This window comes from Polyodon spathula, chromosome 8, assembly GCF_017654505.1.
Source record: "Polyodon spathula isolate WHYD16114869_AA chromosome 8, ASM1765450v1, whole genome shotgun sequence".
Taxonomy (NCBI): domain Eukaryota; kingdom Metazoa; phylum Chordata; class Actinopteri; order Acipenseriformes; family Polyodontidae; genus Polyodon; species Polyodon spathula.
The window spans coordinates 29,260,965-29,333,053 of NC_054541.1; the positions used below are offsets into that span (position 1 = coordinate 29,260,965).

The 72,089-nt window shown below is 37.2% G+C and overlaps 1 protein-coding gene across 2 annotated transcripts; it reads left to right on the top strand.

Annotated features, from left to right (window-relative positions):
* The first annotated feature begins 27,531 nt into the window (after positions 1-27,531).
* Positions 27,532-54,248, top strand: LOC121319742 (guanine nucleotide-binding protein G(i) subunit alpha-1). 2 transcript variants are annotated; one of them, XM_041257510.1, is made up of 10 exons: positions 27,532-27,636; positions 27,854-28,016; positions 47,281-47,323; positions 47,431-47,572; positions 49,314-49,471; positions 49,878-50,006; positions 50,775-50,904; positions 51,381-51,534; positions 51,980-52,186; positions 52,540-54,248. In XM_041257510.1, the coding sequence occupies exons 2-9, from the start codon at positions 27,899-27,901 to the stop codon at positions 52,168-52,170; spliced, it is 1,065 nt and encodes a 354-aa protein (XP_041113444.1). In that variant the 5' UTR covers positions 27,532-27,636; positions 27,854-27,898; the 3' UTR covers positions 52,171-52,186; positions 52,540-54,248. The 2 variants fall into 2 exon arrangements, with proteins under 2 accessions (XP_041113444.1, XP_041113443.1); XM_041257509.1 differs by having other exon boundaries at positions 27,597-27,748.
* Positions 54,249-72,089: the final 17,841 nt, after the last annotated feature.

Here is a 72,089-nt window from a genome sequence, read left to right on the forward strand (position 1 = left end):
ATTGCCATCAAATTGCAAATCCTATATTTTAGGATTGTTTTTTATTTTTATTAATGTTACATGATGGACAACTCTCACCTTAACATAAGAAAGTTTACAAACGAGAGGAGGCCACTCAGCCCATCTTCCTTGTTTGGTTGTTAGTAGCTTATTGATCCCAGAATCTCATCAAGTAGCTTCTTGAAGGATCCCAGGGTGTCAGCTTCAACAAGAACCCTGGTCCTTGTTTCTTTTTTCAGGTGGAAAAAGTCCCTTGGGCCGACATTGTCAATACCTTTTAGAATTTTGAATGCTTGAATCAGGTCTTCTTGGAGGGCCATCCTACACTAGGTTTAACAGGTATACTTAAGTCATTTACTGCTTTAGTATCTGGAAGGAGCTTAAATTGGTTCAGTTAAAAATATGGTGAGAACAAAGACCTGATCTGAAAGGACCAGAGTTGCTTTTCTCACTGGCTAAAACAGTCCTACACCTGGGAGCTGCCGAGTGGCGCATTCAGTAAAAGCACTTGCGTAGAGTGCAGGATGTGCCCTATAGTCTGGACGTCGTCAGTTTAAGTCCAAGATATTCCTCTGCCAAATCGAGGGCGGGAGCTCCCAGGAGGCGGTGCACAATTGGCTGAGCGCCGCACGGGGGGGAGGGATGGTTAGGTCAGCCAGGGTGTCCTCAGCTCACCGCACACCAGCAACCCCTGTGGTCTGGCCGGGTGCCTGCAGGCTTGACTATAAGGTGCCAAGTGCTACCTTGTCCTCTGACGCTGTAGCTCTGGTTGGCTGCATTGTGAGTCTGCAGTGTGTAAAAAAGCAGTCAGCAGTTGCACACGCTTCAGAGCTCAACACAATTATTGGACACTTCTAAATTGGGAAGAAAATAACAAAAAACTAATTGGCAACTACGAAATTAAAAAACAAACAAACAAACAAACAGTTCTACACGACCTGGACCAAAAATTCATGAAAAAGTAAAACTAGAAAATCTCACACCTTGCAATGTGTAGATGTTACGTGATCCACTAGAAATAAACAAATAGTGTGAGAATTGTATGCATTGACCTATGTGCCCATCAATAGAGACTCGAGTGTTCCTGGAATAGTTTGCAGAAAACCACCACTGTTTGTGTCGTTGTGGGATATTGCCATGGCTGGGGCGTTTTTTGAAGCATGAGCTGAGGTAAGTGCTTTCAACTGCCCAAGAAGTAGCGATATCCCAAAAACGACACACACACTGGAATGCCATATTGGGATGGCTATGAGGTAATTTGCAATTAAAAAACGACATTCTACATGACCCAAATCAGAAAAACCTTCAGCACTGAACAAGACACACCTGTTTACACTCAAATAATGCACAAGGACGTCTAGACGGGGGACGTGATATATGCCCATATATATATATATATATATATATATATATATATATATTTGGTAAACGAGTACAACAGACATTATCTCAGGAAGCTAAATGGAAAAAAAATCCTGTGACTAGATGCACTGCTTTCAGAACCAAGACATATACTTGTCATTTTCACTACAGGAATTCATTTCCTGAATTTAAGGTAAATCCCACTGAAGGAAGGATAAATAACATAACTGATGGAATACATATGTAGAGCGTAATAGTAAAAACACACAGAGAGAGGTGAAGGATAGGTTGTACTGTAAGCCAAAGCAACACATACATCACAGTAGGAAACTATTATTTACACTATATGATGGAACAAAACAACCAACTGCAAAAGCATAGTTGTATGCCTTGTCAGACCATGTCTAATAATAATACTTTAGTCTAGATTTTAAATCCTATCAGATAGAAATGCAATTCAGAATGAACAGTGTGGTCTATACAAGGTGAAGGAGATCATTAACTCAGAATGCTCTGAGAATAGTGTCTAATCCCTTCTTAGACTTGTCCCAATGAGAAGCCTTTGCTATAATATGCAGTGACTCTTCCCAGGGTGCATACTGAATACAGACAGATGCTGACTGAAGTCTTCAATCAGGGCTATCACCATGACGGTTATAATGTGCCATGCCCTTTTTCAGCATTTGACTTGAATGTGCTTGGTCCATTTGACAGTTCTTCTCTGATGAGAACCATATTGATACAAACTGTCCACTGCAATCAATAGATTGGGGGTAGAGAAATATTTATTAAGTACAAGTGGGTTGTTTAGGTCATCCTCCTGAGTGAGAACACAGAACTCCATGCAAGTTCATGGAGTATTTTGTTTATGTAGTAAATATAAACAAAAATAGCTTTTCTCAATTAAGATCTGCATCTGCTTAGCAACAAAGTACTATTTTGAACAGTGGGAAAGGCCTATACACCCAATCATTCTGTCTTTGGGAAAAAAGGCATACGAGAATATTACAATTCTAATTCTAAATTATAATTCTTTAAAATTCTAGCAATATTCAAATGTTTTGCTTTTTATTCACATTATGTACTTATTAAAATATATTTTCTAAAATCTCCCAAAAACAAAAACAAAATGTGAGTATTTCAGGGCTGTACTCTTTACAAACTGAAATGAACAAATTTGTTATTTTTTTCTCTGCACAAGACCCCTGTACATCAAAATGTTTACAGGATTGGGCATCATTTTCTCATAGTTTTTGGAGTATAAAAATGTTATTGTAAATTGATCAGATATGATTATACTGACCTCCGGTGGTTAAAACTGGTTGTGCACTTAATTCGTTTTTAAATCCTGTATTTTGGTATATATATATATACATACACATATATATATATATATATATATATATATATATATATATATATATATATATATATATATATATATATATATATACATACACACACACACACATATATATATATAGTATTTGCAAACTATAGTTCTAAAACTAGTTAGTTCTTCTGTCTAACTGCACAGTTTATTGTATATTAAAAGTAATAATCTGTAAACTTAAGTAAACAATAGTTGATAAATTAAATTACGAATATCAACTGCACAACAAAGTAAACAGGTGTCTACTCCGTTGAATTTTTCAATTCAGAGAAATTTGGAGTAACTACACTATTTAAGTACTGACTCAGTACAAGAATAGCCCTCTAAAATAACATCAAGCCACATATTTCCAATGCCTACTACACGAGTAGGAGAGTGTGAAGGCCATAGTTAAGTAAAAGGGTAGTTAGACTTGGATGTGCAATTCCATTCAGCTGAATGACATGAGCGCTCTTCAGTATTTCGTTTGCGCACAGCTGTGTGCATTCCCGAAGACGCGGGAGAGCAATAAATAAAGCCTTGCTCCAGAACTTTCCTACCCCTCTCTCCCACATTTTTAAAGGGCCAGTGCATGTTCTTTGGATTTCCATACGATCGATACAGTATGCGTTAATAGGATGTCACCGATAAAATGATCTGTGAAAACTTTTTCTTGTTTACCACAGTAGTGTTATTGCAGCTCACACCACAAGAGGGCACTATGGTCGACAAATACATAGGTCCAAAGTTTCATCAACTAGAAATATGGTCCTGACTACTTGCTGCAGATGAGCGTGGGCAAATAGTCGGGCCAATTCAAATCAATAAAAGAAAAAGAAAACACTGGTTAATATAAATTAAGATACAATTACAAACTTATGTTTTTTACACCACCCAAACAGTCATCTTACATATACGCTTTATTTTGTCAGTTCTAATATCAATTTGGGGGTCACGGGTAGTCCGCAAATGCTGTGCTTAGTGATTGTGATTTAGTTGCTCTAGAGCAGGGGTTCCCAAAGTTCTGGTGATGGAGGGCCAATTTCCAGAGGTTGCATGGGATGGGGGGCCGCACAAGAAAATGTACCACTCATGAAACAAGAAATGTCCCATATCATACCTTTTTTTATTTCCTATACATTTAAAATTTAAATTGGAAATGTATATTGCTACCACTGCAACAGCAGCAGCTTTGAAATGTATTTTATCATGTGTCTTGGTGCCACAACAGGCTTAGGTTTGAGCAACAATATCATGCTGTGACACCTAGCATTGTCCTGGTCACAACAATTAAAGAAGATAATACTGAAATAGACACTCTTCAAGTTATAACAATTAAACTATTTTGTGGGTTATTCTTCAGTAGTGAGGCAGAATACAAATAGTTTGAGATGTGCAAAGTTCGAATTAAACAAATTATGTAAATTGCCCCATGGTGTGGACATTTAGAGCTATTTCCATAGTAAATGTGCAGAAATAAAACAGACGCTACTGTATTTTACCTTGATGTTTTTATTTATTTTTTCTTCTGAAATCAATGAAATAATCACACATTTCTACTTAAAGTGCAGCATTAATTATTCCTAAATTATCTGCCATTACATTGGCGCTTTTTATGCAATTACATACGATTGCTACGTAACATCCTGCTAGCTACTGTACTGTAGCCTAACTGCAGTCTTATTCTTTAAAAAGGTGGGGACGCGCTGAATTTAACGACGAAAAGACGGAATAGACCTGAACACGGTTTCGTCCTCCATTTTGAATATCCAATAAGGGTAAACAAACTTCAGCTACTATTTGAACACGCTAAGTTTCAATGTAGTAGTTGATATTTTAACATACTTTTCAGTTTTGTAATGGTTTCTTTTGTTAAACACACAATTCTCAATATGCCTAAATGACTTAAATGCCCGTGAAACACGCACAATTAATAATAAATTCATAGTATCGATCTACAGATTAGCTAACGAGAGAGAAGCTATAGCAAGCTAACGTTGAAAAAATAAAACCAATCAAATGGTAAAAAAAAAAACATGTATCCATTCATCTTATAATTATTACAGATTCAGAGATTTGGCAACATCGAAAACATGTTATGTTATTGGCTGTGGCAGCAGCGATTACAGACTAAAGAGACGATTGAAAAGGATCTGTGACTCATGGAGTTAATTTCGACCATGATTCCTGTTACTGCCACGAAAATTCTGCAACATGAAAATAATTTAAAATAGCAAGAAACAGTAAAAGAAAAAAAAAAAAACTGTATAAAAGAAAGGAAAGCAGTATTCACCATGTGCAGCACTTAAAATGATAGCTGTTTAGTTTTACACAGGAATTTCAAGCATCAAACTATTTAAGTTTACACTCATCTCACCATTTGTACATAAAAGATGGAAGGGATGTTCTTATGTTGTGAGCCCCAAAAGTTTGGCCCGATTAAAAAGTTGAACAGCAAACTGGAATTTTTGTTGATGCTAATGAAACTACAGCTTGGTCTACTCAAGATTTGGCGCAGCGATTTTCCATATCAGAGTTTGACATCTCAAATCTTTCATTCTTGGTTAGTAGCAATGAACAAAATTCTGAGCACTTCGATATGGTTCCCTCCTAAAGATTATATTCAGGCATTAAAACCATTACACTTGTTTGCCTGATCTGAGGTCTATTGATGCATGTGAAACACATACATAAACACCTAAAGATCCCCAAATGCAGTAATACATAGTCAAATTATAAGCACTGAAAAGATCCTCATTGCATGCTCACCAAATCCTTGAATAGCTTATGTGCCTCCTATTTATGGTGGTAGGGTTTCTGACAAAGAAATGACTTACATTCAGTTTTTTTAGGTCTGCACGATCCTTATGACATGATACAGGCAGACAAGGGTTTCGATGTAAGTGAGGAGTGTGCAGCAAGATTAATTACTTTCCAGGCTCCTCCAGGGAAATGCTGGCAAGACCAGATGTCTGTAGCAGCTGTTATAAAAACAAATCGAGTGGCAAATTTAAGAATTTTAATTGAACAGGTTATTAGAGGGCTAAAAACATTCAGAATTTTATCAAATGAAGGTCCAATTACAATGATTCCCCATCTTGACAAGGTTATCAGAGTATGTGCTCACACTGCATAAGTTAAAACAAAAAAAAAAAAAAAAAAAAAAATTGTGTGAAAAAATATCCTACATGTCCCAGAAATAATATACCAAACAATAGTGAAATGAATAGAAGGTGTGATATTTTCATTGGATCTTTACTTCACCCAATTGTACACCTTGTAACGATCCAAAACGATGTTTCTATAACAAATATTGATGCAAAAATATTCAGCAGCAATTTTATTGATATATTTTGGACAATTTACATTTTTCTATCAAATTGATAAAATGGATGTGGGTGGGGGTGACGACACATGCCAAGGTTGTGCTATTGTAATTAATTACTTTAAAAAAAAAAAAAAAAAAAAAAAAAAAAAAGTAAAATGACATCTCAGCATACAGTACCATGTAATGTAGCATGCATTGTAAATCAGGGCCCCCCAAAGTTAATTCCTCCATGGCTGACATGCTTCTGATTTTTGTTCCACCCGAGTTCTAATGTACTAAATTCAACTTATTATTTACCTAATTGGATGCAATAACCACATTTCTTGGGTCTTTAGCGGGTGATAGTTAAAAAACCTATACATTAATCAGCCCTTTAGGACTGGGCTTTGGGTTTACACTGGATTTTATATTCTCACACAGTGTGCATAGCCACTGACCAGTAAAACAGGATGATTCGTCTTTGATTTTCAGACATGCAGCATGGTATTGCGAGTGGCAGTATTAACATGAAACTCTCCTCCACAGGCTTAGTATGGTTCTCTGCAAGTATTTCACCACACGAAGCACACAGATATATTGTGGGCAACTTAGGGTTTCTTTGAACTGATTTAGCCCCACCTTCAATTTGTAATTTTGATTTACTGGGGCTAAGTTGAAGTGTGAAGGATTGTGACTCATTGCGTTTGGAATCATTTTGCTCTGACAAAATGTGTTCCTGGCAGACGCTAGCTTGGACAAGTGATCCTGACATTTCTGGTGTTAGTGAAGTCAGTCAAACCCGATTAAATTTGCTAACCATGTCAGTCCATAGATCCTAATTAAATTATGTTCAAGGTGGTGGGCTGCTCTGGTGTAAAATGATATATATATATGCACATATTTATTCCCAGTAACACCCATTTCATGCTGTACCTGATACCTGTTTTTTGACAATTACTGAATTATCTTGGTCATAGGTTAAACTTGGGCAGTTTTCAGGGGTTAGTTTTTCATCTAAGATGAAAGGGCACCTGATTTCACAAAGGCCCTCCCCATGACAATCACACTGGATTAACAGGTCTGGATGATGCAATACATGAGTTACTTTGCAAGACATGGAGCCCTGTGTCTTTTTTTATAATTTGTATACTTTTATTGCTTCATTAGTGCCATGAATTTTAGTTTTGCCTCAGGTTCCAAAGAGATACCATGCTTCATAGCTCTGGTAGGTTTGACGTCTTTGTAGCCCATCACTTCTTTTACAAGTACTATAACACCAACATCAGGGTGTTTAACTAAAGTCTTACACCTTGTGTATGTGTTTACTTCTGCTACCAGCTGCTGCTTCCATTCACGAGAACTACCCTGACCAACTGTGTCTTATCAGTGCAGAGCACTGGTCATCACTTAGGGACATATGACTGTAACATTGCAGGGGAAACATATGTGGCTTCCTCTTGGACCAAATGCTTCGCAATGTTAATAGGAGCTATAGGTAGATTACCTGGGTTTGGGTGCTTTTGTTCATCTCTGCTAGGCTTGTTTTGTGAGTCAAAAAGCTGTAAAAACATGAATCAGGAAAGTGGCTGCCTCAGGATGTTAGCCAAATCAGTGCGTCTTGTTGGTGTCTTTACTGTCTTCCTGCTTTGTGGTCTTTGGGCTGAATTCAGTAGCTAACCTTTCCACTGATTTTGCACGACTTTCCAAACCTGCAAGGACATTTAAAAATTTCAGGTAGACTTTTTTTTTTTTATATCAGTGTTCAGTGTTAATGTCATTCATTTTTGTGTATACTTTGCTTAACACCAATTAATTTTCATTATATGTGTAGCAGAATAAATGTATGTGGAAAGTAGGAGTAAACTGTAATGGACATAAATACCACTGTTTCTGTCTCTAAATAAAAATCAAGTTTGTTTTTTAAAAAAAAAAATAATACTCCTATGCTATCATTTTCTAGATTTGTTCCTTAAACAGTTTGTAAATATAGTACCATCAAAAAACGTGGAGCTAATTCAGTTCTGGAGTGAACAGCTGTAAAAACACCCCAATAGATATTTACTTGTTGAGGTTCCTATGTACACATCCTTCTTGAACTCAACTTGAGCCAGCTCAACAGGTTTGGATGAGTTGAAGTTTGAAGGATCATTCCACAGATAAGGTTGTGATATGCTTGATGGGACATTCAGTCCACTTTTGACTGCTGCCTCAATCCGGAACAGAAATCCACAAACACAATCGCAAGTACCATGCAATCTGGGGAAAAAAAATGATATATATATATATATATACACACATACACATAGTACATATTTTTACTTACTAATAATGTACTAAAGTCATTGTACTTAATTGAAATCATTCATGTTTATAATGTATACTTACACTGCAGTACATGTGCAATAAGCACTCAGTATTGACCCCCCCCTCAGTGTTTCAGTTTTGGAATAATACCTGTATGCTTTCCCTTGCTTGTATTCATTAAGAAGCTTGTAGACCAGTTCAGCTGGTGTGCTTATTTTAAGGTATTCCACCATATCTGTCAGGTAAATGCTCAGCCACAGCTTCATCTCTGTCTCCCTAACCCAACCAGAGAAACGATCTGGCAGTGCTACACCTCCAATCACAGGTTTCTTTTGATAATCCTGCAATGCCTGTCGTAACTCATGCTCCTCTGCTGTGGTTACAGGAATATTTTCTTCATAAGCAATGAAGGCCCTACAAATGTACTCAGTATTAGTATTTTGTCTAAATTACATTATCCAAATTTTAAAACATAATGAACTTTAACATATATTTCCATTCTATTTAATCGTATTTAGATATACCTTGCTGCAAGTTCATTCAATTTCCCCTCTGGAGATTCCTCTCTCAAAGACAGAAATACCTTCAATGCAACAGCTGACCACATGCTGAACAATTCAAGTGTCATTTCAGACAGATTGACAGGCATGACAGCTTCAGGGTCCAGAGGGACATTTGAACCAAGTCCTGCTATAGAATCTTCCCTGACTGTCTTTCTCTTTGCCTTAGGCATTCTGTACTGTCTATAGAGAGCAAGAAAAATGAACTTGCACACTTGCTAACATGTTCAATCAATTCATTTATTGAACCTACACCTGGAAGTATATAACAATACTATTATTTTTTCACCCCTGTAATTTAATAAAAAAATTAAATAAAGGTATATACTACATTTCAACATATATTGGGATTGACATATACTTTACTAACACGTTTGCCTGTTCTGCCTCTTCAATACCCATCTACATAATAAAACTAAAGAAACAAACAGTAACAAAAACCCTGCCTAACCTAGAGGGTCTATTTTAAATTCAAGAGATAAGACATATAAGCACAACGTTTATTTACATAAGGACAAACCTGTGGACCAATTCAAGTTATTCAATTTATGTAGAATTAACGGTTAAGAAAATGCACATGGGTTTGAATGAGGTAAATAAAAAATAAAATTGGATGTGACTATCCCTGACAATAATAATAATACGATATTCATATTCTGCTAATATGCAGAGTCGTTAATAACCGTGTGTGGCCAAGTGCCCAACCCTGTGTGTATTTATATGTTCTGTGTTGCGTGTTGAGTGCTAATATTGGTATATAGATATTGCTGCATGGGATATAAATGGGTCTGTGTAGCACGAGTGGTTTAAAATATATAGTTGTATTTAGGCATGTTGGATTGCACAAACACTTCATGTGCATTTTAAGTATGTGAGCACTGGGATTGGACAAATTAGTTCACGTGCAGTATATATTAAATGCATGTTTCACTCACTCGTGGTAGGGTGAGAAGGAGAAGGAGGCGAATTAAATAAAAATTGCTACGTCGTGATGGAGGACCACCATTTTTGTTTTGTCTGTCATTAGACCAGTTCAGAACTGCATTCAGAACTGGGCAAACATAGGGCAAATGACATTTAATAAAGAAAAGTGTAAGGTACTGCAGGCAATAAAAATGCCCATTATAAATACCAATGGGAGATACTGAAATTGAAGAAGGAATCTATAAAAAAGATCTAAGAGTTTGTTGACTCAAATGTCTTCATCTAGGCAATGTGGGGAAGCTATAAAAAAGCCCAACAATAGGCTTGGATACAGAGTGAAAAGTGTAGAATTTAAATCAAGGGCTAAAACTTTAATCAATGCATTAATAAGGCCTCATCTAGAATACTGTGTTCAGTTCTGGTCACCCTGCTACAGGATCCAGAATTATTCTGGGATTAAAAGGCATGTCATATGCAGACAGGCTAAAATAATTGAATCTATTCAGTCTTGAACATAGAAGACTTATTCAAGCATTCAAAATTCTAAAATGGTATTGACACTGTCAACCCAGGTGACTTTTTTGACCTGATAAAAGAAAAAAGGACCACAAATGGAGATTAGGTAAAGGGGCATTCTGAACAGAAAATACAAGGCACTCCCCCCCACCCCAGTAATGCTGTTGAAGCTGACCTCCTTGGATCCTTCAAGACATTGCTTGATGAGATTCTGGGACCAATAAGCTACTAACAACCAAACGAGCAAGATGGGCCGAATGGCCTCCTTTCACTTATTTTGTAACCTTATGCAGCTTCATTTTAAACACCCAGTATATTCCATCAGACTAGCAAAAATATTCAATGTCTGTCTAAATCTTTGGAGTTGTCACAAGGCGTCATGAAATACATTACACGTTACCATGCAGCTCTTGTTTTTTGTATGACAGCACGTCCATCTATCACTTGTAACAGTTAAGTGTGCCAAATTATTGATCGGTAGAGTGGCTTAAAAAGTTGATGTCCTACCATACTATTAAACAGACAAGCAAACCTTAGTTGTGTTGTAGAGTATGTTTAATGGATGTAAATGGAAAGGATTCAGGTATCTTGTATGTAAATCATAACATTTGAAATGTACCAAAACACTCCAAGATTAATAAAAATAAAACAACCCGTCAATTAAAAGCCATAAATTGACGTTTAAACTATATTTTGTGTCAACTCTGTTACGGACACATAAGTAAGTCTGACAAAGTATTTAAGCTATGTACATTTTAAATCAAATGTTTTTAGACAAATACCATGTCCCTAAATAAAATTCTTGAATTGTAAAATAATAATTAAAGAATTCCTTTCAGTTTAAATAATATTAAGGAATCTACGAACAGCACTTTGAAGCAGACATTTTTACATAAGTGTTAGATACCAACATCATTTTCACAAAATACTCAAGATGGATCATTTTCTTCCCTTTTGCCAATCAGGGAAGTTAGTTTATTACAAAAACACAAAATTAAATATTTTTGGAGAAATATTTGCAAGTAACACAGTTGACAGAGTAACAGTGTTGACAAAAGTAACATAATTGACAATAATTAACAATGTTTATTTATTAACTATGCAACTGCAATGTTTTTAAACATGTCCAACTTAACTGAGGGGCTGTATGCATTATAATGTTAAGAGTACACATGCTGTAACAGCACTGTTAAACACACAAATTGAACATGCAACATTCTGAATGTAAACAGGTTCAAAAACAATATTAGATGGATAGAAAATAAAAACATGTTCAATGCGTAAAATGGAGATATCTGTATTACAAGATATTATTATTAGCCTATTAATTTTTTTTTCTTCCCAAAACTTTAAACTGCTGCTGCTTCGAAGCTGTGTGACTGATCAAGTTCTGACTTGGAAGTTACCAAGCTGGATATATTGGCTGTCAGATGCTGAAAAAATGTTGCAGCTGTGTCCTTGCAGTTGGCACCGTGCCGCATTTTTCAAAAAAAAAAAAAAAAAAAAAAAAAAAAAAACTTTCAAAATCTTCTTCTTGAACCAGTGAAGCGATTGATCTGACACTTGGCATATATCATCAGCATCCAAACCCGGAAAGTTTGCGAAGCAGAAGTTGCTGCGATAAATTTTCATGTCAAAGTGGCTGCCACAAATCTTATCAAAACGTGCCCCTAAAAACAAACTGCTTCTTTTTGAAAACTGCTTGTCCAACAAACTCCAAACCTGGTAGTTATCGTCCCAGTAACAATGGGATACAAATCTGAAAATGGCGATGTTTTATTAAATAAGACGGCCACCAAGTGTACGTTTACGTCCGAAATTTAAAACTGCCTCAGTTGACAAATGATTTACTTGACTAACTAGAAACTTTGCAAGCATCATCCTTGACACTGTAGCAATACAACTGACTTTTAAGAAACTGGTGTTAAACCGAAATGGCCGTGTTACACATTTCTTCTTGAAACCTCACGAAATGTTCTTCTTTGGCACCATTGAAGTGATTGATCTGACACTTGGCAGATATAATCAGCATCCACACCTGCTTGCAAAGCAGAAGCTGTTGTGATACAATTCAATAGCAAAATGGCTGCCGCAAATTTCACCGAAACGCACCTTTAACAGCAGACTGCTTTTATTTGAAAACCGTCTAACCAACAGAGTCCAAACTTGGTAGGCATCGTTCCAGTGACAGTGGAATACAAATGTTAAACTGGTTATGTTTTGTGAAACAATATGGCTGCCACTCCTACATTTTTCTTCTTATATTTAAAACCGCTTCAGTTTAAAAATGGTTCACTTGATTAACTCCAAACTTAAACCACCGTGCCTGTGTCTGTAAAACTTTCCAAAAATGGCATTAAATGAGATGGCCGCCTGATGTATTTTTGAAAAAAAACTTTCAAAATCTTCTGTAGAACTGTTGAAGTTGCTGGTTTTAAACTTAGCATATTGAGAACTAAACACGCTTAGACAGGTACTGATACTGGGGCTTGAGAGCCGTAAAACTGTCTGGCAGTTCTAGTTATTATTATTGCCAATATCCAACCCTTCAGCAAATTCAGATATAACAAATATATTTTAACAGTGCCTTCAAAATGCAAATTCTGCCAGTAAATGACAATGAATAAGAGAAACCAGACCCTAGCAAAAGTAAACAAGGTGTAACATCACACTGTACACATCAGCAATATGTTACTGTTATCAAAGTGGAAGAGCTCAATGTCTTCAACAATGTGGACATAAAACAATGTTTCCCAAACCTAGTCCTGGAGATCCCATGTGTCTGCTGGTTTTTGTTCCAACTGAGCTCTCAATTACTTAATTGAACCCTTAATAGAACTAATAATTTGCTTAATTAGACTTTAACTGTTTAGCTTATAAAAAGTTGGAGATTAAGTTCCTTATACAATTTTATATGTAACTTGAAATCTCAATTGAAGAAATAAATTAAATGTGCTGATTAGGCAAATTATTAGTTCAATTAAGGGTTTGATTAAGTAACTGAGAGATCAGTTGGAACAAAAAGCAGACACATGGGGTCCCCAGGACCAGGGTTGGGAAACACTGCCATAATGTCTTTCTTTTATGGAATGTTGAATTTTGGTCTTCCATAATACAGCTATTTTGGACCATATACCTTTGTAGATCTCCACATGGCAGGAAATATGATAGATTGGGAGAAGTAAGTAATGCGTCATGTTATTTTTGCAAAAATGATTGGTTGTAATGACTGTGGAGTGACCACTTGTGGAGGTGGCACTGTTTCAAATAGAGATGTGGGAAAGGATACAGATTAAAACTCTATCATTGACCTGTGACCCGAATCTGAAAGGTGGCCATCTTTGAAAGGGGCAGAGTGAGTTTGCACAGCGTAGAGCAAGTGAAGAGGTTTTGCAGTCAAGAGCTGGAACACAAACAATTGGTGTTTGGTCAAAAATAGTCTTTTTGACCATAAAGAAAGTATGGATTTGTGGGAGTGGAGTCTAGCCTCCAAGTCCAGTTAAAATAGTTTGTTGTAAAAGCTGACCAGCCATGTGCAGCACAGGAATAACTGGAACAAGTGAACCAGAATGGAATGAAAGTTTCCTTCAAAAGACAGCAAGTTAAGCAAACAATTAGTTACTTGAGTCTACTGTTTTAACAAAGCAACTGAGTTGTTGTGAAGTAACTGCAAACCCCCACTCAAGTGCAAACTAACCTTGCTTATGGGAAGTATGCCCTGCAACATGTACATAGTGTATATAGTGGTCTATGTGGAATTAATTAGTAAAGGGTATGGTACACCAGAGTTTTACATAACTACCATTGTAGGTAAGGATACTCTGGTGGAGGTAATGGTGTGAGACTGGCAGTGAGACAGTTTAAAGTCTGCCACTAGGTGGTAGTGAAGATTTTGTGTTGCTTTCATTTCTGTTGCCTTAAACTTAAAAAAATATTGCCAGCATCTGATGTACAGCAAATAATTGTGGACATTGTAATAATTTACACCACATAAACCATCCTATATATATATATATATATATATATATAAATAAAACTAATGAGCAACAACTAGGTCATTTGTATTTTTCATCATTGTATTAAAATCAACACTTACCTTAAGTGAACTATGTTACTGTAAACATGTAACAGAGTTGACCGATAACAGGGTTGACTTACATAACAAAGTATGGCCTTTATTTCCCATGTGATAGAACGCATGGGAGCACATGGTGTGATTCTGGTAAAGGCTTTTATGGAGTTTATGAAACTATATTTTTCTACTTCGTGCAACATAGCTGACATTTATAAAAGTACCCTACGTACCCCAAGACAAGATAGCTTAAAAAGATGAAAAACTGCTTAGACACATACCTGAGGTTGTTTCCTGTATCTTCCTCTTGGATGACAGTCATGGATGGCTTGAGTGGTGCATGTGGGTGGTGACATCATACCAGGAAATGAAACAGTAACAGTGAATGTACGGCTAAAATGGAACGTAATAGCGCTCAGCTTTTTATTAAACAAAAATAAACACTTTAAACAAAACACAAAATAAAGGGCTCGCTGGCCAAAATAAAAATAAACATTAACAAATAATCATTTTTATAATAACAAGTACAAGTTCACTCTTACTATCCTTCACTTTCCCCACAACGCTCTACTCTGAGCCTGGAGTTGGTCTTTTATGCTGTGTCTGGAGCCTTAATTACCCATTAGACAATTACCTTATTAAGGCTCGCTGAAAAAAATCATGAGATGGGAAAGGGACATGTATCAAGATCGACGACGCAGCACACTAAGAGTGCAAAGTAGTCCTCTGTCGCGGCACAAATGTTACCCCATCCCATATGTATTAAATGGCCCAAAGTTAATGAGGCACGGCATAAGCTGGCACATTTAAATGTATAAATGCACTGCACCTGTGTTCTGAACCCCTCAAAATGGGCTACCGGTGTAGTGTTAGAAAGTGATACACCGTCAGAAAGTGGTATGCATACCAAAATATGACCTGTGTAATGTCAGCAATTAGTACTTGTCATATTCTGGTACATGTGCAATCAACTGCAAACTGATGGGTGTTTCGCTAATGTGAAAAGGAGGTACATTGTTCTCTTTCTAATGAGTGTTTTGCAGTTGTGAATAAGTGGTACATGCTTATTTAACCCTTTCAGGACCAAGCATTTTTTTGGCTGTATTTCACTCTCTTCCTATCAAATTTCACAAAAAAAATATTTTTTACAGTAGCGTTAATGTTCTGGGTTCTTAGTTAGTTTTTGTAATAAACTAACTAAGTACTTCAGAAACCATACAAACTTTTTGCTTTTTTTTTTAAACTCAATATTTTTATGTTTTTATGTAACGTATTTATTATGTATTCTGCTGAGAGATACATGGATAAAAACATATTATTTTATGACCTGATGGACATTACTATACTTCCTGAAAGGTTTGTTGAAAAATATTGATGTTTGGGCAAATTACAAGACATTGTTTCACCTGAGTGATTGCAATGACATAATACACGTTTATTCTCAGGGTCTGTATAAGCAATAATGGACACTACTCTTGGTTTATTTTCTCAAAATAAATATTTATAAATAAAATAATAGTTATTCATTCCATTATTATCAGTAATAAGAAAAATGTGCCTGATAACTTTAGTTAATGAAATGTTTTCCTCCATGATTCACAAAAACGGTTGGAAAAGGTTGATAAATGTAATTCTCTGAGGGAGTTTAAATATTGTTACATTTTCTTTGCACACAGTACAGTAGCTTTGTTTTATTAATATCCTGAGATTAGTTTAAATGTCTGATTTAGCGTCCTCCTCCATACAAAGCTATGGAGCCATAAGGTTTGTAGTAAAAACACAAAACAAATGTTAAGTTAATTATACGTATTTTTTGCAAATTTAAACTGTAAACAATCAAAAAGAAAAAAAAAAATTCCCAACGACCAGACAAAATGAGAAGTCCACCGCAAAGCTGCAGAAGAAAAAAAAAACGTACAAGAACCGATGCATTGAATATGATACATATTTGCATACTATTTTCTTAATGGTGGAAAAATATGATTAATTAAATCTAAAAAGAGCGTAAACAGCATAATATACCATAACTTGGTTTTTGGGTGATGTTCTTGATGAACTAGCAATGATAGCACATTTTAGGCAACTTACAGTAGAATATAATGTAAATAGAATATGTTTTTTAATAAAATGGCGATACATTGAATTTTCCGGGCCGCTATGACTGCTGCCATAATGCTCTTTCCTATCAGCTGCTTTCTGATTTTTTCTTTACACCCAAATAAGACCAATTTGAAATCGGTCTTATTTGTGGACCCTTTTAGGGCCGGTGCTGCTGTTCTGCCTCTTCATAAAACTAATTTTAATATCACAGACCTAACACTACAATTTGCCCATGCATATAATTCAGACTTGACATGCCGTAAAATGCATGGCATCTTGCCGGTACTAACACGGCCTTAACTTGCCAAGTATCATGATACATACGGGGCAATTTTAAGGCCAGCGTAAACTCTTAATGCCATCGCAAGTGCTTGATACATGTCCCCCTAAATGTTTAAAAGCAGAAATAGCCTTAAACATGTTCTCTGTCTAGATAAAAATAACACACATAAGAAAACCAAACACATAAACTGAAAATTTATTTTGAAAGAACACATTTTATCAAGAAATACTTGCCATGAAGAGACTTTTTTGTATTAAAAAGGATTTTTTTGACAAAAGGTTTTAGTAAACAAGTAGGCCAAAGTAACAGGATGTCAAAGCTAAAAATAAGGCGCTCAACAGGTAAATCAAGCATATAACGTACCAGATAACTGGAAATAACAAGGGAGCACTGTGTACAAAAACGTTTACATTTTCTTTGCTTTGTTGAGCTAACACAGAGCTTGCACAGCATACATGCACAAATGAAACGTGATTCTGAGACACTGCAGCTTTAACACTGGGGAGCTGGGGTTAAAGGTGGACGTGGAAACTAACATTGCAGAAGGATGCGAGTAAGCAAATAGGGATTACTTTTCATAAATAAGCATGCGAGAAGCATCTGCCACAGAAACAGCTTTCTGTTTATGTGTGTTCAACCATTTTCTATGGCTTCCTGGTCAGACCTTGTTTGATTGCACAACCATTGGCAGTGAAAGCCCTTGTGCAATGCTGCTGCTTTCCATATTCATCACAATGACAGGGGAGGATGTTACACTGCTTTTGCATCTCTCGTACTTTTTTGTATTTACAGACCATGGCAGTCGCACTGGAACAATTTCTAAAGTGAGGGTGCTAAAAGCCATTAAACAAAACTGTAACCCCTGCATATGATGGAAGCCATACAAAGACAGGGGGTGCTACCACACCCCCAGCACCCCTAGTTCCAGCGCCCCTAGACCATCGCAGATATTTACAAGTTTGTTGAAATAAAATAAGATTAATAATTTCAGTATTCATCTGATATTCCCCAGGGCTTAGAGAAAGAGATAATTGATAATAATAACGTAATATTGCAGACCCCCAGAAAAAAAATAAGATAGGGTAGGTGACGTGGAGCATGCTATTTTCTCAGCTGCTGTGATCACTTGGTTCAGTTTTTTTTTAGGAGATCTGATTCATTTGAGGAGCCATAGAAGCGATTTTGCCTTATTGTTGTAATGTACTGCAAGTAATGAATTATTGACTTTCATTGTATGTGTGTCTAGTTTAATATTTAAAAAATTCAGAGAGTGAGGTCAATCGATTAACTTTTGTAAGTATTTAAATCTATATGCATTGTGAGTTTTCATTATAGAAAAAAAGGTGCAAATATGTTCTCCTTACAAAACCATATAAATCAATGTACATGGCTAGAATATAAATGTATGGGGTATAGCAACACGTGCTTGACTTACTTAGTGTTACATTTTGGTACCTGTTTTTCCATGAGGAACACAAAAAATAAATACCCATGGGTGAAGCCCATAATTTGAGTGTTAAGATCATTAAGTGAGATGATATGGTATGATGCTGAATGCACGAGCTGAGGCCTCAAACACACAGCTTTCCACATGCTTATATTTAACTGCTGATGTACACTGTGGTAGGGCTGATGACTGCCCCTGTAAATAGTATGGTTTTGTTAGTAAAGAAAATGGATTTGCTTTAAAAATGGTTTAATTTGTATAATTTAAAGGATTTCTAAAAGAAGAAATCAGTGTGACTAAATATGCTGCCTAATTGAAACTGAATGTAAAGCAAGTGGCCAGGTGTCAATTAATGATCAATTAACTGGTCACCTGACTTTAACAAGGGCCTGGAAAGCCAGCCTTTTTTTCTTGGTTTCTTCTTATGTGCTGTACCGTGCCGTGCCGTGCCATGCCTACAAAATAAAAGCCTCATGTCTGTGTGTTGGAACCAGGGTGAGTGAACCAAAGATACGACCTTTGTGTGTTTAACTGGAGTCGTGACCAAAACTGAGGACCACTGAAGAACGACTGCGTGTATACCAGGGTTCCTTTTTTTCAGATTATTGCTGTGTGTTTGACAGGGTTAACCGAAACATTTAGGTCAGGATTCATTTAGGAGATTTCTACCAGTTTTGGTTTGTTTGGAAGAAGGTTTCTGGTGCGGGACCTCCCTGTGTAGCGGGAGTAGTGCACGGCCCAAGCTTGGCCTCCTTTTGTTTCTTATTTGTTTGTACAGTGTTTTGTTTTACCATTTTCTAAATATGTACAGTTGTGTATATATACTTCCACACTATGATTACTATGGTTAGTACCCTAGTGGTGGCCACCAACCATGCAAATGCCTTCTTGTTTTGTATTAGTAAAACCTGGACACCTGAGTGGTGTTTCAACTACAAACCCCCCTCCCGTTCAGCGGAACAGAACACCCCTGTTACACACACACACATTGGCTTTGCCCCTTATGACTGGTTTGTTCCCCCTATTATGGTGGGTCTTTGAAGATGAGAAAAATATCTATCCATAATCTTGTGATGTCATCATTATGGTTTGAAATGTTGAGATCCTGAGACATAGTTTTATGTTTTCTCTCATGTTCTTAATGATATGAAAATTTATAAATTCTTTAGATATGTGGAAGTACCCCAAATCAAGCACATGTGCCAGCCCTATACACACACATTCTTAAGTTTTTATAACATTTGCAATACTGTGTATTTTCATCTCCACCACATGTTTTTTTTTTTAATAGTAGTGGTTCAGAGTGACTTTTAATTACACTGACTAATGAGAAATGTACATAGTGTGCCTGAGGATCAAGCCAGAAGCATCAGATATTAAATATGTAATACTCTATAAAAGGCATTTCCCAGTGACGTGTGGAAAAAATGGCCATTACAGATGTTTTTTTTGGCCGGATCCCAAGCAGCCAGCTAATGATTTGCTTATGTAGTTAAAGGTCTTATTTACATATGTTTTCTGTGCACACACTGTACTTCCCTCCTTAGAAATAGTTTTAACACAACACTGAACATATACCTTAATAAAGTCCTCTCTCTAAGAAAATCATGTTGTAAAATAAAGGGTATGATAAAATAAACACTGGCTTAAGGTGTTTTTTTTTTTTTTTTTAATGTAATAGCTGTGAACTATAGATGGGTTACAAAGAAAAAAAAACTTGCCTTTTTTACTGTCACACAGACATGTCAGAAAAACAGGGCAAATTCTGAAATATCAGATTATTACCCACCCAGTTATTATGTCTGTGCTTGAATAAAGTTTGGATCAGGAGCTTGGGAAAATGGATTTGTTTATGACACTGATGCATGACAGATCAACTCCAGAATTTTTCTTTTTTTGGAAATGACAACACACCTGTGCAGCAGGCCAAGCAGAACTGAAAAATGTGACATGAAAACAGATTCCCTTGCGTTTTGTATTTTACAGCCAGCAGAACAAGTAAATATCATGTGGCAGATGTATGGATCCAGCTGTACATTTTGCTTTGTGTTTAATATTTTAAAATTCTATAAGGGCAGTCCCAGAAGATGAAGGTAAAGTTGTTATCATGCTAATGATCTGTGGAGGATAGAGATGGGTGAATGTAGGACATTGGCCTTTCAGTGGATGAGCAGAAACGGTGACATGAATAAAACAAATCTCCTGGTTTGACCTACTGAAAATGGAAAGATGGTCTTCCTGCTTAACAATATGTACAAAGCACTTCCACACCTCTGTGGTGTGAGGTAAACCCACAGTAAAATCCACGAGTAATTAATGCAAAAATGGTATATTTAAATCTAATGCATCATAGCCAGGCGTAGCATGCCCTTGGGAGAGGTACTGGAGAGTAGGTTGACTGTGGATTAAAACCTATTGCTGCTCACCAACTCACCTGCTCACATAAGAGGATTGTGTGTCAGAAAAGAAAAAGAGCGTTGGGATGATTTTACATTCACATTGGCAGTGGAGGGTGGATCTGTAATCCCGAGTCATTTGCCCTGCTGTTGCATGAATCATAAGAATAGCACCTAAAATGTACTGTTGCTGTGGGAGACTCGTAACCACATGTTCTCTGGAATAGGTTCACTGCATTTAGTTTAATGCACACTGCCACTGTTCTTTCATTCCATGGTGCTGTATCTACAAACAGTACTGATTTTTTTAAGACCCATTGTGTCTCATGCAGCTGCTATAAATGACTCTGCTTTGTTTGTGTACAGTAGTTAGTATTATCCAGACCAGCATAAAATTCCTGCTGGAATTATTCAGTCTAGAGCCTCCTTGTACTTTGTCACCTTTCAGTACCAGTATACAGTACTGTTAGTGTCTTACTACAATGCTTTGATTAAATAACTAGGTTTTCGGGGCTTCCTTAAAAACACATTATGGACACATTGTACATTTTAAGGCCGCACATAACAGCAGTTATAATATTACTGAACTACTTATTTTCTCAAAAAAGAGATATTTACAATTACAGGTCAAATGCTGCACTGTAAAGGCTTTAATTTAAATGCACTGCAAGAAAAAAGCCCAGTAGTTGGAATCATACCTTTTCACTTCTCTTTTTAAATTGTGGATAATATTTGTTTGAAAAGGAAATATTTAAACACATGGATTTTACAACACAGTATTGTACTATATCTGTGTTCTTAAACAAATAAATAAATAAACAAATAACTATAAAAGGGTGAAGAATAGCAAAAGAAATCCATCTTGGGAATGTTTTTCTGTTTAAACAATGCAGTTTAAGTAAACAATGTGTTGATTTTATGTAACAGGAAACACAATGCTTTTGCATACTGTAGGCACAAATCAGTTTAGTTATGCCTTTACCCAGTGATTATTTTTACATTTTACACTTGGAACCATCGCCTATCCATTGCTGTATATGTATTGTATTCTCTCTCACACACACGCACATACTGGGCTTTATCATTTAGCAAAAATACCTAATATTGATGTTTTACAGTAGTGAAACGTCACTGAGTTTATAGATGGCTAATAATGGCCATTAGTTCTGTCTAAATGTGTTCTTAATATTTAGTCCATTAGATTCCTTCCTCAAATGTGAGATTTTATAACAAATGAATTATGAATATAGGATATTACTGCTTATAAAATGGTTATTTTAAATACTCTATCCTGATTGGTCAAAACAGGTCAAATGGGGTTGCTGATGTTACATTTTATCATCCAGGGCTGGCAGTGGAAACAAGCACTGTGATTGGTTGAGCAAGGCTCCAGCTGTCCGTATACTGGATGGATATGGACAGTTGGAGCCTTGTCAAATATTCTAAACCACTGCTCTGCCTCACAGAATTTAAAGTATTGATAGCCATCTTGCTTATAGTTACAGATGTACACAGTTGTGGTACTGTCCCATTATTTATTGTTTTGTTTCACATTTTCCCCTATATTTGATTAATAAAGAATGAAATAACTTTAAATGGGTCTGAAAATGCTAATCTGTACCATTGAATGATACAGCACAGCCTTTCTGATGCATACAATGGTAACTTTGTAACATGACATCACGTGACATAGGTGCAAATAATAAACAAATTGTATGCAAGGTATGAATCATGAATTATAAATGCTTCCAATACACTGTTAATGGTGTTACATGGTACACTGAAAGTTATCAAGGGAAGTAATGTTAAAACTGTACAGTGCACTAGTAAGACCTCATCTTGAATATTGTGTTCAGTTCTGGTCACCTCGCTATAAAAAAGATATTTCTGCTCTAGAAAGAGTGTAAAGAAGAGTGACCAGAATTATTCCGGGCTTAAAAGGCATGTCATATGCAGACAGGCTAAAAGAATTGAATCTGCTCAGTCTTGAACAAAGAAGTACGCGGCGACCTAATTCAAGCATTCAGAATTCTAAAAGGTATTGACAATGTCGACTCAAGGGACTTTTTTGTCCTGTTAAAAGAAACAAGGACCAGGGGTCACAAATGGAGATTAGACAAAGGGGCATTCAGAACAGAAAATAGGAGGCACTTTTTTTACACAGAGAATCGTGAGGGTCTGGAATCAACTTCCCAGTAATGTTGTTGAAGCTGACACCCTGGGATCCTTCAAGAAGCTGCTTGATGAGATTCTGGGATCAATAAGCTACTAACAACCAAACGAGCTGAATGGTCTCCTCTCATTTGTAAACTTTCTTATGTTCTTATGTTCTTACCCACATCCCTCAGACAACAAAAGCTGTATAACCAAACTGAAGAAAATATCGGGAAATCAATTCCGAATAGATTATCCCGTACGGTAAAAAAGTAAATGCCCTATTCTCAGTTGTATTAAATACATGTACCTGATATAGTTCCAGTTTTAAAATGATATGATTACATGTTATGGTCATTAGAATAATGGCTCTTTTTTAAACACGTTGTGGAACCTGGTCATATTTAGTCAGAATACATTTACTTGCATCAGTTGGGTACAGGTATTTTGTTATATCACCTGTTTGGTATTTGTTTTGGCAACACAAAGTAAAAATAGCAAGTGAAATTTGACTCCAAATAGTCCTCTCTGAATAGGCATAATTTTAGCATTGTAGAGTATATACACATTGTAGAGTATACACACATACAGTACTTTGTAGTCTAAAATAACTTTCCAGGATGGTGGTCACTGGTTTACAGCTATCCTCGCTAGTCTTTTCTGGTTGTCTTCTGTACACTAAGAGGGCAGGGCATAGTTTATCATTTTGTACTTTCAGTTTAATTTGTATTTATAGTATGTTTGAAGTTTTGATAAAGGGATATGACTGAACCACATTGTTAAAACAGTGCACCCCTCCCCCTTTTTTAAAAATACTTGTATGTAATTGTGGGCTAAAGTTTTACAGTGCCTTGAGGATTTTATTCAAAAAATGTATTTTTAACAATGGCTTTCTTTTTGCCACTCTCCCATAAAAGCCAATTTTGTGAAGCACCCGGGCTATTGTTGCCGTATGCACAGTGTCTCCCAGCTCAGCCGCGGAAGACTGTAACTCCTTTAGAGTTGCCATAGGCCTCTTGGTGGATTCCCTGACCAGAAACCTTCTCACCTGGATACTTAGTTTTTGAGCACGGCCTGTTCATTCACAGCTGTGCCATATTCTCTCCATTTCTTAATAATGGACTACTGTGCTCTGGGGGATATGCCTTGGAAATGTTCTTATATCCTACCCCTGATTGGTGCTTTTGAAGAACCTTATTCCAGATTTGCTTTGAATGTTCCTTTGTCTTCATGATGTAGTTTTTGTTAGTAAATGCACTAACCAACTGTGGGACCTCCCAGAGACAGGTGTATTTAACCTGAAATCATGTGAAACACCTTAATTGCACACAGGTGGACTCCATTCAACAAATTATGCAACTTATAAAGACAATTGGTTGCACCAGAGCTTATTTAGGTGTGTCATAGCAAAGGGGGTGAATACTTATGCAATCAATTATTTTCTGTTTTATATTTGTAATTAATTTTGAACAATTTGTAGATTTTATTTTTCACTTTGACATTATGGACTTTTTTTGTGTTGATCAGTGGCATAAACTCCTAATTAAATCCATTTTGATTCCATGTTGTAACACAATAAAATGTGAAAAAGTCCAAAGGGGGTGAATACTTATATATAGTGTAACGTGCATGGGGGAAGGCAGCAGCAGGGCTGGTAGGTGACGTAATCACATACAAAGACATAAGCCCGATATACGCTCCTTGCAAGGGAGCCGGCTCTTTTGTACAGCGGTATCGGCTCTATGCTTTAGTAACTTTTATGCTTTTGAATTCCTTAGACTCTGTGATGGCCCTTTTAAATATTTTGCTTATTAGCCAAGCTAATGTCTGTGATAATGATAAACATTATATTCAAATGTGTGGATGTGCGCAAATTTCATATGCTTAAGCACAAAAATTGTTGAATTGCTCCAAAGGCAATGTGCAGAATGTTTCCATTACATTCCATTGTTGTGTAGTATTCCAATTCTGCACATTCACAAATAGCTCTTGTGCATTTCTGCTATATTGGTATAGAATGCACAGGTGGTTTTGCGAGGCACAAACACATTTTCAAATTGAGCAAAAAACTGCTATTTTCCAACTTAGCGCAACAGTTTTTTGCAGTGTTGGAAAATATAATTTGTGCAAAAGCAGTAATTTTTGCAAGGCACACATTTTGTGAGGGGATTGCGCATCACTTCTAATATCTGTGTCTGTTTAATATCGTACTTCAGAGCGCTGATGTGCAGTGGAGGCTTTGTAGTAAATACAGGGGCGTAGCTAAGAAAAGATTTTTACTGAGGCAAAAATCGAATTTTGTCTAAAAACCCCCCCTGCATATCCTGTTCACGAAGCCCTGAGACTATTAATGCAACCTTCAAAGCAATATAAGTCACTAACTTTTTTTACCCAGTGACCCAACTTGGATGATGTTTGAAATTTCAAGACACATATTTTTTTAAACAAATGTCCCAGCAAAAACAACACCAACCTAAAATGACTCTATTCACACTGTTAGAAATATGTTCTATTAAAAGGACAATAAAAATAGAACTGAAGTTAATGCTGAGACTGGTGACACTGAGCTACAACTGGAACTGGTAAAACTGGTGCTGCCACTGCTGGAACTGGTAACACTGGTGATGCTACTGCTGGAACTGGTAAGAATGATGCTGCCACTGCTGGAACTGATAAGACTGCTGATACTAGTGCAAAGACTGATCAGACTGCTGGGACTGTATGATTCCATGACTCAAAACACTGACTTAGAAGGCTTTACTTTAAATAGAGTTTTCCAATCCTCCTATAGTCTGATCTATTGAAACGCTGTAACACTTCCTCCTGGGACACGTTTCTGTGGACATATAGCAGGGCATGGCCATTCAGTCTATTTTTTACCCATACTGCTGCAAGTCCAACCAACCATATCGAAAGGATGCACTCAGATAAACTCTTTCTTGTCATGAACAGGGACGATAGGAATCTGTTTGATGTGGAAAACACAGTTTGTTTATGCTGTCGGAGAATTTTTTGTTTCACACTTGGGGCGGAGCAAAAAACAGGCAAGGTTTTTGTTTTGTGTTTGTTTGATAACCTAACCAATACACATATCATATATAATCATCAAAGCTGACAGTGCATAAATTTACATAAATATACTTTAAACTGCTTCTGGTGTACAGAGGCAAGGCTGAACTAGGCGCGCTGTCACATTCATGCTAGAACGTAGCTGCAGTTTACTTCAGTATCCAGTGCATTGTTACCACTGAACAAGCTGTATAAAGGTGCCGATAAAAAGATGTTGGATCCAATTCTGGAGCTACACGCGACGTAACTAGGGAAACTGAGAACGACTAGCGAACATGTCGGTTTGCTGTTTTCAATAACAAAAGTTCTGGTCAAGTTTAAAGATCATCACAATAATGTTACGAACAAATGGCAAAAATAATAATAATAATAATAATAATAATAATAATAATAATAATAATAACATGAAAACATGTGGATTATATGCCAGTCTTATAAATGTAAGTGGGAACATTATTAAAAAAAAAAAAAAAAAAAAAAAAAAAATCTTTAGCTATAGGAGACTGTGTACAACCCAGTACTAAGGAACGGGCCTACAGGAAAACTAGGGGCCCCATAATTGTGATCTTACATATTTCATCTTCCACTTGTTTTAGTGGCTTAGAACGTATTTGTTTCGTGTGTAGATCACTGAACAAATATGTTCACAATTTTACATTTTTATTTAATAACACTCGACACCGCCCTCCCTTGAACATGGTTTCAGTGTTTTTGACACGCGACCTGCCTGTTTTTAGTGGAATCCCAATGAGCTTGAACCGCAGAATATGTAAATAATGTGCGACCACTGTATGCTTGCGCACGCTAGCGGTAAAGACATTTTAACTACTGCTGATATGCTAATAAGTAAACCAGGGATTTGGCTACCAACCGTCACTGCTTAAGAGGTTTTGTTAAACGGAAACCAAAAAATGAAAAATGTTTAAGAGAAGCAGATTTAGTCCAAAAAATCCCAAAACATTTTGTGTGTTTACAAAAAAAAAAAAAAAAAAAAAAAAAAAAAAAAAAAAAAACGGACAAGACCCTACAAGACAACTGCGAAGTAGCTGAAAAAAATCACGAGCAGCAAGACGACCCGTCCGGCGCTGGTGATGTTAAGAAATTGCAAGCAGAAAAAGAAAAAAGCGTTAGAAATACACCAGTCTCTTATCCTTTTTTTTTTTTTTTTTTTGCAATATGTTCTCTGAACACAATTCTTCTGTGGCACTTCAAACCGCTGGGAAGGTGTAAGGAGTGCCGGCAGGGTGTTGACCTAGTCCTACTGAACACAGCTGTGGACCCCCTGGTTCCAACCAGCCCCACACTGCATTTTCAAAACCATTCTTGAACCTTAAATTAAGTGCTGTGAGGACCGCACTGAAAATACAGCACTAATTACCCATGTGCCATTACTATCTCAGGCTTGTCGAAGATTTATGGGGAGAGATTAAAATCTAGTACAACTGCTAAATTTCTCTACAGATACCTTAGAGGCCATGATGTTCTACGCTTATAATGTGGAAGTTCACTTATAGAAAAACTCAAGAAGCTCCAATTGCAGCACCAACCTAAGCTTTTAGTGAAACCGTGTCAGATGCTTATACCGAGATAAGTGAAAAAGACTGCAGAACCATCTAAGCGACCCATTCATTCCTAGTGATTTTTTTTTTTTTTAAATTTAAAAAGTCAGTCTGTTTTGGAGCGCGCTTGCGCGTGCGCGAGCGAGCCTCTGTGTTTGAACAGGAAGCAGCGGCCAGTCAGAGACTGGGAGAGAGAAGAGAAAGAGCCAAGGTGTTGAGTGTCTGCTGTATATGTTGATTGTTTTAAATTTGTAATTGCAAAAGCTTACAAATACTGGAATCGGAGCTAAAGGAGTGGAAACAAAAGGGCAATTTCATACTGAGTTGGTCAATTATTAGCATTGGACGTTTTTTTAAAACACTTTTGTCTGATAAAAGGGCGTGTTTTTTTTTTCTTTTTTTTTTTTTTGTTTATTTTTTTGTTTTAGATTTACAGTTTTACGTTTGTACTACAAAAAAGGGTCTGTTTGAGGATGGGGTGCACCCTAAGCACGGACGATAAGGCAGCGCAGGATCGCAGTAAAATGATCGACAGGAACCTAAGAGACGACGGAGAGAAATCGGCAAGAGAGGTCAAGTTGCTCCTTCTCGGTAAGGAAAAGGGGATGTCTGTAAACGTTTCTTTGGTATCGTTTGAATTCTTTATTTGTTTAGTCAGCTCCGGATCTCTGGCATTTTAAACCGTAGGCTTAAAAAATATTTTAAACTTAAGTCCGCCAAAGTCTCGTGTAACTTTAGTTTTACCGCAGTGCTTAAGTTGCCATATATAAGCGCGTTGCAATTTGCAATTATTGCACCCGATTCCAGTATCACAGAAACAAATAAACAGATGTTCAGTCGATCACATTGAGTACATTATTTAGATACATGTAAAGAAACCCTAGGCAACACGCTGATTCTGTTTTAAAACCCATATACATTGTCTATATTTCTTTCTCAGTGGTGTAGTATTTTATATTTTTTGAGACAGTTTTTTGTTCTAGTAGTGCATACTACTACTCGGTTTTATGAAACTGCGTGTTTTGACGAACATAAAAACCAGAGCAATTTGCCCTGTTTTTGTTGCAACACTGTTCTACCTGCAAAGTACAGTAACATCGTTGCCTCTAATGCTGCTTTGGATCTGTAATGTGATTTTAAACTAGAGGCCTCAAAATATGCCGTTGTTCATGGTTGAACAAAAAGATAAAAAAGGCCACCATTTCCATGTTTTGTTAACACGGTTTGTAAGTGAAATATTAAGCATACGTTTGACATAATTACGGTTACCTGTTAATGTATGTTTGGAAATAATAGAAAAGCTCTCGTCCAAACTTCGTAAGACATTTTGTGGATTAAAACATAAAGACTGTTGCACAATAAATAAAGGATGTACTCCTGTAGCCTTCTACGCAGTTTCCGTCTTTGCTTAGCAATGTTGCTATTTATATGTTGTATTTCACTTTCTTGTTATAAAATACCATACCAGATATCTATCTATCTATCTATATCTATCTCTCAACATTTTGATTATTTATTTTTTTGGTTTGTTTCCCATTTCTGGTGGATGTGACTTTTGACCACTGATGCTAATAATATAAACGATAATCGGTGCAGGCAGTACAAAAACAGATAAGCCAAAATAGTACCAAAGGCTATCACGTTTACCACTAGGGCCACCAAATAAATAAATAAATAAAAATAGCTGTGTATTGTATATTTGACTAAGAATAACTTTTAATGTACAGTAAGCACCAGAGAAGGGATGTGCCTCGGTTTAGCATATATAACCCTCTGCAATGTGATTTATTTATTTTTTTAAAACCATGTAGCAGGAATATTTAATACACTTGTAGGTTGCTTCTTGCACTGCAACATATGCACATTGACAGTAGAGGATGGTAAGGAATACTGCAACATAGAATTGTGTTCATCAGCCAATGTGTTGGATCTATCTTAATGATCTAAACAGTTACAGAACTAAATACAGCCTCTAATTATTAACCCAGCTGTGTGTTCCCACCCCAAGAGTAATTTATGGACCCACTTACTAACACTACTACATATAACAAAAAATACAATAAGATCTGCAACGGGGATTGTCCTATTAATGTTTGATACTGTTTAGACAATTAAACAAACCCTGTATGTTACATCAGCAAAATACAGTATGCATCCTGAAACATTTGATGTTCTTTATGAATAAAAATACATTTCTCTTCCTTCTTATGCTTTTTAAGGGTGGAGTGATGAAGCAGGTCTATGGAATAAGTATTAAGTCCACTGCTCCCTTACCAATTTATTACATTCGAATAAGCAAACTGAAAATGTCTGCTAGAACAGATTTTGATTTGATGTGGTTCATAATTTTGTTCTAAACCAGGTTTTGCTCTTAAATGTAAAGTTAATTCCAGTATACAATATAGACAGTCTAGAATAAAACTTGAATTGAGCCAATACCACCTTTTATAAGATGTTTAAGTATTGGTGAACTTTAAGATACTGAGGTGCTAATCTCCACAGTCAGAATAAATTTACAAAGATACCTTTTAGTTAAATAAAACTACTGATTCTGTAATTTTATATGTATTTAAAATTGTGTTCAATGAGAAAACAAGGTATGTATGTGATTAAGGTAATGTTAAGGTCTTGGGCTTTCTACAGAGGACCATATTTGAGCTGTAGAAGTATACAGTTGCAGTTGCCATACACATTGTAAAGCGCTGGGTGTGTGCGCTATTGCTGTTCAAATGCATTCCTGTTTCCAGGTAACAAAGATAGCCAGTTCCAATTACAGCAAAGCTTCCATCACACTAAACAAATGAAACCAAACACAACTGAGATCAGTCAGTAACATTAACAATTTACTGGCTGCCGATTAGAACATGTGTTTTTTAAAAAAAAAAATGAATGTAAGCATGAACTCTAGAAAAAGTTGTGCTCTGCTCTCCAAAGGTTTACTGGAAAGACAAGGATGTTAGTCTGTCTGAGAAACCTTAGTGAAAAGTCTTAGCTTGGCCAAAAATGTATGTGCACTTGTAACATTAACTTGATTCCTAATTACATTGCTTTATTTAAAATGTTCTACTATTAATAGGACTTTTTATTGACTTTAACATTCTTACTTATTTATATTATGATTGTTAGATGTCAGCTCTGTTCTGCAATTAGGATGTTCCAAACTGCTTGGAATAGAAAATGACATGAATTTAAATTTGTGACACATTGTATCTTGTGTACCAGTGGATTCCACTTTTGTACATTTTTTTTTTTTTTTTTTTTTTTGTATTTGCTTTTCATAAATTGTGCTGCATTTAAATAAACTCAGGATGTCAACCTATTTAGTGTAGACAATGTAGTATGCACAAAGGAAAGATAAACATGGCCTATCTACCAGTCTACAGAAAAAAAAGCGAATAAGCCCATTTAACACCAAATAATATGAGAAAATATTATGGCTACAATATGTATAATTTTAATCTTGTTTATAATAAAACCTAGTATTCAGAAGTGTGCCCCCAGAATCCACATTTGCATGTAACTTCACTAAGATTTTCCTAGATTTCTGTGCAGTCTGCATTATGTACTGTATTATGGTGAAAGTGATGTCATAGTTTGGCTGACAATTTAGAGGTTTAGCGTTATGCATTACAGTGTCAGTTTTGTTTTTTGTTACTCAACTATTAAATGTTTACTTTTTAAATAGCATTCCAATGTATGCTGATACCAGGAATTTAATTAGCTGTAATGCACTGTTTGAGTGATAATAGGCCATGGCATTAATTGTTCTAATGCCACATTATCTTGTGTGGCGCTAATACTATAATATTCTTAGCAGTTCAGTCTTATTAAGGAATACGGTTTAAGCAAAGGTTGAAAATGCATGAGCCTTGTTTTAGAACGGTTTCTTTTCAATGGGATTATTTTAATTGTGGTTTATGTTTGTTTTGCAAATTCATGCATTTTATTTTGCAATTGCTTGTGTTATCGATGTTTGATAGAGCTGACGTCAAAGTGGTAAGTGCTACATTTTAACTACAATAACCATATACACTGAACAATAGTGTTCTTGTTAATAAGAACATAAGAACTTAAGAACATAAGAAAGTTTACAAACGAGAGGAGGCCATTCGGCCCATCTTGCTCGTTTGGCTGTTAGTAGCTTATTGATCCCAGAATCTCATCAAGCAGCTTCTTGGAGGATCCCAGGGTGTCAGCTTCAACAGCATTACTGGGAAGTTGATTCCAGACCCTCACGATTCTCTGTGTAAAAAAGTGCCTCCTATTTTCTGTATATTGATCCCCTGGCCTGGGGTACATTGCTTTGTCAGGGAGAGAATATTTCTGTATATACTGTGTATTACTTGTTTGGCTCCTGGGTCTGAGAGTAATTGGGATATAAATTATCTGGATTTTGTAATCCTTTTTGTGGATCAGATTATTGTGATCTGATCTAGTCAGTCTTTTTGCATTATTGCAGTCAACCTGGATTATGCTTGGAAGAGTGTACCATATGTGCATGTTTAGAGTCTCTGTAAGCAGGATTGTGTTATACTGTAGATGTAAATACCAATACATAAAAAAAAAAAAAAAACAGTTCTGAATGAATTTTCCCCACTGTATTAACCTTTGGAGTAATGTACTCTTCAAAATAGTCTCTTCTGTTTCAAGAAAATGCATTGGGAATCATCCATTACAGAAAATTGTGATCTTCACAGTGTAATAGAGAACAAAATATAACATATAGAGATACTTCTTCTTCCCCATACACACAAACTGACACTTAATACCTTTCATATGTACACCCTGAAACATCACATACTTGACTGCTTTAATCAAAAAATGTACAGATTTGGAACATTAACACAAGACAATCATAAAATTAGGTGAATTACAAATACACTAGTGTTTGCCTAAACTCTGTTAAAGCAATTGAAAGCAGTATCCCGTGCTCAGGACGTGCGGTAACATCTGGCTTGTCGCACACCCTGAGGTGGATTATTGTGCTTATAAAATGGTTTGTTTATTCTATAAAAATAAATAACATTTTAAACTTAAGTAATTTTTTATGTAATGTGTCCATCTGCCTGTGCAAAATAGTTTCTATACTTTTGTCTTTAGAAGCTACATATTAGCTTTAAATAAATAACAAATATTCAAAGTTCTTTAAGTGCAGTTTGAAAAACTAAAAATATTGCTGCATATTTACATGTTTTATGCACTTTGGTAAGTAAAGTTTGACATCTGGGGGGGTGGGGTGGGGGTTTGCATCTGAGCGTCTAAGCTTTAAAGCTTTCCATCAATACTACCCCTTTCAGTCTAGCTGCTACAATGACGGAGCAATAGACTCAAAATGAAACCTATGCTGTGAACTCTATCGCGTGATGACTTAACTTTGACAGTTGTAGTTCCGGCTAGGAGTACCGCATATGCACACTGAAAACATCTTTTGGAAATCCATGAGTCTGTACTTCTAAACAAGCCAGATAGGTGACTTTTACGGTGCCTGAGTAATATGTGTGTGGCCTTAGGTGCGTTAGAGCTCCAAAATGGATGGGGTTGAGTTTTAAGAGTTAAAGCGAAAGTCACTGCTTGCAAACCAACACCTAGATAGACTTAGACTTAGTATCGTATCGTATTAAAAAAAAAAAAAAAAAAAAAAAAAAAAATATCTGTATTTATACTGCAGTGTACTGAGTTTCTGTAATGCGTAAAGATAGCACCCGTGAATCACGTACGATAGAATAAAGTCTCGCGGCAGTTAAAATATCCAGCACTACCTTTTTAAAATGTATTTATTTTAACCAGAACTACTCAGAATGTGGTTTATAGTGCTTTAGTCACTGACAGCACTTCCTTAGACATTGTTGTAGTGTTTCAGGTATTCTAAATTGGATGAAAAGTACAGTAGCTTGGTGTCTTCAAATATCTCTGCAGGATTTTCCCACACAAAGTTGCAGATATGCGCGATTCTTTGTCACAGTTACACATTGTATTTGTTTTGCAAGACCTAAATGGTGACCGTGCATTGGACGTACTAGAACGTAATGCTGTCCTTGCATATACACTTTATCTACAGGCTGTTAATTACAACACCGTTTCACAAGCTATTGTAAAGTGCATGAGGAACTTTGTTAATTTTGATGATGTCTGTGCACTTATCTCCTGTTTTTTGATTTTTTTAAAAAAAAAACTACAGCTCTGTACACAATTTCTAAAAGTTCAGTAGACATTACGCGAAATACAGTACTTTACCCATGACACTGTCGTGAAATTTAATTAAGTTCCGTGATTTTCACAGGGCCTGATGTTTGCAGTCCTGAAGAGCACAGAAAAGATGTGAATGCAGTCTGTGAATTAGATTGGACAATATATATATATATATATATATATATATATATATATATATATATATATATATATATATATATATATATATATACACACACACACACACACACACACACACACACACACACACATACGTACACACACAGTACCAGTCAAAAGTTTGAGTACACCTGCTTGAAACCAGGTTTTTCATGATTATCTATGCTTTTAACTGTACAATCTTCAGTCTATAAACACTTAATATTTTATTATAGGATACGTGTACTTATATAAGCTGATAATCATAAGTGAATTGCATTCAGAAACTTAATTTTTAAATGAAAATGTAAATCTCGTCAATTCCAAAGAAATGGTCACCCAAAGCAAGGGGATTTCAGTCTGAAGCCCAAGTCATTTAAAAGTCTGAAATGTGTATAACACGGTGTTAGGACACTGGCCTAAGTATAAAAGTGTCTGTTAGATTTTCTCTGAGTTAACTAGCATGCTACCTAATTAACCTTTTGTCACCAATTGTTAACAGGTGAGGGTCCCTGATTATTATAAATATAGGTAGCATAGGCACAAGTTTGTTATTCCTGAATGTAAGGTAGCAGAAAATGGCAAAGTTAAGCAAAGAAAAAAGCCTGTAATTACTTTAAGAAATGAAAGTCAATCTTTAAGACAAATTGCAAGAACTTTGCAAGTGTCTGTAACTTCTGTGGCAAAGACCATCAAACGATTTGAAGAAACTGGCACTCATGAGGACCGAACAAGGTCAGGCAGGCCAAGGGTGACCTCAGAATCAGAGAACAAGTTCATTCGAATCACAAGTCTGCGAAACCGGCAATTAACTGCCCCTGAAATACAAGCTCAGCTAAATGTTACTAGAAGTAGAGATGTTTCAACATCAACTGTTCAGAGGAGATTGCTTGAAACTGGCCTAACTGGAAGAACTGCCGCAAAGAAACCATTGTTAAGAGTGCAGAATAAGAGGAAGAGACTTGCCTGTGGCAAAAAACACAAACTGGACGTTGGAGTGGAAGTCGGTCTTATGGACCGATGAGTCAAAATTTGAAATATTTGGGTCCAACCGCCGAGCATTTGTAAAACGCAGAAAGGGTGAGCGCATGAATTCTGCATGTGTGGTTCCCACTGTCAAGCATGGAGGAGGCAGTGTCATGTTCTGGGGTTGCTTTGCTGGTGACAGGGTTGGTGATCTTTTCCAAGTCCATGGCAAGCGCAACCAGCATGGCTATCATAGCATACTTCAGAGGCATGCCATTCCATCAGGATTACGATTTGTTCTTCAGCAAGATAATGACCTGAAACGCACCTCAAAGCTGTGCAAGAACTGTCTGGTGAAGAAGGAAGGTGAAGGACAACTCAATCTAATGACCTGGCCTGCCCATTCTCCAGACCTCAATCCCATAGAACATTTATGGGATTAACTGGACAGAAGAATCAAAGCAAAGCTACCCACAAGTGCCTTACATCTCTGGGAATTGCTGCAGAAGAGCTGGGAAGACATGTCGGGTGATTTCTTGCTGAAACTTCTTAACCTAATGCCTCGTTTTGTGAGGCTGGTAAGGCAAATGGTGGCTAATTTGAGGAAGCCAAGATTTGGAGACAATTTTCAATTTTCTTGAACATTGCTTTGATGCTCCCCTTTTGTTTTGTTTATTGTAGCATGTGTTTTCATTTTCAAGTATTTACAGAAACATATACAATGTAAAACATTGTCAGTTATGAAAAAAAAACTAGTTTCCAGCAAGTGTACTCAAACTTTTGACTGGTGCTCTCTGTGTGTGTGTGTGTGTGTGTGTGTATATATATATATATATATATATATATATATATATATATATATATATATATATATATATATAATATATATATATATATATATATATATTCTGAGCGGTCGACGGGTTACCAGCTGCCCAATGTTTTGATATTGTGTGTGAAAATATAATTAAATAAATAAATTTCCTATGTGCAGTTATCTTATTGTAAGCAAGGCGGATGCACTGGAAAATGTGTTTGTTAAAGTGGGTTGTATTGCGTCTTGTAGGTTTGGTTACCTAATAAGGATGAGGCGGTATTACTATGGTAATGCATGGCCTCTGTTCTTAGTGGCTGCGTGGTGGGCTAAAAGCCAAAAAGGCACAATATTTTTATAGTAGGACTTCCTAAATGCATAAGAGTGAGTATGTTGGTATGCAGTATAGGTTTTGACCTACATATTCATTTGGTCAGTCAATGGGTTGTCGACTTGAATATTCATTTTTACACTGTTACAGTATGCTACTATAGTTATGAATTGTACAGTTGACAGTACTTTACTCGAGTGCACTTTATTAATCTTGTTGTGTTTTTAAATTGATCAAATAAGGAGTCTTGAACTTTAAACCTATTGTGGAAATGGGTTGTATTGAGATACTGAAAGGAAGTCCATGAGCTGCATATTCGTATTAGTCACTGAGCAGTTAACCATTTTCAGTTCTTCCCTTGGATAACAATGAAGAAACACTATTTTTATCCCTCTAACCTTTATACTTTTGGCATACAGCACATACAACGCAATCTTGTTGTAAAATTAATGCAAGTTTGTCTGATTTTTGTCCTGTTTGCTGCAGGGTTTAAAATCAAACCCCAAACTTGACAACCGTATGAATAAATTGGCAGAATACATAAGTAGAAAAATGTGAACTTAATAGGTGTTTTCATTTTGTAAAGGCCGTCCTTCGGATGAGAAGTAAGACTGAGGTCCTATCGTAACTGACTCTGCAGCAGCAGTTGTAATGCATAGTTTAACCCAAAGTCTAAGTCGCTTTGGATAAAAGCATCTGCTAAATGACTAAATAATAATAATGAAGTACTATTAAGTCCCAGGTACAGTAAGTATGCTCTACAACTGTGCTTGTTTCTGTGACTGATTTTCACTGATTATGTCTGTTTACTTTGAGTGCTCCTATCTTACCATTTACAATTGCTACAGTATAGACCTTGCTCTATATAGTACGGGTCACTTGTGCTGCATTTGGTAATAGTGTCAGTGCCATCTAATTTTGACCTCGGACCTCGTTAGGCTGCCATATAACACCTTGAGATATTGACTTCTTATTTGTTACACATCTGTATTCTTGGATTTTTGATGTCAGCTTTGAAGCTGCATTCACCCTGGGTCATTTTCAAACTGATTCGATCTAGTTAATTTTGTTTGAAACAATGTATCAGTGTGCCTGTTGTTCACACTTATCTGCAAGCCAAGGGACTGAGTTCGTTTGGATGCAAGCTAAAGTTAATTTTTTTTTTTTTTTTTTTTGGTCCCCTTCCATTTTTTTCAGGACTTAGTTTGTGTTCACAGTGCAGTTTGCAAGTGCTCTTGGCCCATTGATATGGCGTGTGAAGTGGATGGAAAGCATATTGAAAGATGGCAGCTGTATTGCTCCGGTTTTTAATATAGCATGTTTTAGATTCTTGCATATTGCTTTGGAAGAAAGCACTGGAGAGCACTTTGCTAATTTTGTAATGAATACTGAATGCAGTTTATGCAGTTCTGCACGGTTCTTCTTATGTCAGCATTAATTAAAGTAATTTGAGAAAAGAGTTTTGTCAAGCTTAGCGTGGATTTTGGTGTCTGACCAAATTTTCTATCAGAGCTTCAGTTTCTCACACTGTCCATGTAGTTTAAGATTGCCAGATTACCACAGTGAAAAATGGGTCCTTTTTTTATTTCTTCATTTCACTGATCCCATAGCAAGTCCTGAAGTAAAAAAATAATAGTATGTAAAATAACAGTACTAGTTTTAAAAATTAAACATCAGGTGAATTTATTGCAGGTCATAACAACTCATTATTTTCTTTATAGTGTCATCTAGTTAAAACATGTAAAATGTACAAAAAGCCAGATTTAAGCTATTGAAATTTAAACATAGTATACGTATCGGAATGGTTAAACAAATAAGATTGTTTATTTTATTTTTGAATGGCACTAAACACAAAACCTAATACATTACTCTGCTATTAATATTAACTTGCTGAGCACGCGGATAGTTTTTCTACTTAATATAATCTAATATAACAATACAATCGCAAAACTGGGGCAATGAACAATTTTATTGTTTCCAACCAGGACAAAAAAGTAATGCTGAAAACTGACACTCAAATGTTTACTTCTTAGTCAGGTTACCTTGTATAGTTAGCTTCCTATGTGCAAAAGGACAGAATCCAGCTGCTGTTCGCATTGAGGTTTGGAAAGCAAACCAGACTCGGTACGGCTCATTTCCCAAGTGGACCTTGTTGTTCACAATTCACACCAAACGTATCGAACCATACCTAGTGCGGACCAAACCCTCTAAACAGACCCAGTATTAACACAGCCTGAGTTATTCTGGTACGTGTTTAAAAAAAAAAAAAAAAAAAAAAAAAAGTTTGTTAGTCGTAATTGTACAGATTAATATAAAACCCTTAAAAAGACAGAGGATTAGAATTAGTAACCTGGTACATGTGTTAGTGCGGTACCCCTGTCAAACTTGTAGTTCAGAGTAATTCTGGTTAACATTTACTCTGTTCTAGTAGGCTGTAAATCTTGTAAAATGTACACACTTTCATCGCGCATAGATGTACTGCATACAGTATAATACTACTTTACATTGAATTTAGGGCAATGCCAAAGCATTCAGCAACCTCTTTCATTGCTTTTCTGCTGGGGATGTGCATGACTGTCAGCATTGATCAGGGTTGGTGATTTTTAAAAAAAATATATTTATTTTTTATTTTAATTAACAATCAGATTTATTTGATTTTAAATCAAGTTTATTTTAATTATGGAATTTTGTAGTACCATAGTTGTAGCTCTACAGTACCTCTAAACTGAATTTAAGGATGTTGGAAATGGTGGTTTGTGAAGTTACATACCAAACTAAGTTATTCAGTCTTAAATGTATACATAAAGCAAATTATTTATCGTGGCATCCTCTAAATGTGAACTACTATATGTGAACTACAAGAATTTAGCGATGGAGTTCGCCAGAGGAAAATCTCCCTCCTCTCACCATGCCATTCTTTTCTTTTACTTTTTCTTTCTTTTGATTTCCTCTTTCTGTGCAAGTCCAAACACACAGTTGTTACTTAGGACTACTTTGCTTTTTATACTGTGCTCAATTGTTAAAGTTCCTGATTGCACTACTATATAAACCTGGTTTCAGTGGGTCTTAACACAGTGCTCAGTTGTCTATTTGGGACCCCATTGCACTGTCATCCGTATTTTTTTTTATTTTTATTTTTTTACGTCTCGTGCCACAGAGATGTAAAAATGTCTGGACTGTCATGTTGTTTATCTCTTGTGGGTTTACTGTTATGTATGAACTACTTGCCATGAACTGCATTATGCCCTTGTTATAGTATTAAAGCAGTTCTTTGAGAATACCCTTGCTGTAAAAACTATGCTGTGTCCAAAGACAGCGAGTGTCTGCCCTCCACGTTAATGAATATAGTTGAACTGGATGTCATGAGCCACCTCGATCGCCCAAAACAGCGCAACAAACATCCAACAAGTTGTTGATGCCCTCTCAGAATTGACCAAATAAAACTGCAAATGAACGTATTGATTGTGTTTTATTTGTTTGCATCATTAACATGTAACACAACAGTAAATCCAGCACAACTTGACAGGAGAAAATCTCTGACAGCATGAGTCTCCTCAGATTGCTGCTGTCCAATTGAAACTGGCGGCTGAGGTAACCTTCACAGTTGCTAAGAATCTTTCTCGCATCACATTGCTTCAAGATAGTTGATCCAAGGCTAACATCCGAAACTCAACAGCATGCAACTTTGCATGCTAACCTGACATTGGTAAATGCAGGACATAAAACAGCAGTAATGTGGTAAAACTGCCACTGGGCAATAATTATCTTAAGTTGTAGTGCATTTTTAATTCAAACTAGCCTACTCCTGTCTGTGCTGCACATTACCTACTGTGTTTTATGCTAGTCTGTGGAAATTTTTTCAGATATCATGATTCAGATCGAAGTTTTGCCATCAAACTGGTGATGCTTATTAATAATAATAGTTTAAGGTTATTAATTTGTATATATAGTACAGATGTTAAGACTTGCTGGAAAATATAAGGCAATATGAGTTGTACTGGATACTTTATTTCCTTGAGTACGTTTTGAGGTACAAAGCAAAATTAACTGTATTAAAACTGCTGCAGGGGGATTTAGTGGAAGTGCGAAAATGTACAACTACCACTGTCCAAATGTCACACTTTACCACATGTCTAGTTGTTATGGAACTTGCTAGAAACATTCTTTTACCAGAGATTATTGCTAGTATCAAAATATTGTTACAGTAAGTGTTATCTTTCTGCCGCTGAAGCATGTCATGACATTTGTAGTGGTAGGATTGTAGGAGGACAGAAGTCTAGGGAAACTATTTATTTCCAGTAGTTTTTTTCCTTGAAAGGGGAGTACTATCGGAGACTGTACAGTACCTGACAACATACGAAAGACAAAATGGTGAACTAGATGTATAATCATGTTAATACTACAAAGCTGTATTAATATATCAAACATGCTTCCCTTGCTTCAAACCAGTGTTCCCTCTAAGCTTTTTCGATACTGAGAAACTTGCCGTTTTGACTGAGAAAGGACCATTATCAGTGAGAAAGCTTTGGCCATGCGCCAACCCTTTTTAACATATTTTTGTTGCATTATACAATTTTGAAACAATATTGCAATGCAAGTATCTCAACAATTTTACAATTTACTTTTAAATTTAAACAAGACATTTATTGTGGCTCTGCCTCTGATTTTGAATCGTCCTCAGCTGTCGGTTGTTATCATAGATATAGACTGCATGCTTAACTGGTGGCCTGCATAAAATTGCTTTATACTACTGCATAAAACACTGGCATCTGCACTGCCTTCAGTTATAACCATCTCTAGGGCTACTAATTGTTCCATTTTTGAATACCAAATTCCATTTTTCAAAAATGGCCAATTCCATTTGTTCCCACTTTTTATATCAACATTTTAATAATTAAATATGGCATTTGAACATAAATCGTTCTAAAACAGTATGACTTGTTGCTCTAAAACAGGTTCGCTGCAATATATTACCCGATTGTAATTTAAATAGCGTCCTTTTTAATGCAAGTGCGTACTTTATCCTCAATTGTTTCTTTCCTAATTCTGCCGTGTTATTTGCAAGCTTTAAAGAGGTGTGTCTTCAGACAGAATGTCTTTATGAAACCAGCGGTGTGTAGCGTAGTGACTACATCCTTTCCACAGTAAAGTGATCAGTTTCCTTTAAGGATTGTACAGGTAGAAAAATAGTTTTGAGCTCATTTCTTTGTCATCGGGAAATATAATTCAATTAAACGGCCATGGTTTTAAAATTGCTAATTGTAGCTTCATTAAAGGCAGGTAGCATGGAAAGAAATAAACTAAACAATAATGAAATACACAGTTAATTTAACTTACTTCGGGAAAGCTCCGCCTTGAGTGTAGTACCTTTTGGTCTTCATTTTTCAGTATAGAAGAATGCAGTGCTTTGCTATTGTTGCTGTCTTATTTGCTTTCTTATTCTTCACGTATTTGACTGGCAATATGATATTTAATGGTATTGACTCGTACGTTATCACATGAGTTACAGCAAAACCTTTAAGATTACTATCGCACCATCCTCATATAGATCAGATTTCTTTTAGCTGTGTCTTACTGAAACGTTGCTTTTTTTTTTTTTTTTTTTTTTTTTTTTTGTTGGTGCAGCCTCCATGTTGAGTTTGGGATGGAGTGAAGTTACATGATGAATAAACTCACAAAAAAAAATAAATAAATAAATAAATAATGGATGTGGTATGCTGCTTCAATTACTATACACTTAAATGTGTATTTTCAACTACTGTGCTGATTATTTTTACCTGTTTCAAAATGCTTGAGATGATTTCTTAGATGGTCATGTTTTAAAAGGGGAATAAAAAGTCAGTGTGAGTATTGTGATTTTTTATTTGTTTACCTCGGTATTTATACTTCTAAATAATGCACGAAGATTGTGCTTCACTGATTTTGGTATTCAATTTTACGACTAGTTAAATATTGTAAAGTTCATGAGCAGCACGAGAGAATCGCCAGACGCCTGCTTTGCTCACCCTGCACCAGTAGATTTGCTGGTGCCCGAGCGAGCTCTGCACTGATGTGACCTGCATTTTTACAGAGGAAAATACCTGCAAGACAGACACAAATATGCTTATGTTAATGCTTTGTAAGAAAGGTCTCAGAATAATAGGTTTACCTCAAGAGGCTGGAGTCTCGATTTGAGGTTGATATTTATGATAATAACTTGCGAAAGTTAGTAAACTGAGTGCAAGACTGTTGCCAGTTGCTGTGAAAAATGCATGCATTTTAGCCTTAGAGGGAACGCTGCTTCAAACTATAGCAGTGTTTATAACCGAAATAAGAGTCATATAAATAAGCATCCGAGAAACGGCTCAGAAGTCAATTTTTTGAAAAAATTATTCAATTGTGTTTTGAAAGTGACATTTCTATCTTTTTGTTTTAAAATATACAGGGCAGAAGTGAGATAGGTGTATACAAATAGTGTTGACTTTACAAGGCAATTTCATACTCATTCATAAAACAACAAAAAATAAATATAGAGCCTTATGTTGATTAAATGTTAAAAAAAACAAAAAAAACTATGCTTTCTGGGTGATTTAAAAAAAAAAAAAAGTTATGCTGTTTTAAAGTATGCATACACATTCTAACCCCTTTTGTGAAAGCACATGTTTTACTAGTTAAAAAGCAGAACTACATAAGGTAGTGAGAAGGTATTACACAAATATATGAAAAAAGAATTTGATCCACTTCTTTATTGTGTTTCTTTCACTTATGTTCTCTAAATATATGCGTTATTTGAAGGGTATTCACAATATTGTTGTGCACCCATTTCCTACCTGAACATTAGGTAAATCCGAACACTTTGCTGCCGCTTTAGACAGCTGCTCTTTCTTCTTTATTTTTAAATGTTTTTGATTTGGTGTGGAGCTCAGAGATGGAAAAATCAGTGAAACTGCCAGTGAACACGTGTGATTGAAAATTCCTGGAGGTGCGGTCATATTGAGCTCAGTCTAATGGCTTCCCTCTCCCTGAACGGGCCAGCTGAGCAAGTTTGTGAATGGGTTATATGTCAGATGTGCTTGTGCTGACGGACACAGGTGGCAATGATGGGCGAGCATACAGACAATTCGTGAAATTAGCCCAATACCGCGATTCACAGTATTCTTATCAAATACATTATTTCGTAATTTTTCATACAAAATAAACACATTAACAGAACTGTACAGCTTTTGCTGTGTGCCTGCATGTGCTATTCACCATGCACACAGTGCTGTGCAGTGATTTGTCATGTGACTATGCAGTATAAGCAGGAAATTAAAATACTGTACGCTGTAAACATAAAAGTGGTTGTCTCTGAAAAGGCTAAAAATGTGTCTTCTGTACGTCCTGCAACTGTACTGTAGATCAGGGGTTCTTAAACTATGGATCCCGACATAAAGCTGAAGCGACGTTTGGAAACGATGCATTCACAACATTTCAGAAGCACTTTGAGTTTTTAAAAAAAAAAAAAAAAAAAAAAAGAGCGGCCAGCTTTGGCAAGCCGTGTTTTGAAAAGTAAGTTCAGATTTGATTATAAAAATATCATATTTGACTGACTAATATGACAGTATTTTGCATTGCAGTACACAATTATTGACAAACTTGATATTGATTGATGTTTCATGCTGTTGTGATGCCTTGTGTTTTTATGCTAAACCCTTGTAGCTCATAGATCAATGTAAACGACAGGCATGCTCAGGTCGCAACCATAAAAAAGAATTATTATTATTATTATTATTATTATTATCTGAGATTAATTTGTCAGAGATTTGCAAAAATACAACAAATAGGTACGCTCTGCTTTTCAGTCAAATACCTAACCCCCATGCAGCAAGTAAATACCATCCCCGAATGTAACTTGTATATATTTAAGTAAAAGTGATCTTGTAAGCAATATCTGAATACTTGCAAAATGCACCCAGTGCTTGTGTTCAATCATTTAATTTTATTGCAACTTTAAAACAAAAAACAAAAAAAATAGCAAAGGAGAAGAAACCCCACGCTATGATCTTATCAAGCCTTGTGTTAAAGACATCTGTCAGTCTTTTAGGTGAAGAAGCAGCTAAGAAAGTGGATTTGAAACCCCTGTAATGATACATTAGCAAAATGATTCAGGACATGTCTTGTGACATTCAGGAAGCTGTAGAGAAAGTCAGAGACTACAAAAAGTTTGCTCTGCAGTTGGATGAATCAACAGATGTATCTGGACTGCCTCAGTTAATGGTGTTTGTTAGGTTTGTGAGTGATGGAGATTTACAAGAGGAATTTCCTTTTTGTGACCACTTAGAAGACCACTAAGGGAGAGGACATTTTCAGAGCTGTGGATTCAAACTTGAAGGATTTGCAGTTGGAATGAGGTGATTGTGTAGGGATTTGTACAGATGGTGCTAAGAGTATGATGGGTTGTAAATCCAGGTTTTATTGCTCATGTTAGAAAACTTGTACCTGATGTAACAGTGAGCCATTGTATTTTGCACAGAGGCGCCCTGGCATCCAAGTCATTGTAATTAAATCCGAGTAGAGTGTTCGATTCAGTTGTCAGAATAATAAACTTGATTAAGAGACGTCCAGTGCAAGCCAGGTTGTTCAGTGCTCTTTATAAGGAGATGGGGGCACCCCATGGATGCTGTTCCATACAGAAGTCAGACGGTTATCCAGGGGGATGGTACTGGATAGATTGTGGGAACTGAGGGAAGAGGTGCAAGTTTTTTTTCAGAAAGTGACTTCTGTCCTCTTTCTTGATACCAGCTGGTTGTCAAGGTTTGCATATTTAGTGGACATATTCTGAAAACTGTGACTTGAACTTCGAGGCAGGGAGTCCAATGTTCTGGTTCTCCAAGACTCCATTCAAGGGTTTAGGGCATGCCGAAAGTTTTGGCATTCTAGTGAAGCATGAAACACATTCAGTTTTGACCTGACAGAGGTGTTTGTTTGAGCAAATATCTCTCTTGAAAAATTGGACAACCAAGTTATGTAAATTCTTCAGACTAAGTGTAGCAAATGGTGGCGTGATTCTTTATTCAGCCCAGTTGAGACATGAATACTTGCCTAAAGTTGCCGAGTATCACAAGCAGGAGATTATGGAACTGGTAAAACAGTCTGGTTGCTTGCCAGTTGTCACGGATGAGTCGACTGATGCCCAAGATCAGTATGGTTACACATTGTACACATTTGTAAGACCTAAATGGTGAATGTGCATCTGACGTAATAGAACTGAAAGCTGTCCTTGCAGATACACTTTACCACTTTGCAGGTTGTTAATTACAACACCGTTTCACAAGCTATTGTAAAGTGCTTGAATAACTTTGATGTTGGTTTGATGTCTGTGCATTTATCTCTATTTGGTGTGTAAAATAGTTACATGTTCATTCTGCAAAATACGATACTTTACCCTTGACACTAGATTTGTTTTTAATTGGTGTTTTGCTGTTTTCACATGTGACCTTAATAAAAGCTCACCTTTTGGCATTTTAATCTCAACTTCTAACTCTTTCCTGCCACCTGCAGTAGCCATTTGACCACAATACTTTACAACCGTGAACGTTGGATCTATATCCGTGCTGCGAATGAGGCGGGAAGCAGCGCATTGACGAACCTGTGGCTGATTCTTCGATCTTTTAAACTTAGTTTCATCTTAAGTAAAAGGAAGGTAGACTGAGAAATGAGTTTTCCATGCATGGTGAGAGTGTGAATTTCTTTTTAGTGAAATATGGAGGTAAGCCCCAATGCTTGTACGTTTGCAATTCTTGTCAGTGACAAAGGAATATAACTTGAACCGTCACTACAGTACCAGTCACAAGTAAAGTATGACAAATATGATGCTAGAGGTGCCATCCTTGCTGATAGAAAAGGCAGTGTTTTAAGGCAGCAGAGTTGAGCTGGCACTGGCTAAAAAGCCACTGATTGACAACCTCTTTCATGATGTACAGTTTAAGGTATCCATGAACATGTGGGAGAAAAGCACTAGACAAGACTACAGATATGTCAGATGTAAGTTGGCTACTGATATACAGACAATTGACAGTACATTTAACATGTAGGAACAACTTATGAAGTTGGCCTTTTGGTCAACTTATGAAGTTGGCCTGAAGTTCCATTACATGGAACAAAGGGTTGTTTTGTATTTTAGTATTTGTATTTTTTGTATTTGAAAAGTTGTATTATAAGGAGCTTTTATATTAAGAACACCTTTTTACACTAATACACAGTTAGCTGCCTTTTTAACATGCTGTATTGTAGCTAGCATTTTTCAGTTAGGCTATTTGTAGCCTCAAAAAAATGTGTGGCCCGCTAAATAGTTTTAGTAGATTTTGTGGCCCTCTGCTCCCTTAAAGTTGGCCATCCCTGGCCTAAAAGAAAACACAACTATTAAATATTTTCTTCCTTAGATCCTTATGAAGATTTTTGTTAACTGCAGTTAAAAATGTAAAACCTTGTTGTGCTTTACCTCATGTACTATATGCAGGCCTATTTAGTCATTATTACTGGTACTGATACAAATGTCCAAGAAATGCAAATGAACTGCATGAAAATAATTTGGAAGCCCCAAGCTTATAAACATAGAACATGCATTCATACATTAACATAATGACAACATAAAATAAAACAGTATTTCACTTCCTACTGTGAGCTGCCACTCCCATAACTATGTGCTGTGACCAATACCGAGATGAAGCTTCTATTTGAAGGGTGAGGACCAGTTTATTTTGGCTAGATTGCATATCAGTTTAACTCACTGAATGTCTGTTACTAATCTATATATCCTGATTTTATTTTGTGAGTCCTTGCAAGTTTGTAACTAAACCAAACCGCAAAAAGTCTTCTAATAGACCACAATCCACTGCGTAAGAAAGGGTTTACTGATTCAAAGAAATGTATTTTACTTTGCTGAACAGAGTTCATTCTAGAAATGGTCAGTATGGTCAACGAACATGACAATCAGATTGAATTGGTTCCAGGGATCTATCGGATATGTGAAAATATTGCATCCAAGCGGGAATCATATACTGCGTACAGCATGGCCAAAAGTTGTGCTAGAATTTTAGGATTGAGACAATAAATGTTATGTCTTACAAGATCAGATATAATATGTTCTACTGTAATAGGATATATTTGGTATGATTCACTGGTAAGTATTTATTGACCATACTTATTGAGTGTTTTTGTTACATATAACATTTTATAGAAATCTTACTTTGTTACATTATGCATTTTGTTTACACCTAACTTGCCACTGCATACAAATTCTGTACTGTGAAATATTTTGGTTGATACATTTTCGTTTGTTATTTTCTATATAAAATATGTTTTGCCTATACTGGTCATAGTGTTACTAGTATGGTGCAGGTGACGACAATCAATCGGTTGCAATTTATTTTTGGCAGGTGCTGGGGAGTCCGGAAAAAGCACAATTGTGAAACAGATGAAGTAAGTACAGCTTTACTTTCATGCAAAATGTAATTTTTACATGGTTAAATGTTTTCAGTTTGGATTTTTCTATATAATATTACATTATTTTTATCTGTTTTTTTTAGAATTATTCATGAAGCTGGCTATTCAGAAGAGGAATGCAAACAATACAAAGCAGTTGTTTACAGCAACACCATTCAGTCCATAATTGCCATCATCAGGGCTATGGGGAGATTGAAGATAGACTTTGGTGACTCTGCAAGAGCAGTGAGTATTTGTTACACATAGTGTTGGTTAATACTGAATTGTGTGCGAAAAGGAGGTAAAACAATGATATCCAGTGAATAACAAAAAGTTGCATTTAACAACAGTCTTGGTATGTTCATATGCTTGCTGCTGTTACTGTTATTATTGTGCGGCACAGTGGCGTGGTGGTTAGAGCTGCTGTCTCGCAGCACCAGGGTTCTGGGTTCGATTCCGGCCTAGGGGCCTGTCTGTGGAGTTTTCATGTTCTCCCTGTGTTTGCATGGGTTTTCTCTGGGTACTCCGGTCTCCTCCACAATCCAAGGACATGGCGCAAGGTGGAACTACACCCTGGACAGGATGCCAGTCCATTGCAGAGCACCACACACAGCGCAATGTAGAGTGACTCTGTGGTGGACTGGCATCCTGTCCAGGGTGTAGTTCCACCTTGCGCCATGTCCTTGGATTGTGGAGGAGACCGGAGTACCCAGAGAAAACCCTTATCTGAAACTCAGCATCCAAACCCACATCAAGTTTGGGAAGCAGAAGTTGCTGTGATAAATTTTTGTCCAACAAACTCCAAACTTGGTATTTATCGTCCCAGTAACAATGGAATACAAAATGTGAAAAAAGTGATCTTTTATAAAACAAGATGGCCACCACTTATACGTTTTAGATTTGAAATTGAAACCTGCGTCAGTTGACAAACGATTTACTTCAATAACTCCAAACTTCACAAGCATCTTCCCTGATACTATTTCAATACAACTGACTTTAAAAAAAAAAAAAAAAAAAAAAAAAAAATTGTTGACTGGAAACGAAATGGCCGTTTTGACGCATTTTTTTAGAAACCTTTTGAAATCTTCTTGGGAACCGGTGAAGCGATTGATCTGACACTTGGCATATCATCAGCATCCAAGTCCGCATCAAGGTTGCGAAGCAGAAGTTTCTGCGATAAATTTTAATGTCAAAATGGCTGCCACAAATCTTATCGAAATGCGCCCTTAACAGCAAACTGCCGCTATTTGAACACAGTTTGACCAACAAACTCCAAACTTGGTAGTTTTTGTCCCAGTAACAATGGAATAAAAATGTTAATGGCTATGTTTTATAAAACAAGATGGCCGCCAGGTGTATGTTTACATCTGAAATTTTAAAACTGCCTCAGTTGACAAACAGTTTACTTGACTAACTCGAAACTTCACAAGCATCATCCTTGACACTGTATCAATACAACTGACTTTTAAGAAACTCACTTAAACAAGTTAACAACAACTTAATTTCAGAATCTTCTGTGTATCAGTTGAAGTTGCTGATTTTAAACTTGGCACATTGAGAACTAAACACGCTTAGGCGGGTACTGATACTGGGGCTTGGGAGCCATAAAACTGCTTGGCAGTTTTAATTATTATAATTATTATAATTATTATTATTAATATTATTGTTATTTCTGAGATTACCTGATGATTTCATGTGTCAGTGGGCTATACAAATTTAGGCTACAATTTGAGCCTAATTGTTTAATACTCAGCTAAAGTAAGAAATATTGATTAGCATTCCTGGAGGAACTAAACCTAAGGCGGTTTCACGAGGCAATGGGACTTTTACATAAATAAATGCTTTCTATTTAAGCAACTTCAGATGGTTGCTGGTGGTGTATGGGTTTTGCATAGAAGCAAATTCTGCCTATTTAGTGACTAACAAAAATGAAATTAAATGTATTTTGCTTTTTGTAAGATGCATTTACTGGTATTGTATTCACTAGGATGATGCTCGTCAGTTGTTTGTGCTAGCTGGCTCTGCAGAAGAAGGATTCATGACAGCAGAACTAGCAGGTGTTATCACGAGATTGTGGAAGGATCCTGGTGTTCAAGCCTGTTTCAGCAGATCAAGAGAATACCAGCTAAATGACTCTGCCGCTTAGTAAGTACATTTATTAGGATTCAAACATGTCCCTTGCATTTAACTGTAATTTACATGTGCATTGTTTGGAAAGGTAGTTTACTTAGCAGAGACTGATCCTAGAAAATGTTTACATACCTGTGCCATTACAGCCCTTTGCAACATGACATTTCATTGCACTTATTTTAAATAATATATAAATCTATACAGGAGTAGTTAAATGGGCATTTACAAGGTGTTTCTTGCTGATAAATCTTTAAAGTAATTGTTGGTTTAAAAATAAAAAAAATAAAAAAAAATGCTGACATACCCTTCAAATAGTTCTTAATATGTAAGGTTTTGTTGTTGAACACGAGTTCTGCAATGCATCCGCTGGTACATTTGATATTCTTTACCTTAAGTCACATTTCATTCTGTTTCCCTTTAGTTACCTGAATGACATGGACAGGGTAGCGCATGCCAGCTATGTCCCTACTCAACAGGATGTCCTCCGAACCAGAGTAAAAACTACTGGAATTGTAGAGACACATTTCACATTTAAAGACCTTCACTTCAAGTAAGTGAATTTTAACTTTCCTTTGTACAATTTAAGACAAGTCTATGCATGCTAGAATAGATAAAAAGGGTAGTGCATTCTTCTTTGGGGATCACTAAAATTAGCCTTTTTTAACTTTTTTTTTTTACGGTCATAATGGGGGTCATGTGTCTTTTAAAAGATGGATAGATGCAGTACACTTTGAGTTAGTGTCTTAATCCATTAAGTACCAAATTAATTTATTTGGAAAATGTCAGAACAAAAACTGTATGTGTGTACATTACATTTAGACTTTTGCAGTTAACAAAATTAGAGTGAGTTATCGTAACAATATAGTTAGAATTAAAATAAGAGGTAGATGTCAGTTAAAAATGCTGCAAAAATTACAAAGGCGCACAATGAATGAGGACAATGACACTTAACGGGTTAATGTTTGGTACACAGCCTTATTGTCATTCTGTTAGCGGTGTTGTCCATTGTTTTAACCTCTGGCAATATCAATGATGCAGCCCACATTCTTTGACATAAGGTTTTATCGTTGATTCCCAGTTGCATTCTATGATTTGAAGTTCCGTTAATGTGGTGTCCAGTAGAAATGAACCTTTTCACTGCCATATAGTTTTTACATCAATGATACTGATCTTTTTTTATATTCTATTTTACTTAGTTTAAAAAAAAAAAACATTTGAATATTTTTTTATTTTTTGTTCACAAAAACTTTTTGTATTCTCTTGGCTTGAATTGAGTCTACATTGTCCACATATGTCAGTTTTGTTTGTTTTGTTTCAGAATGTTTGATGTGGGTGGTCAGAGATCTGAACGAAAGAAGTGGATTCACTGTTTTGAGGGAGTTACATCAATCATATTCTGTGTTGCACTCAGTGACTATGACCTAGTTCTAGCTGAAGATGAAGAAATGGTGAGTTGTAAAACCGACTGAGCCATGTGCAAATTTAATATATCCTACAGCAGGAAATATAAAAAGGATATTTGTAGATTACATTTTGTGCTCATTTATGCAACATAAAACCTAACAATAGCAGTAGCATGCTCCAAACGTGCTTACAGCAAATTTGTGTAATTAATGGTTACTGCAAATACTCTTCAATCTCTGCATACTCTAGTCCTATCAATTTTTCTTTATCAATTTGAGGATAATTTGATCCCAGTTTTGTGATGGGATCATTTGTTGAAAACGATATTGGCTCAACATTTAGCTGCCATCTTGCAGCTGTTAATTGCTGTAATGGCTTCTCATAATAGTAGAAGGAACAGACCCATATAACAACATTTTTATTTCATGGCAAGAAACTGGACCTGCAATAAGTTTTTTATTACTACTGATACGTTTTAGTTACTGTTATTTATAAAATATTCCAATTTTTTTTTTTCCAGAACCGAATGCATGAAAGCATGAAATTGTTTGACAGCATCTGCAACAACAAGTGGTTCACAGACACCTCTATTATCCTTTTCCTAAACAAAAAGGATTTGTTTGAAGAGAAGATTAAAAGGAGCCCTCTTACAATTTGCTTTCCTGAATATGCAGGTGAAAAAAAACATTTGTTTTTAGTTTTCAACCATTGATGTGGTTATTTTATGTAGGCCAATTGGTATAGGTAGATAATTTAAAAAAATAAATAAATAAAAAATAGCAATTAAAGCAGTTATGTTTAAAAATACAGTGTATGGTGCTTCATACTCCAGTATACCGAAAGCAGTGGTTTTATTCACAGTTTTGACTAGGCTTGCATGCACTATAACTATAACTTAAGCTTTACCCTTTTTATAAAGGATCCTTTTGTAATACCATTATTAAATCTGGCTTTAATCCTTTCAACTCATACAGTGGTAAATCTGATATAAATCTAAACATATCAGGTATTAAGTTTGTATTTTTTAGCTTTTTTTGTTTGTTTTTTTGTTTGTATTGTTAGAAAGGGGGGGGGGGGGATTACAAGTAGGGGAATTTTAAATATATTGTCTTTTAATAGGATCCAACACTTATGAAGAAGCAGCAGCTTATATTCAGTGCCAGTTTGAAGACCTGAACAAGCGAAAAGACACCAAGGAGATTTACACTCACTTCACTCAAGCCACAGACACCAAGAATGTGCAGTTCGTGTTTGATGCTGTTACTGATGTGATCATAAAGAATAACTTAAAGGACTGCGGTCTCTTTTAAAGAACCACAGATCTTGGTAAGTGATTTAAAAATAATTCTAAGCTATCCAGACCCCTAAAAATGAAGAACATTATATTGGTAATATATTTCTATGTTTATAGTTAATGTGGGTATATTTCTGAAAAGCCTTGAAGAGGTTGGGAAGGACATCCTTTCAATACAATGGATATTGTCAGCAGGCTCAGACTAGGATGTGGTATTTTAACCGTGCACTGTTCTACGCCATATAATTATTTTTGTTGTTGTTAAATAATCAAAGAAGTATCTTGTTAATAACAAGCAGGAAACTTGTAACTTATATATTTTGTAATAATTAGTAGTAAAAGAAAAAGCTGCCACTAACTACTGTTTTTGTTTGTTTTTCAACAGATTAGACGAAAACATTAGCCAGACTTAACAGGTTTTTTTTTTTGTTTTTTTTTTTGCGGGGGACGGGGACGACTCAGCATGAAATGATGGATCAGTACTGTTCTATTTGTCAGTTTTAACAGCTTTATTTATGTTTTTGTCTTGAACATTTTTAATCAGAATTTATGAAAACATTTTGTCTGGATTGTATGTAGTTGTAACGGTAAACACCAGTTGATGTTCACAAAAAGGACATTTACAGAGGATGTTTTAATTGACTGACACATTTCATGTTTGACCTTTTTATAGTTGGAGGCTTGCCTTCGGTGGAACAATTACAGTATGTTTCTGAAGTTGTTTGGGGAGGGGGGAGGGGGGGTACATAGTGCAAATTTAATTTTGTAGGCTGTTGTGCCTTCGCATGCCTTTTTACTGTACTTGTAAAATGCTTTGCTTGCTTGCTAAATTGTTCCAACATATAAGTGTATAGTTCCATGTTCAACAATTTCCTTGTTTCCTATGAAACCTATACCCGTGTTACACACAATTCCACTGAAATATACAACATTTTAATAGTTATGACCAATAAATATGACCACAGTGCATTGCCTTTACAGGTAGTGCCAAAGTTTTATATAAACTTTTAGGTGATGAAAACACTGTATTTAAATAGAGGTTCATCTTGCAAGTCTCAACATTTCTAATGTGCTTAACATGTTTTAAAAATGCAATTTATTATCATTGAAAATGAAATGCGTCCCACTGTGTTTAACGAGAAGCTTTAAAAATGATGGAGTAAAGTACTTGCATTAGTGAATTAAGGTTAAGAATTTACTGTTAAATCCAGGAAAAATGTAAATGTATTATTTACTGACTAGACTTTTAACACAATGTACTATTTCAGTGTCTAACAGTGGTTGTCTCTTCTAATTTTAAATGGCTATGGTTTGGAATGTTAAAAATAGGCTTCTGAACTCCTCAGAACACAACGGTCCTGCAAAGTTTGTATTTGGAGCATGGTGAATTATAATTGTGAATTTCTCACATTTCAACCCATTCTGTTTAATCACCTTTTAAAGACTAATTTCCTCATTTTTGCTAATAAAAACAAACTATTTTGCAATCTGTATGATGAAACCATGGTATCCTTTACTGCATATTAATTGGAAACTGCTGTTGAATATTGAATTTTTAAAGATTTTTTTTCTATGTCTATCAGACAACTTATATGTAATCTACTTTGCATGATTTTAAATTGACGTTTTTATAATCTCTGTTTTAATTCTACTTGTATTCCAGTATGCAGAAATGGTTGGATAAACCAATAATTCACTGTTTATTGACAAATATTCCAGATTTTATATGTGCCTTTGTGAAAGTTTTTTTTTTTTTTTTTTTTTTTTTTTATACTTAATGATGAACAAAACGGCTGGATCCACAACCTTTATGGTCAGTTCTTTTGAGTAATTCAAGCATGGCGTTGCCCTTTTTCATAGAGTTACAAATGTAAGACAGTCCGACAGAAGAATCAGTTTCCAGAACTTCTGGGCTTCTGAGTAAATAAAATTGAGAATTCTGAAATTTGAAAGCACTGTCTCTCCATATGATGATACCATTTAACTGTGTGATCAGAGTCATACTGTAGTTATCTGATACTACTGTACATAAGCAGGTTTTTACCATCATTACATTATAATTTTATGAAAGGTAATTAAACTGTTCCATAAGTCCTTGTCTGTCTTTGTTGTCTATCTATTATACTGGGATAAATAATTATTAAACACCCAATGGTGCTAAATTAAGAAATACTAAAAGAAACATCAACAATGTTCACACTGAAAAAGACTGAGTCAAAACATTTGTTATTTAAGTTACTTTTAGATTTGAATGCATTCATGTGAATATTGTGCCATTAATTTGTAACATGTTATATATGTGTAGATTTAAGATGAGTAGATTTAAAAATTATACGTTATTTTATTTCTAAGAGCCACAGTGTAATGATGCTGAACAAAATTACCTGTGCATAACTCAACATGTCGTCATGTGTCAAACTGATTGATTACAAATCAAGTTCGGCTCTAAAGGTGGTAATAATCCCATATGTTTTTGTTTAAGGGAATTATTTTTTTTTTTTAATTTGGTGAGGCTTGCTCAGACACAGTCTCAAAGGTGAAACACATGAACGTCTTTCTTAAACATACAATAAATTCAAGTTACACTGGTACAAATTTACATTAAAGGGCTATGAACACCGGACGCGAATAAAGTGAGAGAGCAAATAAAAAATAATTAAACCTATTGATTTAAATAGAGCAATGCTGACCGCAGTCATAGCGAGTGGTGCGAACGAAGCAATCGAATTTAGAAATGAGAAATGTTATTTCTATTCATGTCACAAGCTATTCGCGTTGCAATGGACCAATTAGAAATAAGGTCAAAGGCAGTGCCTGTCACATTGTGACTGTCTTGGTCAGAGGTGGCCAAATCGCGGCTCTTGCTGCTCCTGGTGAAATGTTGGGTTACGTACGCTTTGCTGCTCGAATGAACTGAAGAAAGAATAATAAACAAAAACTAAGAGAAAGTAAAAATAAACACAGTGAGTTTATTATTTGTGTTCTCTATATTCATTTGTGTTCTCTCTCCTGTTTCTTTGGGCCTGCACGTTCACTGCAAGGATTCGTCACTTGTTGACTTTTGACACCGCTCGCTGGTGCATGCGTATTTCAAGGCTGGATGTGCAGTTAAAAGAACATTTCATAATTTTGATTTAAGTGCTCCTTCGTTTCATGGACAAAGGCATTGAGAAAAATGCTCCACGCGTAATAAATGAAAGTATGAGACTTTAAACCAGACTGGAGGAAGAGTTCGCTTTCACTGAAAACAGCAGTAAACCTGTCTCATCTCAACAAATCTCTTACACACTGTAGCTTGTAGCCTACTACAAGGCGAGCAACCTCAAACGTCATTACGAAACACATTTTCAGGTGAATATCCTCCTGTATCAGACTTTAGGCAGATGAATATCCTCCTGTATCAGACTAGGCAGATGCTGCATTCAGTGTTCAGAAAAGAAGCTGATTTAACAACTCAAGCAAGTTTTATATGGCAAGCATGGAATGTGGCAAACGTCCTTATGCAGGTGAATTAATATTTTTATACAATTGGAGTGTTGGCGCAAGACTTAAAAAAATGCATGTTTTAAATGTTATATTGCAGGTCTAAAATTATATTTATATCTTACGTCTCGTCGTGAGTGGGTACTGTAATCCCTTTCAAAGTAAATACCTTGTATTTGTCATCCACAAAGTTCAACAGTATTGCATGCAGCAGTCTTAAAAAAAAAAAATAGTCAAAGAATCTACAAAAATGTGTATTTTTATGTGGTGTTATTGCATTTTATTTTATAATAACTGAGTATTTTATTTAAAGTGCGTAATACATATAGTATAAACAGAAATAATGGAAAACACCATAGTGTTAATTTAAAGTTGAATACACTGCAGATCTACAGTTCTATACAGATTACACAGAAACTGTGGCAATGTTCTATCCCTTGTTCTTGTGTAGTTTTCTGCAATCAACAGACAGCCTAACAACTGTATTGCACAACAATGCTAGTAGTATTTAAAATGTCTTGCTCTTGCAAACACTTCTTGTTTTACAGTATGTGTCTTGCGGCTCTTGACCACATGGAAATTTTGGTATGCGGCTTGGAGGGTGAGGAAGTTTGGCCACCCCGGGTCTTGCTAATGCAAAGATTACCACAGAAATAAATAATAATAAAAAAAAGGACATCAATGAGAATCGCAACACAACACACTGGTTTCATATTTCTGTAAAATTTTACTAGGTTTTAATAATATTGACTAATAGTAATAATAATAATAATCACATTCACACAATAATTGAGAAGATGTTGTTAATTGTTAATAAAAGTATATTATATTAAACTAATTTCTTCAGTATTTCCAAATAAATTTGTAGATGTATTCTTTTTTAATAATGTACACTCCCAGTGTGAAGAATAATGATTCTATCAGACATGCAATGAAAGCAACTTATGTATTTAATATTATTGAACATAGGTTTATTTATTTATTTATTTGAGCATTTTACAGCACTGGGGAATTGCTCTGGATTCCACCAACCAACTAACTGGAATTTCCCCTCAAATAAATGGTTGATACAGTTCAGGTGGATTCCCTGTTACTGTAAAGTTCCAGCTGCAGTTTATCCCAGGGAGGTAAGGTTGATCAAATCAACCTGTTAGTACTCAGATTTTGCAAAAAAACAAACAAAAAAAACACACAGCCCTTGTTGCATTTAAAATTGACCTAGATCAGATTTCTGTGGCATGTTGTGCACCTAATGAATTTTGCTTTACATGACTGCATCATTAACATATTTGTATTTACTCTTTGTACTCGCTGCCTATTTTATATCGAGTTAAAAAAATATACAAAAATGTATGTTTAGATGTAGTTTCTATGCATTTACAATACCTTCGTCTTTCATACTGGTTTGCGAGTGCACAATATGTGTGCTGATTTTAGTAAATAACAGCAGGGAAAAAAGTATGACCTTTATTACTTTTAAGCTACGGAATTGGAGACTCGCAGAGATCACTGCATGCTTTTTTTATTTTGTAAATTGAAACGGCATAGTCAATTCTGTTTTCTCTTAGAGTTCTGAGAAACAGCCAGTTTCTGAGCCCGACAATGCTGTTTAGAATGGTGATCCTCTTATCTGAACTGGCAACACTGGAGGCTGCATTCCACTCTAATTATCCTCCACAGAGCAGAGTCCGCACAAGTATTACACTTTCCTACAGAGAATGACCCATGTCCCACCAGATCTTTGTACAATGATTCCCACAATTACCATTGGTTTTGAAAACCTTTGTGACCTTAATGTAACAGTAGGGTTATAGAACCAGGGGAAACACTGTAATATTAAAAGTAGCACCGCAATCTGTACATATAATAATAATAAAAATGTATATACGGTAAACAGATTTTATGGCGGGTTTTTCTCTCCTGCAGTACTGTTCATACTTAATATAGCAAAAGAGTTTTTTTTTTTTTTTGTGTTACTCTTATTCTTGCACTGCTTTTTGGAAACTATTTGAACATTAAAATGATAATACATTACCTTGCTCTTGCAAAGTAAACAGTTTTCAGCCTCAGAATCTCAGAGGACTGGCAGGGCCAACATGAATGACCTCTGAAGTATTTACCTTGTCACTAAGTGATTCAAACCAGCAATAAGCACAGAAAAAAGAAGCATGGATTTTATGTTGTGTGATCTAATAAAACAACAACAAAAATGCAAGTAGTTTTGATTTAATGTATAAAGCCTCTTGCAAAGGAGCCGGCTCTTTTGTACAGCGGTATCGGCGCTATGCTTTAGCGTGAGAGGTTTCTGGGTTCGCACCCGCCCTCCGCCTGTGTGTGGATTGCCTTGCCCTGTGTGATGTGTCTGCCAGCGGGAACCGAGATCGCTACATTGGTGTGAAGAGTGGGATGCAGGTACCCCGGCACGCACTCGTCATATACATGTAATAAATGTTCCTTTACAATACTAAATGCACTACCTATAATGTCACAAATTACGTTGGACTTTTTTGCTAACCTCACATCACTATTTAAAGTTCACAGAGCGAGAGACACATAGAAAAACAAATAGGCTAACAAATACTGTACAACCACTCCCGCGTTTTATCGGGGGCGTCAGGGTCCAGTATAAATCCTCTTCGCAACCTGCTTTTTCTCATTTTTCATATAAAAAGCAGCGCACTGTTTTAATTCATACAGCGGAGGATAATTGCTTCTCATTATCTTCAGTCTTTAATTAATTTAATGAGTCTTCCTCTCCTTTCTCAAATGCATAAACCTGCAGCATTGAAAGAGTCCATTCCCAACTTAGGAAGCTTGTTGCTAGGGAACTGACGTCATCACTGCCTTGTGGCTTTTGCTAGTGCATTGCTGCCACACGTGAACACCTTGTTGGCTAAAATAAAAACCGCTTCAGCAAGTATTTAATTAACTTTGTGTTATTGTGCAATACATGTGTATATGATAACAGTACGATATTAATGCTTTGTTTTTATATATATATATATATATATATATATATATATATATATATATATATATATATATATATACGTGTGTAGTGTGGTGTGTGTCAAGACCTTTTTTAATTCTCTGGTGACGTTTTCTTTGTTTTATTCTATAAACTACTGACAACATTTCTCCCAAATTCCAAATAAAAATATTGTCATTTAGAGCATTTATTTGCAGAAAATGACAACTGGTCAAAATAACATAAAAGATGCAGTGTTGTCAGACCTCGAATAATGCAAAGAAAATAAGTTCAGATTCATTTTTAAAAAACACAATACTAATGTTTTAACTTAGGAAGAGTTCAGAAATCAATATTTGGTGGAACAACCCTGATTTTCAAGCACAGCTTTCATGCGTCATGGCATGCTCTCCAGCAGTCTTTCACACTGATGTTGGGTGACTTTATGCCACTCCTGGCGCAAAAATTCAAGCAGCTCGGCTTTGTTTGATGGCTTGTGACCATCCATCTTCCTCTTGATCAAATTAGATTTTCAATGGGGTTCAGGTCTGGAGATTGGGCTGGCCATGACAGGGTCTTGATCTGGTGGTCCTCCATCCACACCTTGATTGACCTGGCTGTGTGGCATGGAGCATTGTCCTGCTGGAAAAACCAATCCTCAGAGTTGGGGAACATTGTCAGAGCAGAAGGAAGCAAGTTTTCTTCCAGGACAACCTTGTATTTGGCTTGATTCATGCGCTCTTCACAAAGACAAATCTGCCCGATTCCAGTCTTGCTGAAGCACCCCCAGATGAGTCCAATTTTCAGCTTTGCCCAACACCTGGTCGCCTAATTGTTACCAGTAAAGTGTCCACAATGAATACCAAGGGTTGGGAAAGAATCAAGCAAAATGCAGGGGTATTGAAATCAAAATCAATTGATATTTTTATGTAAATGTACTGTAATACAGATAAAGACGCAGAGCATTTGTTTTTCTTTTGCTGTTGTGCCACAGAGATACAATACATGACACATTAGTAATAATAATAATAATAATAATAATAATAATAATAATAACAATAATAAACAATTCAATGCAAGGCACAACTTGTTAAACTTCTCCCTTCAATTCTAATTTACATCTAAATAAGATTTATCTGTAATCCTGCCACTGTGAAGGCATATTCAACTGTTGCTCTGTTTTTAATACATTCCAGCATTGTAAGGAAAAGATAAGCTGAGGTAAAAGTGGATGACTTTGCATACAAAGAGCCAGCAAACAACAATCTGCTTGTATATTCTTACTCCATCCTCTTCATCAATATTCCTTTCTCATCTGTAATTGAGCTCTTTGGGGAAAAGGGTTAGAGGAGTCTGTGTTGGGTAAGTTCTACAATACTGGCCTTTGACAGTAAATAGAAGTGATTTCCCACATGAGAAGTCTTTAATGCTTACATATTCTGTTTACATTTCCTTGAAATAGGAGCTTACAACATTTACTATATTAAAATGGAATAGATAAAATGAAGTATATTTTATAGCACAGAGAAAAAGTAGTACAATAGATGGAGTTGTGGTTTATCTTGGGAACCTGTATTCAGACTTTGAAGTGTAAAATAACTGGCATTGTTAAAACAGATTCAAACTGTACAACCCAAGTGTGCAATTGTGTTTCAACTCTATTAACGGTGAGAATGTTCTTGGTTATAAAGGACTTAAGTGCTGAGTGAATGCCCCACAGAGTTGGGTAGAAACAGGTGCAGAAGACTGCATTCCTCATTGACGTGCTTGTTTAAATACATTCAATGTATGGAGACCCTGTTAGGTTCTCCCACACGGTTATTGTTTTGCATGCTGTCACCCAGGGTGCACATGGAAGATTAGTGGCTGCCATTGTGTTGAACTGGGGGTCAGACATCAAGATATAGGGCAGAGTAGGATGACGAGTAAAAGCAGAGTGTGGAGATTGACGAGTCGAAAACTGAGCTTGGACACAGTAAAGACAAAGATATGTCCGGTAGCTCGAGATGTCATATAGATACATACAATAATATCTATAATATATATATATATATTAGACTATATATATATATATATATACATAAAAGCTTTTCTAAAACTAAAATGCATTAGTGCCATAGGGTTAATAGGGTTTATTCTAGATGCTAATTTCTGCCTATGCACAAATGCAGCCAGACACAGATTCATCAATTTACTAGGTGCTCGCTAATACGAAAAGGTTGATCTACTGTATTGCATCACTATTTAAATGATAATACTGTAGTCTACCCCTTAAAAACAAGATTTGCAAAGTTGAGATTTTAAAATATATTGTAGTACAGTACACTCTGTTTTAAGAACTACTGATATAAGAATCAGCTGCCTATAGCGATCAAAACCACTGGAACCAAATCATTCCTATTCCAACCAATGTAAAATCAAGCAGTCCGCTTATAAGAATCATTTTGGGACAAACAGCCTACTGTAATAGTGAACTATGCATCACAACTGCTGCTGCAGAGTCACTTACAATAAGACTTCAGTTTTACGTCTCATCTGAAGGATGGTTATTTTGTATAACTGTCAGATGTAGGCTGCTGTAATTGGTTTCTTTGTCCCAGGAAGTCTTTTTGTTCACCAGTTTCCTTGTGATGTTGTTGACACATACAGTAGTTCTATGGCAACAATGTTGATTCCCATAGGTTTGTTGTACCACTAAGCATGTACAAGAATCCTTTCAATAGAATATCCCTTTTTCTGACTTCTTGGAATTGTGCAAACATTGCACATTGGAGTAAATAAAATACATAGGTAATTTAACATAGCTGCAAGAAACGGGGAAAAAAGAAAGCTATTTACCTTTGCATAACAGCAGTAGCTGTCAGAAAATGTCTGTACAAGTGCTTTACTGAAGCAGAGTGAGTTGTATAGGGGGGCTGGTTTGCAGGCTGTCAAAAGCTATCATTATGGATTTTCTACAGTGTCTTTTTTTCAGCATTAACAAAGGGAAAAAGGAAGAAGTACAAGCATAATGCAACCAATGTTTGTCCCTTGCAATAATATACTATATATTATATATAATCTTATATATATATACATATATATATATATATATACACACATGTATATGTGTGTATTTATATACATTTCTAAGGACAATCGAAAGATTTTTTAAGATATTATTCTTATTATTATTATTATTATATTATTATTATTATTATTATTATTATTATTATTATTATTATTATTATTATTATTATATTATTATTATTATTAATTCACCTGTTTCATTAACACAAAGGAAGACACATATGTCTATACAAATATAAAGTATATATTTTTTGTTTTACCACTGAATTTAAGACATTTTAACTCTGTTTAGCCTCTAAGGATAAAACAACAGCCCGTTTTTTCAATTTTTTTTTATGCGATAGCTGCATTGATCTTGTTTAATCTACTGCAATAGCTCTCCCTGACAAGTGAAAAGTACATTTAATCTATTGGCCCTTGTAAAAAGTGCTTCTGCTGAGACATGCAGAATGTTTATTGTTTCCTGGATGAAAGGAGGAAATCTGGGTTAAGCAGGAACATTCATTTTACGCTCCATGAGTACATAACACATCAATGATCAGGCATAAGAATCCAATTGAAAACTGTAACATAGCAAGTTTGTTTGTTCCTTTACTGGTGAATGTGTTATATAGTATTAGTTAGATTTTTGTTTTAAAGCAAAATGATAACCCCATTGACACATTTTTCTAGGGAACAGTGATGAGCATCCATACATACAACATCATAATGTAGTGGCATACCAGTAATTGTTTAGTATAGCTAGCACAGCATACTTTGTTCCCCTTTTCTGTGTAATGTTTATTATCAGATATACAATAGGCTTCTTGTTTCTTTTAATTTATTTTAGATCAGACATAGGTCCTGAGATTACAAAAGGCTATGTTAGACGAGATCACGTAGTCTTCTTTTTTACAGGAACGTAAAGGTAAAATCAAAGAAAGCGATAGAGAGAGTGAGAGACTTTGACTTTTAAAATCCCTTTATTCTATAAAATAGAATACAAAATAAAAACTATATAAAGCCACTCTTTAAAAAGAAGCCAAAACAAAACAAAACAAACAAAAATACACTGGTGCAAAACACAAACAGGTCCAATATTTCTCATTCCAGTTACAAAAGTTCCAGTTCAGTGGGATATCAGTCTTTCGGAGAGTGTTTCTCACATGAACAGAACAAGCTGCCCCTCCTCACTCACAGCACCCCCCTCCCCAATGCACCAACGTCTCTCAAAACTGTCCAGGTCGTGCACCATATTAAAATAGGCAAACTCCATCTTGATCCTGGAGACCATCAGGATCCTAAAAATACTAATAGGATTTATAAAACCAGTGGCTAAAATTTTATTTCTTTGGGATTTTAAAATAACTAATATCGATTTTGATCAGATATCGATTTGTGGCTATAATGCCATGCAGCACTCTCCACTGCAGGTCTCTGGAGCGCTTAGGCAAAAGAAGCATATACAGCACCCTCCAGACAGGAACTTCATCAACATGTCCACTAAGTCTTTCAACTTATTAAAATGTCTGGTTTTCACACAGATTTCATAGAGTCTTTTTCTCAGTTGTGTGCAAAGCCACCTCAGTGACCTTCCTAAGTGACAGCAGCTTTCCAACTGGCTCTTCCTCCTCCTCCTCCTCCACTGTCACTGAAGGGGAGGCCAGCACTGCGGGGAACAGGAGTTCCTGCTCTGGAGCATCGTGCTCCTCCAGAAACCTGCTCAGAAGCTGGGAAAGTGCCGGACAGAGGGATGCCTGGAGATCACTCCAGGAAACGCTCTGATCTAATATTCAGTGCAGGGGTTAAAACCCTGCTGGCTTTCCAACTAAAAAGATTAAAATTAATCAAATGCCAATCGGCTTTAAGAGACAAAGTGGATAAAAAAGCAGAGCTAAAAACCTCACATTTACCAGCTGCCAACAAGAAAAGCTTCACTTTTTGCCCAGTTTACTCATGCTGAGGTTGCCTTTTCATACATTCTAATGCATGACTCCAGCACAGCGACGTCTCGGTCAGTTGTGACAAACATGCTGAGATCATCAGCATATGCGGAGAGCTTGATAGGGGTTGCATTGGGCACAGCTGGTACTGTCAGTCCAGGCAGTTTCCCCCTCAGCTGGTGCAGCAGGGGTTCTATAGAGAGGGCATAGAGCATCCCTGAGAGGGAGCAGCCCTGTCGTATCCCCCTCTGCACAGGGAAGGGGACAGTCAGACCGTTATTGATCTTCACAACACTAAAAACATTGTGATAAAGGAGTCTTATAAAAGAAGTAAAAACAGGGCCAAAACCAAAAGCTTTTAAAACACGAAATAGATACCCATGGTCAACTCTATCAAAAGCTTTTTCCTGATCAAGCAAAATTAAACCAAAATCAACATTATAGAATTTGGATACATTAAAAAGATCTCTTAATAAAAATACATTATCGAAAATCGATCTCTCGGGCACACAGTATGACTGGTTTATGTGCACCCTGATCCAATGTTGATCTTTAGGTGATTAGCGAGAGCTTTGGAAAGCAGTTTGTAATCGGAGCTCAGCAAGGAGACAGGGTGCCAGTTATTGATGTCACAGAGGTCTCCTTTCTTGGGTAGCAGTGTTATCACTGCCCTGTGGCAGCTCAGCAGCAGCTCCCCATCCCGAACACATTCCTGCAGGACCTGGTATAGGTCCTCACCAACACAGCTCCAGAACTTTTTGTAGAATTCTGCAGGCAGTCCATCTAGTCCAGGAGCCTTCCCTTTGGAAAGCTACGCCATGGCTGCAGTGACCTCTGGCAATGCCAGCGGAGTGTCCAATCCGTTGCTCTCCTCCTTCTCAAGGCTGGGGAGACCCTGGAGAAGCGACTCCATCTCTACCGGCTTGCAGCCTTCAGCCTTGTAGAGATCAGTATAAAAGCTCACTGCAACATGCCTGTTCTCCGCAGGGCTGGAGAACTCTCTCCCCCAGGCAGCCTCAGACAGCACGTTGTCTTGCACTCCGCTGTCTTCCTCTCCAGGCCGAAGAAGAAGGCTGTGGGGGCGTCCATATCTTTAAGTTCAGTAAAGCGGGCTCTGAGCAGAGAGCCCTTCACCTTCTTCTCCAGCAGGCTGCCCAGGAGCTGCCTCCTCTCCTGCAGGCCCCGATACACCCCTTCATCGCTCTCACTGGCCAGCTGGCTCTCACACTCAACAATCTCTCTCTCCAGCTCACTGACCACTGCATCCACTGACCTGGTGAAATTCTGTGTGTATTGTTGACAGAAAGGTTTTATTTGAATTTGCCCTATATCCCACCACTGTCTTAAACTACTAAAATTAGTTTTTTTCATTTTGCCAATTTTTCCAAAACAATTAAAAATAATCAGTGAAGTTTTTGTCCTATAGAAGATTGTTGTTAAAGTGCCAATATGATTTTGTATGTAATTTGGTTGGTAGTGAAACAATGACGGAAACAAAATGATGATCAGAAAAGCTATTGGGTGCTATACTACTTTTAGTGAATTTGTTAATATTTGTTTCTATCTTTATTAAAATCAATAGTACAATTAAAATCAACCCCCCACCACAAGGAAATTGTCCATACTGCAACCCCTGAGTACCTGACTGAGCTTTTTAAAAAATAAAATCCTCTCCTCCCCAACATTTGGTGCATAAATATTAATAAAATCAATAAAAATCCCAACGTGTTATCTGTACTTTTAAAAGTTGACCTTGAACAATCTCCTCAATAGATAAAATCTCAGCCCCAAATCCTGGAGAAAATAAAACAGCAACCCCAGCACTAAAATTAGAACCGTGGCTTAAAATACAGTCTCCCCTCCACTCAGACTGTCAGTGAGACTGATTACTGCTGTATGAGTGTGTCTCCTGCAATAAAATCATATTTGAACGCTTGTTGTTTAGAAAATCAAATTGTGCTCTTTTATTAAAATCCCTGCACCCGTTTAAGTTAAGAGACTAAAATAATTGATAAAAATAGATTATTCAAAAATAACAAACATGTTAAAATAAAAGTTTTCTTAATAAAATTAGCCATTAACAATGTTTAGATGTGGCTAACGTTTTCCAAACTGAGCTGACATATTTTTTAAGTTTTAACCTTTTTTTTTTCTGGTCAAACTCATTCATAGACGATTTCCTTAATATTAAATCTGCAGAAATCAAGAAAAGTTTCTGGTCTGGGAAGAAGGATTTAATGTCTACTTGTCTCGTACCTTTTATTCTTTCAAGAAAATCGCTGATCTCGTTCAGTGAATACAGTTTCCCCCTCTGGCTGGTCATGATGTCAGAGAGCTGTGAGAAGTTGGAGAGCCCATCCTCCCATCCATCCTCGTCCGATCCCGCCAAACCATCCTCCTCCTCACCCGCAGAATCTCCATCAGCCACTGGCATCTCCGCTACAAGACATGATGTTTAATCTCAGGGTTTTTACATCCAAGGGGAATCATTTTGATCAGTGACATTATTTTATCATATCTTGAAAGCTCTCTTTCGATCAAGTAATTATTAATAAAAGGGGGAATATTTGACAATATTACTTTGGTAAGAGGCATATATAACGGTGTTACGGTTACCGAAGAATCATTCAACATAAATCCCTCTTCCACAATTTTGTTAACCAGATTTTCTTGGTTAAGGAAAACAAGTATAGCTTTGTTCATCCGTGAGGCGGATTTGATCTATTCAAAACCAACCACCCGTCCCACGACAAGCAGCACATCTTCAACAGAATCATTATTTTCAGAAAAAAACTTTAAAACTGTGGAGCCTAGTAAGCCCCCATAACCCACCGAAGTGGGAGCCCATCTTTGGGCACACACTGGCTACAAAATGTTTAAAAAGTACTAAGATAACAAAAAAATACTTTTAAAAAACGTTTAATAAATAACTATACAAGTAAATGGCGACATAGCTCAGCACTACCGCTCTCACACAGCTCCCCACTGCCGCTCTCACACAGCTCAGCACTGCCGCTCTCACACAGCTCAGCACTGCCGCTCTCACACAGCTCACCACTGCCTGTCTCACACAGCTCACCACTGCCGCTCTCGCACAGCTCACCACTGCCGCTCTCGCACAGCTCAGCACTACCGCTCTCGCACAGCTCAGCACTACCGCTCTCACACAGCTCACCACTGCCGCTCTCGCACAGCTCGCCACTACCGCTCTCGCACAGCTCAGCACTGCCGCTCTCACACAGCTCAGCACTGCCGCTCTCACACAGCTCAGCACTGCCGCTCTCACACAGCTCACCATTGCCTGTCTCACACAGCTCACCACTGCCGCTCTCGCACAGCTCACCACTGCCGCTCTCGCACAGCTCAGCACTACCGCTCTCGCACAGCTCACCACTGCCGCTCTCACACAGCTCACCACTGCCGCTCTCGCACAGCTCGCCACTACCGCTCTCACACAGCTAAGCACTACAGCTCTCACACAGCTCAGCACTGCCGCTCTCAGACAGCTCACCACTGCCGCTCTCACACAGCTCGCCACTACCGCTCTCACACAGCTCACCACTACCGCTCTCAAACAGCTCAGCTCTACCGCTCTCACGCAGCTCAGCACTACCGCTCTCACACAGCTCACCATTGCCTGTCTCGCACAGCTCACCACTGCCGCTCTCGCACAGCTCGCCACTGCCGCTCTCGCACAGCACGCCACTGCCGCTCTCGCACAGCTCGCCACTACCGCTCTCGCACAGCTCAGCACTACCGCTCTCACACAACTCAGCACTACCGCTCTCACACAGCTCAGCACTACCGCTCTCACACAGCTCAGCACTGCCGCTCTCACACAGCTCACCACTGCCTGTCTCACACAGCACACCACTGCCGCTCTCACACAGCTCACCACTGCCGCTCTCACACAGCTCAGCACTACCGCTCTCACACAGCTCACCATTGCCTGTCTCACACAGCTCACCACTGCCTGTCTCACACAGCTCACCACTGCCGCTCTCACACAGCTCACCACTGCCGCGCTCACACAGCTCGCCTTTGCCTGTCTCACACAGCTCACCACTGCCTGTCTCACACAGCTCACCACTGCCGCTCTCACACAGCTCAGCACTGCCACTCTCACACAGCTCACCACTGCCTGTCTCACACAGCTCACCACTGCCTGTCTCACACAGCTCACCACTGCCGCTCTCACACAGCTCGCCACTACCGCTCTCACACAGCTCGCCACTACCGCTCTCACACAGCTCAGCACTGCCGCTCTCACACAGCTCGCCACTACCGCTCTCACACAGCTCAGCACTGCCGCTCTCACACAGCTCACCACTGCCGCTCTCGCACAGCTCACCACTGCCGCTCTCGCACAGCTCGCCACTGCCGCTCTCGCACAGCTCAGCACTACCGCTCTCGCACAGCTCAGGACTACCGCTCTCACACAGCTCACCACTACCGCTCTCACACAGCTCAGCACTACCGCTCTCACACAGCTCACCATTGCCTGTCTCACACAGCTCACCACTGCCTGCTCTCACACAGCTCACCACTGCCGCTCTCACACAGCTCACCACTGCCGCGCTCACACAGCTCGCCATTGCCTGTCTCACACAGCTCACCACTGCCTCTCTCACACAGCTCACCACTGCCGCTCTCACACAGCTCAGCACTGCCGCTCTCACACAGCTCACCACTACCGCTCTCACACAGCTCACCACTGCCGCTCTCACACAGCTCAGCCACTGCCGCTCACTGCCGCTCTCGCACAGCTCAGCACTGCCGCTCTCGCACAGCTCAGCACTGCCGCTCTCGCACAGCTCAGCACTGCCGCTCTCGCACAGCTCAGCACTGCCGCTCTCGCACAGCTCACACTGCCGCTCTCGCACAGCTCAGCACTGCCGCTCTCACACAGCTCACCACTGCCGCTCTCACACAGCTCACCACTACCGCTCTCACACAGCTCACCACTACCGCTCTCACACAGCTCACCACTACCGCTCTCACACAGCTCACCACTACCGCTCTCACACAGCTCAGCACTACCGCTCTCACACAGCTCAGCACTGCCGCTCTCACACAGCTCACCACTGCCGCTCTCACACAGCTCACCACTGCCGCTCTCGCACAGCTCACCACTGCCGCTCTCGCACAGCTCACCACTACCGCTCTCGCACAGCTCAGCACTACCGCTCTCACACAGCTCAGCACTACCGCTCTCACACAGCTCACCACTACCGCTCTCACACAGCTCAGCACTGCCGCTCTCACACAGCTCAGCACTGCCGCTCTCACACAGCTCAGCACTGCCGCTCTCACACAGCTCAGCACTGCCGCTCTCACACAGCTCAGCACTGCCGCTCTCACACGGCTCAGCACTGCCGCTCTCACACGGCTCAGCACTGCCGCTCTCACACGGCTCCCCACTGCCGCTCTCACACGGCTCAGCACTGCCGCTCTCACACGGCTCAGCACTTCCGCTCTCACACGGCTCAGCACTGCCGCTCTCACACGGCTCAGCACTGCCGCTCTCACACGGCTCAGCACTTCCGCTCTCACACGGCTCAGCACTTCCGCTCTCACACGGCTCAGCACTTCCGCTCTCACACGGCTCACCACTTCCGCTCTCACACGGCTCAGCACTTCCGCTCTCACACGGCTCACCACTGCCGCTCTCACACGGCTCAGCACTTCCGCTCTCACACGGCTCAGCACTTCCGCTCTCACACGGCTCACCACTGCCGCTCTCACACAGCTCACCACTGCCGCTCTCACACAGCTCGCCACTACCGCTCTCACACAGCTCGCCACTACCGCTCTCACACAGCTCAGCACTGCCGCTCTCACACAGCTCGCCACTACCGCTCTCACACAGCTCGCCACTACCGCTCTCACACAGCTCACCACTACCGCTCTCACACAGCTCACAAACCCTGCTTGCAGCAGCCCCTCCCACAATCCTCATAGAGAGAGATTAACACATTTCGTAATAGCCAAGGCAAACTTTTGATATTGACTGCATTCTTGCATTTGTGAGAACAATTAAGAAGGGATTTAAACAGGCTATTATTTATTTTACAGTGGTTGGTATGATTTTTTTAAGTAATTGTAATTAAATGTAAAGTTATTTTATTTTTCATATATATATATATATATATATATATATATATATATATATATATATATATATATATATAAAGAACAAACTGGACAACAATTATGTTATACCTGTAAAATGTTATTTTAAGTGTCATAATATGTGGTCTGTGTATAATCGCTACACAGGCTGTGTAAAAAAGCTTATCCTTCTAAAAGAATGCTGATACCTGCTATATTATCATCTCTCTCTATGAACAATTGAATACATTTAAACAGTGCATACATGCAGCAAAACATGGAGGCAACATGTTTAGGGTGTTACAGGAATACAGTGGCTCTTGTGTTACGACAACAAAAACAGGGAGCACCATGCTTTAGGTCTAGCAGGCATAGCCCAAGCCTAATACACACTTGCCCCATTGACATTTTTCCTAGGAGAAGAGTTTGTTTTTCACGCACAAGTGGTCACATCAATTTACAGTACTATCCTTTAAACAAAATTATTTGTTAACTGTTTGTCTACATATTATGACTAATGTTATTTTGCAGTCCTTACTACAGCCCTTGAAGAATTATAGTTTCCATTTGTCTACATTAAAAAAATATATAAACCTGAATATAAATAAAAATAATCTGAATAATATAATTATATATATAATAATAATAATAATAATAATAATAATAATAATAATAATAATAATAATATATGCCCTTCATTCAGTTATTGATAACATGACTACATTTAACATTTTACATTGAAATGATTGATTTAATTGTATTAAAGCATACCATTTCATCAAGTGAGACTTCTGCTTGAGGGAGATTTGTTTCATTTATACAGCACAGGGATCATTCAAAACCTGTATACAGCTGTGTGCTTTCCTGAGATAGCTGTGTTTGCATGTATACAGAACATTTACTATCATATGCTGTTCTGTATCCTTTTAGAGAAATGTATACATTTAAATAAATACACAAAGCACAAAGTATCAGGTGACAACAACTGAGGATGGGGTTGTGATAAACGTTCCATTGAACAAGCATTAATCATTCTTTGTACAGTATAATCGTTTGTATATTATCAAGCACTGGGACAATTCTGTAACCTAGAATAAATGGCTATTTAGCCTCTGATTTTGTTATTATTCAAGACAAAAAGGATGATTGGTTTATTTAATTAAAGGGATTTAACAATCTTTGGAACCAAACATATTGTTATCTATGAACGTGGTACAAAGAAGAACGGGTAGGTTGTTTGAATTGCTTTTCTACTACTACAGCCCGCTAAAACTGGAAGCTGATTAGCTGACGCTACTGAATCGTTTTCTAATGTGCAAAAGTAAGCAGTCAGAAGAGTTAAAGCTGTGCTAAGTTTTGCCTATAACAACAACTGCTTTGTAATTGTTTATTTACAATGGGCGGGAAAGTGAATTTGCACATTCCCATTAGAAAGTACCTTATCAGGGCATTAGAGTCTGAGCTGTGATAATCCACAAAGGGTAAATTGCCTGCTGGCTTCATTAATTCTGATTTGCATTAGAAGACTCATTTGATTTTATTTAAATGTTTGCAAATAACATAAACATCTGAAGCATTGTGTGCATCTACTGTCAAGGCACAATTTTCTCAATCATCACATCCTGTTTGAGTTCATTGAATAAAAAATAAAAAATAAAAAAAGAAAGCCGCAGGTTATGACAATATCCTGCCAGAATTCCTGAAGCACCTTGGACCAAAGGCAAAGGCATGGCTCGTGGCATTTTACACCCGAGTTGTTCAAGAGAAGAGTATGCCGGGCACTTGACGACAGGCTAAGATCATTGCCATTCTAAAGCCTGGCAAGGATCCCCTCAGTGCTGCAAGCTATCGACCAATTTCCCTACTTTCGGTGTGTTTCAAGCTACTGGAGTGTTTGATCCTGCAGAGAATCTGTCCGGGACTGGAACAAACCATCATAGTCGAGCAGGCAGGTTTCAGGCGAGGACGCAGCACCTGCGATCAAGTTCTCGCTCTGACAACATATGTCAAAAATGGCTTCCAGAGAAACCTGAAAACAGGAACTGTTTTCCTTGATCTCACCGCTGCATATGACACGGTCTGGCATGTGGGCCTCCTGTTAAAACTCTCCAGAGTGGCTTCAAGATGAGTAGTGGAGACTATTGAACTCTTCCTCTGCGATCGGTGTTTCAGAGTTCACATGGGTGACAGCTACAGCTCATGGAGACGCCAGGTGAATGGACTCCCACAAGGCTCTGTGCTGTCACCAACTCTGTTTAACGTCTACATCAATAATATGCCCATAACACATTCACTCAAGTTCATTTACGCGGATGATATATGTCTCGGGTCTCAAAGCAGTTCATTCAAGGAGGTCGAGGTGGTTCTGAACAAGGACCTGGA

Bases quoted from the DNA above. Each gene is read 5' to 3' on its own strand.
- LOC121319742 (XM_041257510.1), top strand. From the start codon at position 27,899: ATGGGGTGCACCCTAAGCACGGACGATAAGGCAGCGCAGGATCGCAGT. The intron at 47,324-47,430 runs GTAAGTACAGCT...TGTTTTTTTTAG, and splicing joins ACAATTGTGAAACAGATGAA to AATTATTCATGAAGCTGGCT. The intron at 49,472-49,877 runs GTAAGTACATTT...GTTTCCCTTTAG, and splicing joins CTAAATGACTCTGCCGCTTA to TTACCTGAATGACATGGACA.